Source organism: Hyperoodon ampullatus, assembly GCF_949752795.1.
Source record: "Hyperoodon ampullatus genome assembly, chromosome: 1".
In the NCBI taxonomy this organism is placed as follows: Eukaryota; Metazoa; Chordata; class Mammalia; order Artiodactyla; family Ziphiidae; genus Hyperoodon; species Hyperoodon ampullatus.
Window position 1 is genome coordinate 95,324,259 of NC_136914.1, and position 72,089 is coordinate 95,396,347.

The following is a 72,089-nucleotide window of genomic DNA, read 5'->3' on the forward strand; positions in this document are numbered from 1 at the left end:
AGAGAAATCCCCTGGTACTTCCAAGGGAGGGGAAAAATTTTTGAAATATGCCAGAGCACTCTGTCCTCCCTAACAAGGGCCTGCCCTCAGGGGAAACTAGTTAACCAGAGCCTAGCCTGCTGGGTTATTACCAGAGCCTAACTGACCTGGGGGAAATACCCAACTCCAGCCCACTCTAGACATTCTGTTCCACCTAAAAGGGCAGAAAACTAAGACTTAAGTTTGCAGTCCAGAGGCACTTAGTCTCTAAAAGACTAAGACCTAATCATAGGACTGTAGAACACTCCCCCCCCCAACCACCTCACCACCACATTACTAAAGGCCTGTTTACAGCAGCTCCTTTTACCCAGTACATCATGCCTGGCTATCAAGAAAAACTACAAGACATACTAAAAGGCGAAAAATACAGAAGAGATACCACAAGCACCATACAGAAATGAAGAATGTGTTTGGTGGGCTTTTTAAAAGACTGGACATAGCTGAGGAACAAATCTCTGAGCTTGAGGATATCTCAATAGAAACCTCCAAAACTGAAAATCTAAGAACAAAGACTAGAAAAAACAGAACAGAATATACAAGGACTGTGGGACAACTACAAAAGTTGCAACATGTGTGTAATGGGAAACCAGAAAGAGAGAAAAGAAAGGAACAGAATAAATATTTGAAACAATGACTAAGAATTTCTCCAACTTAATGTTGGACACCAAACCACAGATCCCAGAACCTCAGAGAACACCAAGGAGGACAAATGCCCTCCCCCACAAAAAACAACAGCAACAAGAACAACAACAAAAAAATATAGATAGGCATATCACTTTTAAGCTGCAGAAAGTCAAAGATGAAGAAAAAATCTAGAAAGAAGCCAGAGGAAAAAACACCTTACCTATAGAGGATCAAAGATAAGAAGTACATTAGGTTTCTCAGAAACCATGCAAACAAGAAAAAAGTGGAGTAAAATATTCAGTGTTGAGAGAAAAAAACTGTTAGCCTAGAATTCTGTACCCTGTGAAATCCTTCAAAAGTGAAGGAGAAATATTTCTTAGACAAAAATTGAGGGAATTTTTTGCCAGTACTTCTGTGTTGCAAGATATGTTAAAAAGAAATTCTTTAGACAGAAGGAAAATGATATAGGTCAGGTATTTGGACCTACATAAAGAAAGGAAGAATATTGGAAAAGAGTAAGTGAAGGTAAAATTAAAACTTTCATTTGTCTTATTCTTAATTGATCTAACAGATTACAGTTTCTTCAAAATAATAATAGCAACATTATATTTGACTATGTATGCTTATATGTGTGTATAAATGTTAATGACAGCAATGATACAAGGGATGAGAGGGAGGAATTTGGATTATTTAGTTATTATAAGGTATTCACATTACCTGTGAAGTGGTATAGTGTTATTTGAAAGTAGACTTGGATTTGTTGTTAATGTATATTGCAAACTCTAGGACAACCACTAAAGAAAAATAAAAGAAGTTATAACTGATATGCCAAGAAAAGAGAGAAAATGAAATCAAATAAAATGCTCAATTAAAATCACAAAAGGTAGAAACAGAATGGAAGACAAAAAGAGAAACAAAGAACAAGGACAACAGATAGAAAACAGTAAAAATATGGTAGCTATTAATCCAACTAAATCAATAATCACTTTGAAGGTCGGTGGTCTAAATGCACCAATTAAAAGACAGAAATTTCAGAGTGGATTAAAAAATAAAAGATCCATAAACTCACTTCTTGCTTACAAGAAACTCACTTTGAATATAAAGAGACATATAGATTAAAATTATGTGAATGAAGAAAGATATAACACTAATCAAAAGAAAGCAGAAGTAGCTATATTAATTTCAGAGAAGATTTGAGAATAATGAAAGTTATCAAAGATAAAGAGGGGAATTATAGCTAAAGCACAAGCAACAAAATAAAAGATAAGTGGGACTACATCAAACTAAAAAGCTTCTACACAGCAAAAGAAACCATCAACAAAATGAGAAAACAACCAATGGAATGGGACAAGTATTTGCAAACCATATATCTGATAAGGGGTTAATATTCAAAATATATAAAGAACTCATACAACTGAATAGCAGAAAAAATAAAATAAGAAACGGCAAAGGACCTGAACAGACATTTTTCCTGAAGAAGATCTATAAGTGGCCAACATGTACATGAAAAGATACTCAACATCACTCCTTATTAGGGAAATGCCAGTTAAACAATGAAGTATCCCCCAAGCCTATTTGAATGGCCATCATCAAAAAAACAAGATAGGGCTTCCCTGGTGGCGCAATGGTTGAGAGTCCGCCTGCCGATGCAGGGGACATGGGTTCGTGTCCTGGTCTGGGAGGATCCCACATGCCATGGAGCGGCTGGGCCCGTGAGCCATGGCCGCTAAGCCTGCGTGTCCAGAGCCTGTGCTCCGCAACGGGAGAGGCCACAGCGGTGAGAGGCCCGCGTACCACAAAAAAAAAAAAAAAAAAAAAAAAAAAAAGACAAGATAACAAACGCCAGCTTGGATGTAGAGAAAAGGGAATCTTTGGTACCATTGATGAGATTGTAAATTGGTACAGTCACTGTGGAAAACAGTATGGAGGGTCCTCAAAAATAGAACTACCATATAATCCAGCAATTCCACTTCTGAGAATATATCCAAAGGAAATGAAAACACTAACTCAGAAAGATATCTGCACCACCATGTTCCTAGCAGCATTATTTTCAGTAGCGAAGACATGGAAACAACCTAAGTGTCCATGGATGGGTGAATGGATAAAAGAATTTGTAATGTATATATATGTATATACATGCATACAAACATGCATACAATGGAATATTATTCAGCCATTAAAAAACAAGGAAATCCTATCATTTGCAACAACATGGGTGGACCTTGAAGGCATTATGCTAAGCAAAATAAGACAGAGAAAGACAAATACTATATGATCTCACTGATATGTGGAATTTAAACAAACACCAAACTCAGAAAAAGGAATCAGGTTTGTGGTTATATGGTTTGCGGGGAGGGGGTCGGTTAGAGGAAGGTGGTCAAAAGATACAAACTTCCAGTTATAAGATAAATAAACACCAGGGATGGAACCTACAACATGATTACTCTAGTTAACACTGCTGTATGCATTATAGGAAAGTTGTTAAGAGAGTAGATCCTAAGAATTTTCATCACAAGGAGAAAAAAAATTTTTTTTATTGTATCAATATGAGAGGATGGATGTTAACTAAACTTATCATGGTAATCATTTCATAATACATGTAAATCACACCATCATGCTGTACACCTTAAACTTATACAGGGATGTATGTCAGTTATTTCTCAATAAAACTGGAAAAATAATTTTTTAAAAGAGGGGAATTACATAATGATAAAGAGGTCAACTCTGCAAGAAGATATAATGATCCTACATGCAAGTGTATGCGCTTAGAAACAGACTTAAAGTAAGGGAAGCAAAAACAGCTGATCAGGAGCCCTCTCCTTTTCTCTTTTCCACCTGCCTCCTCTCTAAGGGGCGGGGCCCCAGGTGGGCCCCCGCAGCTTGACGCGTCCTCTTGGCAACGGGAGAACGTGCAGGGAGGGGTCCAGAGGCGGGGCTTGACGCGCCGCTGCCACGTTGCGTCAGGGTTGGGCGCGCTGGGGCGGGACGCGGAGTGCGGGCCGCCAGCCCATCCTCTCCCAACTTCTAGAAGGCGAGCAGCCTCCGGCTGTCACCCAGCAGGAGCTTCTGGGCCGCCAGTGGAGATCCAGGAGTTTTCGGGTTCTTCTGGGCTCTCCGACGGGCATGACACGGCAGAAATATCCGCTCACTCCGAAGCCCTCCAGAAACCCTTTGTAGTCAGGATATTTGACATGCACAACCAGCCTGGGGAGTCCGAGGAGCCGGGGTTAGCCGAGGAGGCTGACGAGCAAGACCAGCCAGGCGAGTCCGAGGGGTGTGCAGAGTCCCATGAGATGCCCAAGCCCCACGAGCCCTATGAGCTCTACCAACCCTGTGAGCCCCACAGGCCCCCCAAACCCCGTGCACCGTACGAGCCTCATCCACCCCGTGAGGCCCGCAAGCCCCATAAGCCCCAGGGGCCCCATGCTCCCCGCGAGCCCCACAAGCCCCACGAAGTCGAGTTGCTTCCCAGAGCTGGCGTGATGATCTCCCCGTCTCTGCTGACCAGATTCCCACCGCGGCTTCTGCCATCTTCCCTGAGAGGTAGGTGTTGGGGGTCCCTCTGGGGGTTCTAATGGGAAGGTTTGCCTGCAAGGAACCTTTTTTTTTTTTTTTAATATTATTTATTTATTTTTGGCTGCACTGTGTCTTCGCTGCTGCGCGAGCTTTCTCTAGTTGCGGCGAGCTGGGTGCTCTTCATTGCCGTGCGCGGGCTTCTCACTGCGGTGGCTTCTCATTGTGGAGCACCGGCTCTAAGCACAAGGGTTCAGTAGTTGTGGCACGCGGGCTCTAGAGTGCAGGCTCAGTAGTTGTGACTCACGGGCTTAGTAGCTCCACGGCACGTGGGATCTTCCCTGACCAGGGCTTGAACCCGTGTCCCCTGCATTGGCAGGTGGATTCTTAACCACTGTGCCATCAAGGAAGTACCCCATTTTGTTTTAAAGGAGGATAACACTTGTGTCATTTACCTGCTGTTTTGCAATGCCCTGTCTTTGGACCTCAAGATGCTCTGATAGGAAATTGAGACTCTGGTGATGAAACAATCTCTTCACTCTGCTCTCTCTCCACCTGGGGACTTCCTAGCTGTCCTTGATTAGTCACTGTCACTAGCTGTCCTCGATTAATCACTGTCACTTCTTTTTGAAGCCCTTCTTAAGGCTTCTCTACAGTTAGTCATTGCAGTCCTCTGGGTTGCCACTTTGAACATACCTCTATTATAGCACTTAAGATTTTGGGTTATATCACTATCTTTTTCCTCAGCTAAGGGGAGGGATCCTTGAAGGGAGGATAGTTTTCTCAGTGTTTAGCACATGGTGGTGCTCAATAAATGCTATTACATTGTTAAAGATGTAGTAACAAAACACTCATTGAGCAAAAATTCAAACAGTATGTTTACTAAGTGCTTACTATATGTTCAGTCATCACCAAGTTCACAAGCTAACAGAGTTGATGGGACTTGGGTATAAACATACAGCTCACTTATGGCCTCTCATTGATGACTCCACCCAGAACAATTCCTTGTCCACATTGGGCTTCCAGTTCCTTAGCTGACCACGTTTCATCTCATTTTCTCCTTGACTTGTCTTTATCAGCCTTGATTCTATGGTCTGTCATGTCAGTTGCCTACTTACAGCATCTTCACCTCCCCATTGGCTCTTTGGCTGTTCACCATACTTTTCCTGGGAAAACCTCAACCCTGGTTAAGCCCACCCATCCACCCTCTGCCTACACCTGAGCAGCTGACTCTTCCTGTACGAAATCACACAATCATACTGACTGCTTTTATTTCAATTTCATGACCACAAATCTCAGATGGTCACTTGGCACTGCCTAGCAAACCCACTTTATTCACCTAATAAATTAGTTCTCCTAATCTGTGAGATGACTAAATGCCTTCTTTACTCCAGCCTTCACACCTTTGACCCCAAACAGCTGAAGACTTTGCTTCACACTTGATAAAATAGAAGCGATGTCATGAACTCCCTTATTTTCTTACCACTAATCCATTGCCTTACCCTAACCTGCACCCATGGATTCTGCCTTTTCTCATATTTCAGGGAAGAACTGTGCTTCTTTCTATGAGAGGCAAAAGCCTCCACTTGTGCTTTGGATTCCACTCTTGTCTCCTGAAGACCTTTGTTCCTGCAGTTATCCCCTCTCTCTCCTAACAGCATCAGTCTCTCTCTTTCTAATGAATCAGACCCATGAGCATACACATATACTCTAGAATCTTCTTTTTTTTTTTTTTAACATCTTTACTGGAGTATAATTGCTTTACAATAGTGTGTTAGTTTCTGCTTTATAACAAAGTGAATCAGTTATACATGTACATATATCTCCATATCTCCTCCCTCTTGTGTCTCCCTCCCTCCCACCCTCCCTATCCCACCCCTCTAGGTGGTCACAAAGCACCGAGCTGATCTCCCTGTGCTATGCAGCTGCTTCCCGCTAGCTATCTATTTTACATTTGGTAGTGTCTATATGTCCATGCCACTCTCTCACTTTGTCCCAGCTTACCCTTCCCCCTCCCCGTATCCTCAAGTCCATTCTCTAGTAGGTCTGCTTCTTTATTCCTATCTTGCCCCTAGGTTCTTCATGACCATTTTTTTTGTTGTTTTTTAGATTCCATATTATATGTGTTAGCATACAGTATTTATTTTTCTTTTTCTGACTTACTTCACTTTGTATGACAGACTCTAGGTCCATCCACCTCGCTACAAATAATTCAATTTTGTTTCTTTTTATGGCTGAGTAATATTCCATTGTATATATATGTGCCACATCTTCTTTATCCATTCATCTGTCGATGGACACTTAGGTTGTTTCCATCTCCGGGCTATTGTGAATAGGGCTGCAATGAACATTTTGGTACATGTCTCTTTTTGAATTATGGTTTTCTCAGGGTATATGCCCAGTAGTGGGATTGCTGGGTCATATGGTAGTTCTATTTGTAGTTTTTTAAGGAACCTCCATACTGTTCTCCATAGTGGCTGTATCAATTTACATTCCCACCAACAGTGCAAGAGGGTTCCCTTTTCTCCACACCCTCTCCAGCATGCATTGTTTGTAGATTTTTTGATGATGGCCATTCTGACTGGTGTGAGATGATATCTCATTGTAGTTTTGATTTGCATTTCTCTAATGATTAATGATGTTGAGCAGAATCTTCTATCTTGAAATAACCCTTAACCCCATGTCTTCTTCAGACCCTTCCTTCTCACACCATCAGCCCCATTTTTCTGCAGGTCACTGCAGAGCTTGTCAAAAGAATTATCTGTACTCACTGACTCCTTTTTCTTGCTTGCCATTCTCTCCTCTACCCACCTAGTTAGGTGTCTTTCTCCTCCACTCCACTGAAACTGCTCTAGTTTACTGTCTTTCTCCCACCACCAACCCTTTTGTCACCTTTTTGTGTGGATATTTCAGTATAGGTGATCCATTTGCCTTCTTAGTTCTTTGACCTCTTCACTTTGAATGATGGGATCCTTCACTGCATCTTAGACACCCACTGCATTAGCCTTTGATAATGTCGATTGCTGTATCATTTCCAAAATCTGTTTCAAGCACTCTAATCTCTAAGCACATCTATCTTTCCAGCTCACTTAGTCCTCCTTGTACCCTCTCAATTCTTCAGCTTCAAAGGGACCTCTAATCCATTGATGCTATCAACTGTTCATTATATATCACTTACTACCTTATGTCCTTCTGTCTCTCCTTACCTTATAGTCCATGGCCTACCAATGGAATCACTTCCTTGCAAGTATTAGCTCCCTTGTCTCTCCCTGTATCATTCTTGCTTAGTTAAATCCACTTCTTGCCTGCACTTGAAAAGATGCACAAAAAAAAAAAAATGATGACAAGGGAAAACAAACAACTATGTTGACTGATCTTTAACTCCATGACCTTGAACTTCAAGTGTGTTTTCATTGCTGTCAGTGATTGTATGGCAGTCATACTACATTTCCCTAATCAATTCATTTGCTAACGTGGAACCTACCAAACTACCAGGATCTATACATAATATACTCTACCTTTTTTCCTGTTAATAATAGACAAGCTGGGGCTTCCCTGGTGGCGCAGTGGTTGAGAGTCCGCCTGCCGATGCAGGGGACACGGGTTCGTGCCCCAGTCCGGGAAGATCCCACATGCCATGAAGCGGCTGGGACCGTGAGCCATGGCCACTGAGCCTGTGTGTCCGGAGCCTGTGCTCCGCAACGGAAGAGGCCACAGCAGTGAGAGGCCCGCGTACCGCAAAAAAAAAAAAAAAAAAAAACCAATAATAATAATAATAGACAAGCTGTCTTTGTTCTTACCAGAGGCCATTCTCTCAACCTGTGTGTTGAATCCTATTCCACCTAACTTTAAGCTCTTTGCCCCTAAAATTAGCCCCTCTCCTTCCCACATCATTTTATTTCCCTCTCCACTGGATCATTCCCATGAGCACATGAACATGCAGCAATAACTCCCATCTTGAAGAATCCAAACCTTCCCTGAACCCCATGTACCCCTCCAGGTACCACTCCTATACTCTGCTCCTTTTTAGAGGAAAATCCTCAAAATAGTTGTTTATGAGTTATTGTCTCCATCCTCTCTTCCCATTCTCTTGAGAACCGACTTAAGCTTTTATCCCCTCTACTTAGCTGAAGTTGCTCTTGTTGAGTCACAATGACCTCTGCCTTGCCAAATTCAATGGCTGATTCTTGAGCCTCATCTTACTTGTTTGACACATTCACTCCCTGTTTCTTGGAAGTCTTTCTCTACTTGACTTCTGGGATACCACTTCATTGTCATCCTACCTCATTGAATGCTCCTGACTTAGTTTCCTTTGCTAGATCATCTTTCTTTTCCCAGCCTCTAGGTTGAAGTGGGCGATGGCTCAGTTCTCTCAGATTCTTTAGAACTTTCCTTGCTCCCTGGATGATGTCATCAGTTCTGTGGCTTTAATTGTATGCTGATGACTTCCCAAATTATCTCCAGCCTCCATTTCTTTCTTGAGCTCCAGAGTTTTGTAACCAATTGTCTCTTTAACAACCCTACTCGAATATCTAGTAGAAATGTAAAATTTAACATATCCATAACTGAACTCTTACTTCTGCCCCCAAACTTGCTCTTCCTCCACTGTTTCCCATTTTAGCAAATGGCACCACAATTCATTCATCCAGGTGCTCAGGTCAAAAACCTTGGAGTCATTCTTGACACCCGTTTTTCCCTTACACTTTGCCTCCAAGCCATTAGCAAACCCTAATTTTGAAATATGTCATGACAATGACCATTCTTTTTTTTTTTTGTATGCAGGGCCTCTCACTGTTGTGGCCTCTTGTGTTGTGGAGCACAGGCTCCGGACGCGCAGGCTCAGCGGCCATGGCTCATGGGCCCAGCCGCTCCGCGGCATGTGGGATCTTCCCGGACCACGGCACGAACCCGCATCCCCTGCATTGGCAGGCGGATTCCCAACCACTGCACCACCAGGGAAGCCCGACAATGACCATTCTTAACATCCAAGCCTTCATCACCTTTGTAAGCCACTATCCTCTCTTGCTTGGTCTGCTGCAGTAGCTTCCACTCTTGCCACATTCATGCCTTCCCCACATCATTTCCACCAGTTCATGGTTCATGTGGCAGTCACAGGGATCCCTTGGAACATAAATTACACACAACTCTCCTGCTCTCACCTCTCCAGAGGGGGTTCTCATCTTGCAGAGTTTGTAGTCTAAAGTCCTAAGTAAGCCTACAAGGCCCACATGATCTGACCTGCCTCTCCAGCCTCGTGGGCCTCCTTGCTCCCACCTTGATCATTTCACTTGCTTTTTCCTCTGCCAGGACACTCTTCCCTCAAGTATTTGTCACCTCCTTATAAAGGTGTAGCAGATCACTCTGCCAAAAATACACTCTTGGGTCTGCTCATGTTTTTAAAGTCTCACACTTTTGTATTCAACTGCCTACTGGACATCTTCATTTGGATGTATCATAGGCACCTCAAATATAATATGCTTTGACACAGAAGTCTTGATTTTCCTCCCAGTCTTGTTCCTCCTTCCGTCTTCCAACTGAAGACTGAAGATTTCCCCCCCGCCAAAATCTATTTCTCCCTGATTCCTTTTTCTTCACCCTCAAATCCAATGCATCCAATGTAAGTTCTGTTTGTTTTCTTTCCAGACCATTTCCTGAATTCATTCATTTCCTCTGCTACTTACAGTCATTTACGGTCATCATCCCACTCATCCCGCTTACAGTCATTTCTCACCTGGATTTCTACGTTCTCCTCCTGAGTAGTCTCCCTGCTTCTGTTCTTGTCCCCTTTCAGGTCTTTACTACCTTAGCCAGAGGGGATATTTTAAAAACCAAATTGGATCACATCTTTTCCTTACTATATTATCCTTCCTGTGGCGTCCCATTGCTCTTAGGATAAACCCAAACCTTTTGCAGGGGTCTCTAGAGCTCCACGGGCTCTCTGACCTCACTCCCTACCACTCTCCCTCCTGCTCACTCTGCTTCAGTCACATTGGCTTCTTTTCTGTTCCCCTAAAAGGCCAATCCCATACTTGCTCCTGCTTCAGAATCTGCATGGGTGGTTTTCTCTCCCTAGATGTTTATTGTTTTCCTAGGATCATCTCATGGTTAATTCCTGTTCGGATCTCAGCCCATGTTTTTAAAGGATGGGAAAGCCTACCTTTTAGAGGGCCTTGCCTGTCTGTGCTGCCCCACAGTAGCCCCCCTGAAGTCCCAGGATAGAAAGTTTTCAGACTTTGCTTTAGAAAGGACTACTTTAAAGCTTCTATCTTCTGAATTTATCTTCTAGATTTTCCTTGTTAAAAATTCCAGTAAGTTTTTATGTTAATTCAATAAACAGCGAGTATATTTATATATTATTTACATAAAATAATGTAAACATTAGGCCATATTTAGTCAGCATGTCACCATGCCCCTCTCACTCAAACATTCCTTCATATGAAAGATGTTTACTGAGAATATACTAAGGCACTCTTTTGTGTCCTGTGAGGGTGTTGAGATGACTGAGACATGGCAGTTTTGGTTGTGTGCACATTTAAAAAATGTATATTGTAGAGTAAGTTCCATCATTCTAACACCCTACTAATGTGTCGTCACTAATCATCACTGTCACTGTTAAACTTTACTGAGCACTTACTATGTTCAGGGCATAGGCACTGAGCTGTAGATGAATAAGACATGGATCCCATCCTGGGACTGTCAGTGTGGCTGGGGAGGCCAAACACATCCTCAACACATCCATGGCATAGAAAGTAAAGTGGACTGGAGTATCCTATAGGACCGTCACTTCATTTTTCTGAGTTAAATGGCAGTGCTGACCTCTTTTATGGCTTCTGTATTGAATCATAATTAGAAATGTCTCTTTCTACTTCTAGGTGATGAAAGAATTCACCATGGGTTTTCTTTTCTTAAACATTGAAATCTTTGATCCATTTAGAATTTATCCTGGTGTATGGTATGAGTTATAAACCCAGCTTTCTTAGTGCCTACTCAGTTGCCAGTGCTATCTTGACACAGATGAAATCGGGTGAAAATGAACATGAAACATATATTTGAAACAAGAGAAAAAGGTCACAAAAGTGCAGACCGAGAGGGTGTGAGAGGAGACACAGCTTAATAGTTAGCTTGGTGATGTGATATTTTTGAGCTCTAGTTTGCATGGAGGTCCCAGTTTTTGTTGTTGAACCAGATGGAAGGGCTTGCCCTCTTCCTGCCTCTGCCTTCTCACCCTCAAGCAAAACCCTTTCCTACATTCTCCTATCTCTTGCCCAAATGACCCTGAGCTAAGGCAGTGGGGAGCTGTGCCTAGGAGAGGATTGAGGAAGAATGAGTAGTAGTAATGATTATATAGCTTAATCTGTCGTGTCAAAGAACATCCCAGGGCTTCCCTGGTGGCGCAGTGGTTGAGAGTCCGCCTGCCGATGCAGGGGACACGGGTTCGTGCCCCGGTCCGGGAAGATCCCACATGCCGCGGAGCGGCTGGGCCCGTGAGCCATGGCCGCTGAGCCTGCGCGTCCAGAGCCTGTGCTCCGCAACGGGAGAGGCCACAACAGTGAGAGGCCCGCGTACCGCAAAAAAAAAAAAAAAAAAAAGGAACATCCCAATGTTTGTTTACATGGTCATACCCAGCATAGACCTGGACTGCTTTAAGACCGGCCTTCAAAACCATAGTGCACCTAAAACAAGCACAAATTTTACTTCAGAAAGCTTTGAGAAATAATGTAGATCTTACCGAAGTACCTTCAAGGGAATTATACCATGTAACACAGAGCAAATCATGCTGAAATGTTCTTGAGGCACATCCCTTCCCAAGTCCCAGTCACCATGACAGCTGTTCCCCACAAATACCTTTCCTCTTTCTCTCAAGCTGCAGCTTGCCTCTCTCTTGCCCGCCTGTGCCCCCTAGTTCTGTCCTGAGAGGTGTTCCCTGCCTTTCCTTTATAGGTCAGTGGTATCCCGTTCGTACCTGAGGCTGAGCGGCTCACACATGGGCTCCTTAAGGAGGCAGGGTAGAGGGCAAGTGGAGAGCAGTTATACTTTGATATTTCATCCTTATCATGTTACAAAACGCTTTACTTCTACATGCAGCGGGAATCCCTGTGTAGGAGTGCCTCAGTCCCCATCAGGGTACAACAGCTTTTTAATCATGCTTCCTCCCAGCAGATGGCAGCCTTCCCCATCAGATGGCTTGGAGCACAAGCCAGATCCTCCCACTGTTGGCTCCAGTGGCAACAGGAGCAGTGTCGTTTGTTTGCTACGGAATAAAATACAAACATCTAAAGGGCATAACACAGCCATAACGTTCTGATTATCTCTTAAAGGGAGATGCTATTCATCATTTTGCTCAGAATCCTTTAGAGGCTCCTTCCTGTTGGCCTGATAATAAGAGCCAAACTCCTCCAGGGCTCATTGTGTTCTGGCCTCACCACAAATCCTGCTCTCCTTTTCCTTGCTCCCTTCCCTCCAGCCACCCTGTCTGCTGTCTTGCTGCGCCTTTCTCTTAATTTCACCTCAGGGCTTTCACACTTGCTGTTTCTCAGTCTGAAATGCTCTTCCTCTCTCATTTCCCTTTCTCCTCTCTCCTATATCTGGCCCTTTCTTGTCTTTCATTTCCACAGGTAGAGTGTCACTTCCTCCGAAGACGCTTCCCTGTCTCCCTAAACTAAGTGCCCCCTTCCTTCCACGCAGTGAACATCATGCTAGTTTATCTTCTTCCAGTACTCACCACCTTCTGAAATTGTTCACCTGCTTATTGTCTGTCTGTCCACCTGAAAGGCGAGCTGCTTGAGGGTAGGACAGGGACTTCATCTTGACCCTTCTCTAGTCCAAAGCTTAGAACGTCCAGATGAATTCCGCATAAAAGTCATTCATATGGAAGTGGTCTAGATTCACCCAGTCATTATTCAGCTCACAGCGACTTATGTCCATTGAGTGTCCTACGTATTTAAGACCATCTCAGTTTATCTTTAAAACAACCCTTTGAAGTAAGTGCTATTTGTGTCCCCACTTTGCAAATGAGGAAACTGAGGCAGAGAGGAGGTAAGTGGCTTGCCAAAGGCCACACACACAGTAACAAAGCAGAGATTGGGCCCAGGCAGGCAATCCCACACCCTGCTCCACTTCACCACCACACTTCTACCTGTGCTAGGTGCTATGGGTGACAAGGGAAGTAAGGAAGATAATGAGGGGAAGGAGCTCAGCACAGTGCTTGGCACATTGTAAGTGCTCAATAGATATTATAGTGTTTTGTAAATAGTGGGCCTGTCTATTCTATCTATTCAACTGTGTATGTTATGTGCTGTGAGAAGTACAAAATAAAGCAGTCTTTCCTCACATGTTTACAAGCTTAGGGAAATAATATAGATATAAACATAACAAAATATGTAATTAGAGCCCAGATGAGTGATGTGGCCTTCAGTCCAACCATAACCAGACCCTCTACCTCTACGTACAATTATCTCCCATTCTTGTATCACCCTACAAAGTTTTTTTTTTTTTTTTCTTTTTGACTGGGAAAATAATTTTATTTTGTTTGGCACAGTGGCCAGGGGTCCAGTCTTAGAACTTCTGGAATTGCATCTTGGTGCCAGCAGCCTTGGTGACCTTCACATTGAAGCATACCGTCTTGCTCAGGGGCCATCCCTCACCCACTGTGTAAATGTCACCGATCTGGATGTCCCTGAAGCAGGGGGAAGGTGCACGGACGTGTTCTTGTGGTGCTTCTCGAAGTGGTTGTACTTTCGGATGTGCTGGAGGTAGTCTCGGCAGATGACAGTGGTCCTCTGCATCTTCAACTTGGTCACCAAGCCAGACAGGATCCTCCCTCAGATGGAGAAATTACCAGCAAAAGGGCATTTCTTGTCAATGTCAGTGCCCTGAGTGGCCTCCTTTGGTGTCTTGAAGCCCAGACCGATGTTCTTGTTGTATTGCGGGAGCTTCTCCTTGACAGTTTCTCCAAGCAGGACCCTCTTCTTATTTTGAAAGATGATCAGTTGCTTTCTGTAGACACGCTCAGTCTGAATGTCCGCCATCTTCCAAGCTGACTGAAAAAAGGTTCTGCAAAGTATTTTTGTTTGTTTGTTTGGTTTTTTGGGGGGGCGTGTTTTGCAGTGAGCGGGCCTCTCCCGTCACGGAGCACAGGCTCTGGACGCGCAGGCCCAGCGGCCATGGCTCACGGGCCCAGCAGCTCCACGGCATGTGGGATCCTCCCGGACCGGGGCATGAACCCGCGTCCTCCGCATCGGCAGGCAGACTCCCAACCACTGTGCCACCAGGGAAGCCCTCTGCAAAGTATTTTTGTCCTCAATTTACAGATGAGGAATCTGAGACTCAGCATTTGTCTGTGGGCATGTAGTGGTGGGGCCAGCATTCAAAGCCCTGTTAGTTTGATCCAAAGAATGTGAAATACTGCAGTGGCTATACAGGAGAAAAGAATGGAGAATGGAGAAAAGAAGCACTGCTGTTACTCTCTAGGAAAAAGGAGCTGGGAAATATTTTAGGAACAGGGAGTGATACTGGAGTTGTACTCAGGAAGATCTGCCCCAAGGATGGATTGGATGTTTGAAATCCTTCCCCTGCCCCCAAAGAAATGTGAATGCTTGAACACTGCTGTGCCCGAGTCATGGCTCCACCCACATACTGGGGATTTCAATTTGAGCACATAGTTAGTAGAAGAGGGAGCTTGATGCCGCTGGAAAGGGCACTAAACTAGGAGGTTACTTCTGGTTTTGTCATAGCTGCATGTCTGTTTCCTTCCTAGTGAAATGAGAATTCTAGTGCTGAGAATCTGGATTTTAATACAGCTGCTTAATTTGATACAGCAAGATGTTGCCAAAATGAGATTACTATATATTCTTGAATATAAGGAAATTTGGAAAAGCTCTAGCCAATTTGAGTAGATAAACTTTTAGAAAGAAAGATAGACAAATGTTTATTTAGAAAGGTGTTTAGTTATACCTATAAAATTAAAATAACATTAAAATCAATGATATAATTTAGAAATAGTTCTTATTTCTAACGTTACATTTCATGGAAAAGCAGTTTTATTCAACTTTTTCACTTGCATGCTTGACATCACTAGTTACCTTTTGAGTAATTTAACACTTTTTCCAGGAAAATCATTTTTATTTCTTAAGTTATTTGAGATAAAAAATTTAAGAGTTTTGTTATAGAAATTTTCAAACACACCCAAAATAGAGAATGTTATAGTGTACCCTCATATACCCATCACTTAGTTTTAATAATTATTAACATTTTGCTAATCTCATTTCATCTAGGTATTCTCTTACCAACCCTCCCTACCACACACACACACACACACACACACACACACACACACACACACACACACTTTTGGGCCTCCTGTAGGACAAGTTTTTTTATTTGGTTGGTTTTTTAATTTAATTTAATTTATTTATTTTTCATACAGCAGATTCTTATTAGTTATCTATTTTACACATATTAGTGTATATATGTCAGTCCCAATCTCCCATTTCATTCCCCCTACCCCCTGCTCTGCCCCCTTGGTGTCCATGCGTTTGTTCTCTACATCTCTGTCTCTATTTCTGCCTTGCAAACCAGTTCATCTGTACCATTTTTCTAGCTTCCACATATATGCATTAATATATGATATTTGTTTTTCTGACTTACTTCACTCTGTGTGACAGTCTCTAGGTCCATCCACGTCTCTACAAATGACCCAATTTTGTTCCTTTTTATGGCTGAGTATTCTTTTTTCTTGAAAGATAAATTTATTAATTTATTGAACAAATACTTATTGTATCAGGCATTGTACTTAACAGCACAGTTCCAGCAGCTGCCTTGTTAGTTTGATTCTGCCTTTGCTGGAGAACCTGTCATCTGTTTGTGCAACATCACTCATGGGCCTCATCAGGCAAGTTGTTATAAAGAATATACTAGACACCGTTTCATTTTGCCCATAAGTATCTTATATGCCTTTCTCATTGCTAAGGAATTTAAAAATCCCATAATTATCATGCTATTATTTACACTTAAAATTTACAATTATTCTTTAATACCGTCTAATACCCGCTAAATATTTAAGCTTCCTTAATTGTCTCACAAGTGTATTTTTACAGTTGGTTAGTTTGAATTAGCCCTCAGACAAGGGCCACACATTGTCTCTTCTCTGTTACTCTTTTTTTTTTTTTTGGCCGCACTGGGCGGCACCTGGGATCTTAGTTCCTAGACCATGGATGGAACCTGCACCTCCTGCAGTGGAAGCACAGAGTCTTAACCACTGGACCACCAGGGAAGTCTCTCTGTTACTCTTTAACACTAACCCTAATCGTCTCTCCCTTTTTCAAGCACATTTGTTAGAAACTTTAGGTAAAATATACCATATTCTGAATTTAATTTGTTCTTTGTGACGTCTTTTTTTTTTTTTTTTTTTTTTTTTTTGCGGTACGCGTGTCTCTCACTGTTGTGGCCTCTCCCGTTGCAGAGCACAGGCTCCAGATGCGCAGGCTCAGCGGCCATGGCTCACAGGCCTAGCCGCTCCGCGGCATGTGGGATCTTCCCAGACCAGGGCACGAACCCGTGTCCCCTGCATCGGCAGGCGGACTCTCCACCACTGCGCCACCAGGGAAGCCCTGTGACGTCTTTAACTTGCTCTTCTAGCTCCCCTATTTTTTGCAAAGCATATAGATTAAGAGACTTGCTTAGACTGAAAATAGTTTCAAGCAAGAATTTTTCACAGGTGGTGCCATGCTTGGGGCATACGGTGTCAGGCTCTGACGTTTGTGGCGGTTCTAAGATTGATGAGTGAGTTCAGGTGAGGTTGGCTCAACCCCTCCATGGTAAAGTTCCCCATCCACCTTTCACCAGATGGTTTCAGCAACCAGTTTCGTTCTTTGCCTAGATTCCATTATATCATTAGGGGTAAGATAGGCACCTTTTGAACCTGTGTTTGATGCTGTCACTAGAAATTATGTAACAAGCCATCAGAACCCATTCCTGTAATGTAACAGAACTTTAAAAAAATTCATTCTGTAGCTGTACTTTTATCTGCACAATACAACTCCCCCATTCTTTGTGTTTTTTGTTTCTATTTTGCTTTTTAAAATGATGTTTAATTATTTAGAGCAACGTCCAACGCTTAGGATTACGAAAGCATATCCCCAAGAATAATTATTAAATCTGTTTTAAGTTTCTTTACCTCGTCTCTCTTTTTAAATACTGATTTAAATTTAAATTGTAGGGAGAGCTCTATAATTATTTTAGCATTAATTGAAGTTGTTTCAGGCTGATATGTTTTCATTTCTCATTTCTTTGTTGGGAAAATAAAGTAATTGAGAAAGTGTCTCATAAGATGAGTTTTTATAAGAACTTGCATGCAAGGTAACCTCGTTTCTGAGGAATAATTTTTGGGAACAAAATCTTTCCTTATACTCATTTACGGTGCTCTACTGAAAACTTCTTATTTTTTTTTAATTTATCATGGTTTCATGGAATGCATATATCAAGAGTAAAGTTTAAAGAAGGAAGAAAACTAAGAAAATAGGATTCTCTTCACCTTTTCATTCTCAAGTTCTATAATTTATTTTATGTGTGTATAACACCATTGAGACCTCACGAGAAGTTTCTTTCAGATTTCAATATTAGGAAAAGTTGATGTTTTTTGCTTTCAATGATAGAATTAGAATGCTCAGATATAACTGTACAAGGCTTTAATTATACATTCTTCCTTTTGTTTCATTTTATTTTCCTTTCTCTTCTCCCTCCACTACTTTTCTATCTCTCCTTGAATTTTTCATCTTAAAACAGATAATATCCTATTGTAGTGTATGTGTTTATGTAAGCAATCTAAAATTCTTTTAGAAATGAGGGGAGGGTATAAATACATAAGGAAACCAATGAAAATACATGTGAGTACATGATCACAATTAGGTTCTCATTTCATTAATATTAATTTTTATAGGTGGAATCTTTAATAGTAAATTATTGGATTGGCCAAAAAGTTCGTTCGGGTTTTTCTGTAAGATGTTGGAGAAAAACCCAAATGAACTTTTTGGTCAACCCAATACTTAAACTTTTCAATTACTGAAACTTAACAGTTACTTAAACTTTTTTTTGTTTACAGAAGTTTAAGCATTTAAAATTAATTAATCTTAATTTTTAAATTTTTAGGATTATAGCTACGATTTATTGTGTATTTACTGTGTTTTGGGCACTATGCAGAGTGCTGTACACGTATTATCTTATTTAACTTTCAGACAACAATCTTTTGTGGTACATGACCGTGAGAAAACTAAGGTATGGAGAGCTTTAGTAAACTTGCCCAAGATCAGAGGTTAGAGCCAGGATTTGGTTCTAGGCAGTCTGATTCCAGAGCCAGTGATCCTATCCATTAAACAATATTATAGTATTCCCTAAACCTGTTTGCTTCAAAAAATACCAGTGCCTGTCCCACCCCCTGAGGTTGTGACTTAACTGGGCTGGGACCCAAAATTTTTTAAAGATTTCCAGGTGATTCTAATGTGCAGACAAGTTTGGAAACCATTGTAATACTGCTTTGTTTGGGACATAGCTAACACAATGGCCACCTGAGAGCTATTCCTTCCTGCCAGTTGATGAGATAACATCAAAAATGTGTTTCTAAAATGAAGCATGAAAGCTCTACCTGTGGGAGAAATTGTAGCCTGAAAGGGCAAAAGGAAACAGCATAATTCATTCATATTACCAGCATTTGTAGAAGTTATTTTAGGATTGACTCAGCGTTATATTGACTCTGACTTGTGTATATAAAGCTGGAAACCAAGTTTGGTGATGCATCAGAGTCCACAAAACAAGTGCTGTATCTTTCATGAGTGACAGCATGACTGTGTACAAGGGCATTTTTGTAAACTACTTCTCCCCTCTTCTTCTGAGTCAGTTTAGCCCTAAAAGGAGAGTAATAGAAAATAGCCGAATTCAAAATTTTCATTTACTTTTTTTTTTTTAAGGTCATAGCCTATCTCCTAGTGGGCTGTAAACTCCTTGTAAAGAGAAACCGTATCTTATAAATTTTGTTCTCTCAACTTTGGCACCAGGCTGCACATACTAGAAACTCACTCAATACCTGATTGCTGTGTTTCCTACAGTGTTCCTACATTGATGCACTAAAGTTGTAACTAATAATTCTACCATTCATCTACTGTCTGCATCTATTATATGCAGGGTGTTTTACATACTTGTCACTAATCTTTACACACACCTACCCATTATCCTCCTATCTGAGGAGAGGAAACTGAGTCTCAGAGAAGTTAAGTAATTTGCCCAAGATTGTACAGCTGAGTAAGTAACAAAACTGGGGTTTGAGCCATGTCTGTCTGATGCCAGAGCACACCCACTTTCCTTTACCCCAAACACTCCAGAGGGTGGACTCCCAGACATGATTAAAAACTCCCGAGGAGAAACTGTCTGGGACAATTTGTCGTAATGAGGCCTGTTATAATAGGCCTTTGGATAATTTGGCCTGTATGATTGCCTATATCTTCCCACAGTAAAAAAAGGACTTCTAAACATGAATTTTTTTTTTTTTAAGATTTAATTTTACTTATTTTTGGCTGCACTGGGTCTTCATTGCTGTGCGCAGGCTTTCTCTAGTTGCGGCAAGTGGGGGCTACTCTTCACTGCTGTGCATGGGCTTCTCATCGCAGTGGCTTCTCTTGTTGCAGAGCATGGGCTCTAGGCCCGCAGGCTTCAGTAGTTGTGGCACACGGGCTCAGTAGTTGTGGCTCACGGGCTCTAGAGTGCAGGCTCAGTAGTTGTGGCACGTGGGCTTAGTTGCTCCACGGCATGTGGGATCTTCCCGGACCAGGGATCAAACCCGTGTCCACTGTGCCACCGGGGAAGTTGCTCTAAACATGAATTTTAATTTGCTTCCATTTTGTCTGTTTTGAATAGTTCAGGTGTATCCAGCTTTCTACTGTTAAAGATACCACCATTAACATTTTTGTGCATAAATCTTTGCCCACAATTGGAATTATTTCTTTAGGGTACATTTAGAAGTAGAATTGGATTAAGGAGTATAAGCATTGCTGACTCGTACTACCAAATTATTTTTCACAAAGTGTACTGATTTAAATATCCACCAGCAGCATGTAAGTACTCATTTCATCTTACCCTTCCAGCATTGTTTTTTTTTTTTTTTGCTGCTCCTTGTGGCCTGTGGGATCTTAGTTCCCCAACCAGGGATTGAACCTGAACCTGTGCCCCCTGCAGTAGAAGCACAAAGTCTTAACCACTGGACCACCAGGGAAGTCCCTGCATTGTTATCCTTTGTACAAAATTTTTGCTCATTTGATAGTTTTTAAAAATCTCTCTCTTTTTTTTTTTCCGATACGTGGGCCTCTCACTGTTGTGGCCTTTCCCGTTGCGGAGTGCAGGCCCAGCGGCCATGGCTCACGGGCCCAGCCGCTCCACGGCATGTGGGATCTTCCCGGACCGGGGCATGAACCCGTGTCCCCTGCATCGGCAGGCGGACTCTCAACCACTGCGCCACCAGGGAAGCCCTAAAAATTTCATTTTTTATTTTCATTGTTTTGATTACAAGCAAGTTTGAACTTTTCCTTATGATTATTAGCCCTTTGTGTCTCCATAGATGAATTCTTCTTCTTTGTCCATTTAACTTTTGACACCTTCCTTAGTGTTTTCCTTATTTATCTATCCTTTTATACTCTTCAGTTATTAAGACTATTAAGCCTTTATCATTTTACCAAATATTTCTCCAAGTTTTTATTCTCTCTAAGTTTTATTTTTTGACACACAGAAGTTTTAAGTTTTAAATATTTTAATCTGTATGTTTCCTCTGTATCTTTTGTCACCTTTTTTTTCTTTTCTTTTGTCACCTTTAATGCAGATTAAAATCCAGTGATTAAGTAGGTATTCTCTTATTTTTGCTCTAATTCAATTTTTTTTTAATTTAATCTTTGATTTACCTGTGGTTTACTTTGGTAAAATAGTGTGACATATTTAATTTGGTCTTTCCCCTAAATAGTTACTTTTCCTAGCTCCTTTGTTTATTGATTTGTGATGGCTATTTTTATCATATATTTGATTCTTACTGAATCTAATTTTTGCTTTTACTTTTCTTTTTGCAGATCCTGGTCCCTGTGACTTTGTAAGGAAATGGTAAGACTATAGATATAGTACCATTTTCCCAGACTTTACTAGCTGAATGGGGCAGTCAATCTGGGGCATTTGAAGTGAAAGCCTGTCTTGGGGGTTTTGAGAAGATTCCTATGCTTTCCCTTTGTCATAAGGCCCTTTTCTCATGGTAATTCCTGTGGGAAAAAGGAAAGAAGAGAGATAAAGTGATTAAGATGAAGATTTAGGAGAACTCTTCTTATATTCACTCAGTGCTTACTTGTTTGCTCAATGCTATGTGTGTCACATAATAGGGCTGAACCTTTAAGGGACTTGAGATTCTTCACTGACAATCTCATGTTATAGATTTTGTGAAGCTCCAAGTTAATGTATCCCAGTCTCCTCTTGCCTCTAATTCAAATTGAGTAGCTAATGAAATTTCAAGAAAGTGATGACCTCTATGAAAAAAAAATGTGTGTGTGTGTACATACAGTGTATAAACTAGCTGCCTCCTGAAAATAGATGCTTACTCTTGGTTTGGCTAAGATATACTTAGAAGAGGCAACAGAATAGAATCATTAAAGAGAAAATACCAAGGGTTCATATCAATGGCTCATATAGATGAGAAGTAAATAATATCAGATTTTATTTTTATCTACTCCTTTAATAAGTCAGTTAAAACCATTCATATTGTTATTTTTTAACATTTACATTTATTGTTATTAGTTAGACTTATTTTTCATTTTCTATTTACTATGCTTTCTAGTTGTTTTTTCTTACCTCTTTTAGGTATTAAATACTGCTACCTTATTTTTATGTAATACTTTGGTGTTTAAAAAGATTTTTTTTCTCACAAGAATCCTGAGAAGTCGATAAGGTGGATATAGTCAACTAGATTTTACTGAGAGAAAATGAAATTAAGAGAAATTATGTCACTTTCCCAAGGTTGTATGATGGCTGAGTAGAAGATGTGGTAGAACTAACATTTACTGAGTATTACTGAATATCCACTTAAAATACCAGATTACTTCAAATAAAGGTTTGCTGAGTGAGCAGACTCTCCAATTACTAGATAGTGAGGTCGTTTACACCTAGTAAGTTTTTATACTTAAAAAAAGACTGTGAAGAGAGTGTTTTAAAATGTTTTTGTTTTTGCTGTTATACTACTTATTGCTTTTGTTTTATTGCTTAATTTGGTTTGATTCTGTGAGAAAATTGTTCTATCTCCATTTTCTATCCCTGTCCCAGTCCTCTCAAATAATCTTGTTAAACAAATGTGCTGTACCTGATTGTTATAAAAGAAAATATTTTCTGAATATAAGCAAAATAGTCAGGTGTAAAAGAGCATTTTGACTGAAAGAGAGAATTATTTGAGTTACCCAATCAATTCAGACCTGAAATCATTTCCATAATTGTTGCTATATAAACATATATTTATTGCTCGGCACCTAAGGTAAGGATTTCCAAAACTTTCTTAGCTGTTGTCAAATAATAGGAGACTAATTATCAATGAAGACATGGAATAGCAAGGGAATCCTCATTAAAAAAAAATTTGCCTTCAAGAGTTAAAATCCTTCAACCACATTCTCTTGTTTCTGCACAGGATCACGACTAGACATTGTGAGGTAATATAATACCTGAGAGAGAAGGGAAGCCTGCCTTAAGATGAAGAGATGTAGATTGCAGATGTAGCTATGGTGACATAATGCACAATAAGTGAATGAAAAGGAGAGATGTTAGTCAGACCTCCACATAGGATTAGCAGATGTTAATGAGATAATTTCCAATTGAAGTAACAATCCAATTTAAGTATCTATAGGAATAAACCAGGAAACTGTCAACTGTCTTGTGTAAAATGATACATTAAAAGAATATTGTTTAGCTGATGAAAAGGTAGGGAGGGAAATCTTGGCTTGGAGGTGATGATGGGAGCCAGAAGCTGACTTGCTTGCAAAAATTAATATATAATAAAATGTTTTGTCTGCACTAAGGCTTGCTTTCTTCCTCTAGCTAGCCACCCGCCCTGGAAAGTTGGCTCAGGCTGTCTCAGCAGGGCTCAAACAGTACCTGCATGGCAAAACCATTCTTTTATTGAGTAAGGGTGTAGTTTTTTGTTGTTGTTTTTTTTTTCCTTCTGGCAATGGACAGTGTCTTCATTGTTTCCTGACAGTAACATGTCTTAGGGAGTGCCTTGTATCAATTACATAGCAGATCTCAAACATTTCACCACGAAAGAATCTTTTGGTTATCTCAATCCACCACCACGATTTCATGTTTGGAAATATTTGTTGTTGTTATTGTTCATTATATTTGTTAATTTTTAAAATTAAGGACAGCAAAAGTACTAATCAGTGTCTTCTATCAGCGTGAAGTAATGTATGGAGTTGATATAGTTCAGAAACAAATTTGGTGTTTTGGGGAGCCTCAACAGCCTGTTAGTGGGTGGCGTCAGAGTCCATTTGATTTTCTGAGATGTTCTAAAGGTTGTGGACTCCCATTATTGTCTTCATAGATCTCCTAAGGTTTTGGGAACTTTAGGCTGGGAACCCTTGAGGTAAGCATCAGAGTAGTCCTGAGGGACAAAATGCAGATAGGTTAGTTGCAATAGGAAAGGGGGTAGTGAGAAGAGTCCAGAATATGACACTGAGGGGAAAGGGTGTAGAAACGGTATACTGTTCTTACTGCCTTCAAACCTGTATTTTACCTAGCAAACTCTTTGAGTGATAACACAGTTTAAACAATTTTAAATGTATTACTTTATCTGGTTTACTGATGGTTCCATGATTTTCCCTTATAAGATGCTTAAACTCAGTTTATATTTTAAACAATTAAATACCAATTCAATTCAATTAAATTAGCATTTACTGAGCATTTACTATTATACATGCAAGGTATCATACTAGGTGCTGTGAATGAGAAAGGAAAAAGGAACTAACATTTATTGAGTACTCATTCCATGGTTAGAATGTGCTAGGTACATAACCCTCCGAGATGGATATAGTTATTTTTATTTACAAATGAGGCTAACTGCACTGGCCTCCTGTTATTTTTCAGACATATAGGCATGCTTCTGCCCCAGGGCGTTTGCACTTGCTATCACTGCTTCAATGGGATGATCTTTTCTTGAAAAGTTTATATACCTTATCCTTGTTCAAATATAAGCTGATCAGTGATGCCTTCTTTGACCACCGTATTTAAAATTGCAACCCTGTTCCCCTCTACATACTTCTCACCCCCTTACTGACTATTTTTCTTTGTAGCTCTTATTGCCGTCTTATATACTATGTATTTATTTTTTCATTATTGTCTTTCTGCCCTGACTTGAGGGCAAAGATTTTGTCTGTTTTGTTCCCCTAAATACTCTCAGTCCTAGAACACTACTTGTTACATAGTAAGTGCTCAATAAATATTTGTTGAACAAATGAATGAAAGCTGAGAGAATTAAGTAACTTGCTCCAGGATAAGAAAACAGCACTTCATTTAAAAATAAGAAAACACATAATATCCATTGTTGGTACTGGAATCATAATCTCTTACATGAGAAGAATGGTTGGATCAAAAGTTCCATGTTTCTGGGCTTCCCTGGTGGCACAGTGGTTGAGAGTCCGCCTGCTGATGCAGGGGACACGGGTTCGTGCCCCGGTCCGGGAAGATCCCACATGCTGCAGAGCGGCTGGGCCCGTGAGCCATGGCCGCTGAGCCTGCACGTCCGGAGCCTGTGCTCCGCAATGGGAGAGGCCACAACAGTGAGAAGCCCGCGTACCGCAAAAAAAAAAAAAAAAAAAAAAAAAAAAAAAAAAAAAAAAAAAAAAAGTTCCATGTTTCTAAGATTGAGTGCTGCCACCATCACACTGGCCTCAGGGGAAATGTTCCATTGTTAATACCGTGGCCTGGGTGTGTACCTAGAATCCTGACTTGCATTTCTCTGCCAGCACAGCTAAGGCAAGACATTAAGGGGCAAATAAGTCATTACTAAAGGCTGAGGGACAACAAAAGTTGTTGAATTAAACAGAGAGTAACATGGAAATAGATAAACTGATGGAAAGATTGCAGCTTCATCTTCAGGATGGATGGCCCAGTTTTGTGACTGTGCAACCTCGGGAGTTCCTGTTAATCCCTCCTTGCCTCCTCCCACTTTCTAAAAGGAGCTTCATGATGCATCAATCACCATTTAATTAGGAAGACTTCATGTAAGGGTTTGCCTGTGCTGTGTCAGGCACGAATCCTACCTGACACCAGGCAGGGCCAGGGCTTATTTTAACATAAAGAGTTTAGAGCCTATTAGAGAGCTCAGGCAAGTGTTAGGGAGAATGCTTTTCCTCTCACCTGCCTTTTTGTACATAGAAGCACTTTCCTTGAGTAATTCTGGCCTCTTTCCTTATCCCATAATTAGACTCCCCAGGGGGTGGAAGTGACATTTGTTTGATGGGATTGGGAGAGAGAACTGGTTACTTCTGGGTCCTCTGTCTTTGGGACCTGCTTATCTACACTGAATGATCTTTGTGATCTGCTTTCTGTCACATAGCAAACTTAGCCTCTGAAGGGGGAGACTTGCAGCCTTGGGGGACAAGTTCAATACAGGGATGTCAGGGATCCACAGGACTCTCTTCAACATCATCTTGTCAATAACAGAGAAAGTATTTTTTTTCTACTTGTCTGACTTCTGTGCCTATTTTTCAGTTAGTTCCTAATTGTGGTAGGCAAAAAGCGTTGTTATTTATTGGGTCCTTCAAACTCCAAGCAAGTACATAAATAATTATAACATGAGCTATAGTAAAATAGGTGGTGTATTAGTCTGCATAGGATAGGCAATGCTGCAGTAACAAACAAGGTACAAAACTCATGACTAGATGCAATAAAAGTTTATTTATCCCTCATGTCACAATCCAGTGTGAGTTAGCTGGCTGTGTCATACAGAATATGTAGTTTCTAGGGTCACTGCAACAGTAAAAGAGAGAGGGAGGAGGAGGACACTAGTTCTCCCTCTTTTTAAAAAAATCTTTTATTGAAGTGTAGTTGATTTACAATGCTGTGTTAGTTTCTGCTGTACAACAAAGTGAATCACTTATACATATACACATATCAACTTTTTTTGTTTTAAGAATCTTTCCCCATATAGGTCATTACAGAGTATTGAATAGAGTTCCCTGTGCTATACAGTAGGTTCTTATTAGTTATCTATTTTATATATAGTAGTGTGTATATGTCAATCCCAATCTCCCAATTTATCCCTCCCCATCCCCCCTGCCAGGACACTAGTTCTTAAGTGCATTGCCCTGGAGTGATACCCAGCACTTCTGCTGAATGTAGACAAAGCTGGTCACATGGCTTCAAACAACTGCAAAGGAGGCTGGGAAATGTAAAGGATCACATGGATACTTGGGGAGCACAAACTCTGTCTGCTATCGGTGGATTCAGAATAGTCAGGGAAGGTCCAAGGGAGCAGAGTAGGGCAGAACAGGGGATGAGCAGTACCCAGAGTATATTTTGCCTCTTTCATAGTTTTCTCAAAGCCAGATATTCTGTCTGAAATTTATCTGTACAATCTCTTCAGAATCCAATGCCATCAAGCCATTTACAAAATTACTTAAATTACTTAATATGAAAATTGTGGGGTTTTGCCATTAAGTGTGCATTTTACCTGGGTTCTTCTGGAGACAGTATGCTCTTGGTTATATTGTATATATAGTATCTTCATTTTATTATGTACTGTATTTTTAATGATTTTAGAAGTGAGTATTTTGGGTACACAATATTTTTGAATACTTTGCACTTTTTAGCACTCTTCAAATCACATAAAATAGAGCATGTGGAAAGGAGGGCCTCTGGAGGGTGGAGTTCCAGACTTTGGAGAAGCTGCTGGCCTCACTGAATGCTGGAACAACCTCCCGAAGGCACAGCTGAAGCAACAGCTCAGATATAATTCTTTTTGAGGATGGTGCCTACATACTCTAGGACAAAGTATCTACTTTGAATCAAATAACTTGATGTAGTTCTGTGGGGCCCAATAAGAAGAATACAGTGGTGACCAGGCCCTCCCATCAGAAACTTGCTCAAGCCTCTTAGATAGCCTCATCCACCAGAGGGCAGACAGCACAAGTAAGAAGAACTACAATCCTGCAGCCTGTGGAAGAAAAACCAGATTCACAGAAAGATAGACAAGATGAAAAGGCAGAGGGCAATGTACCAGATGAAGGAACAAGATAAAACCCCAGAAAAACAACTAAATGAAGTGGAGATAGGCAACCTTCCAGAAAAAGAATTCAGAATAATGATAGTGAAGATGATCCAGGACTTCGGAAAAAGAATGGAGGCAAAGATCTAGAAGATGCAAGAAATGTTTAACAAAGATCTAGAAGAATTAAAGAACAAACAAACAGATGAACAATACAATAACTGAAATGAAAAATACACTAGAAGGAATCAATAGCAGGATAACGGAGGCAGAAGAACGGATAAGTGACCTGGAAGACAGAATGGTGGAATTCACTGCCATGGAACAGAATAAAGAAAAAAGAATGAAAAGAAATGAAGACAGCCTAAGAGACCTCTGGGACAGCATTAAATGTAACAATATTCGCATGATAGGGGTCCCAGAAGGAGAAGTGAGAGAGAAAGGACCTGAGAAAATATTTGAAGAGTATAGTAGAAAACTTCCCTAACATGGGAAAGGAAATAGCCACCCAAGTCCAGGAAGCGCAGCGAGTCCCATACAGGATAAAGCCAAGGAGAAACACGCCAAGACACATAGTAATCAAAATGGCAAAAATTAAAGACAAATTACTGAAAGCAGCAAGGGAAAAACGACAAATAACATACAAAGGAACTCCCATAAGGTTAACAGCTGGTTTCTCAGCAGAAACTCTACAAGCCAGAAGGGAGTGGCATGACATATTTAAAGTGATGAAAGGGAAGAACCTACAAACAAGATTACTCTACCCAGCAAGGATCTCATTCAGATTCGAGGGAGAAATCAAAAGCTTTACAGACACACAAAAGCTAAGAGAATTCAGCACCACCAAACCAGCTATACAAATGCTAAAGGAACTTCTCTAAGTGGGAAACACAAGAGAAGAAACAGACCTACAAAAACAAACCCAAAACAATTTAAAGAGTAACAGGAACATACATATCAATAATTACCTTAAACATGAATGGATTAAACGCTCCAACCAAAAGACACAGGCTTGCTGAATGGATACAAAGACAAGACCCATCTATATGCTGTCTACAAGAGACCCACTTCAGACCTAGGGACACATATATGCTGAAAGTGAGGGGATGGAAAAAGATATTCCATGCAAATGGAAATCAAAAGAAAGCTGGAGTAGCAGTACTCATATCAGATAAAATAGACTTTAAAATAAAGAATGTTACAAGAGACAAGGAAGGACACCAGGTAATCATCAAGGGATCAACCCAAGAAGAGGATATAACAGTTATATATGCACCCAACATAGGACCACCTCAATAAATAAGGCAACTGCTAACAGCTATAAAAGAGGGTTTAGACAGTAACACAGTATAGTGGGGGACTTTAACACCTCACTTACACCAATGAACAGATCATCCAAACAGAAATACTAAGGAAACAGAAGCTTTAAATGACACAATAGACCAGATAGATTTAATTGATATTTATAGGGCATTCCATCCAAAAACATCAGATTACACTTTCTTCTCAAGTGCGCACGGAACATTCTCCAGGATTGATCACATCTTGGGTCACAAATCAAGCCTCAGTAAATTTAAGAAAATTGAAATCATTATCAAGCATCTTTTCTGACCACAACGCTATGAGATTAGAAATGAATTACAGGGGAAAAAACGTAAAAAACACAAACACATGGAGGCTAAACAATACGTTACTAAATAACCAAGAGATCACTGAAGAAATCAAAGAGGAAATAAAAAAACACCTAGAGACAAATGACAATGAAAACACGATGATCCAAAACCTATGGGATGCAGCAAAAGCAGTTCTAAGAGGAAAGTTTATAGCTATACAAGCGTACCTCAAGAAACAAGAAAAATCTCAAATAAACAATCTAACCTTACACTAAAGGAACTAGAGAAAGAAGAACACACAAAACCCAAAGTCAGTAGAATGAAAGAAATCATAAAGATCAGAGCAGAAATAAATGAAATAGAAACAAAACAAGAGCAAAGATCAATAAAACTAAAAGCAGGTTCTTTGAGAAGATAAACGAAATTGATAAACCTTTAGCCAGACTCATCAAGAAAAAGGAGAGGATGCAAATCAATAAAATTACAAATGAAAAAGGAGAAGTTACAACAGACACTGCAGAAATACAAAGCATCCTAAGAGACTACTACAAGCAACTCTATGCCAATAAAATGGACAACCTGGAAGAAATGGACAAATTCTTAGACAGGTATAACCTTCCAAGACTGAACCAGGAAGAAATAGAAAATATGAACAGACCAATCACAAGTAATGGAATTGAAACTGTGATTAAAAATCTTCCAACAAACAAAAGTCCTGTACCAGATGGCTTCACAGGTGAATTCTATCAAACATTTAGAGAAGAGCTAACACCCAGCCTTCTCAAACTCTTCCAAAAAATTGCAGAGGAAGGAACATTCCCAATCTCATTCTATGAGGCCACCATCACCCTGATACGAAAACCAGACAAAGATACTACAAAAAAAGAGAATTACAGACCAGTATCACTGATGAATATAGATGCAAAAATCCTCAACAAAATACCAGCAAATAGAATCCAACAACACATGAAAAAGATTGTACACCATGATAAAGTGGGATTTATCCCAGGCATGCAAGGATTCTTCAATATACACATATCAATCAATGTGATACACCATATTAACAAATTGAAGAAGAAAAACCATATGGTCATCTTAATAGATGCAGAAAAAGCTTTTGACAAAATTCAACACCCATTTATGATAAAAACTCTCCAGAAAGTGGGCATAGAGGGAACCTACCTCAACATAATAAAGGCCATATACGACAAACCCACAGCAAACATCATTCTCAATGGTGAAAAACTGAAAGCATTTCCTTTAAGATCAGAACAGGACAAGGATGTCCACTCTCACCACTATTATTCAGCATAGTTTTGGAAGTCCTAGCCACAGCAGTCAGAGAAGAAAAAGAAATAAAAGGAATACAAATTGGAAAAGAAGAAGTAAAACTGTCACTGTTTGCAGATTTTATTATACTATACATAGAGAATCCTAAAGATGCCACCAGAAAACTACTAGAGCTAATCAATGAATTTGGTGAAGTTGCAGGGTACAAAATTAATGCACAGAAATCCCTTGCATTCCTATACACTAATGATGAAAAATCAGAAAGAGGAATTAAGGAAACCCTCCCATTTACCATTGCAACAAAAAGAATAAAATACCTAGGAATAAACCTACCTAGGGAGACAAAAGACCTGTATGCAGAAAACTATAAGACATTGCTGAAAGAAATTAAAGATGATACAAACAGATGGAGAGATATACCATCTTGAATTGGAAGAATCAATATTGTGAAAATGACTATACTACCCAAAGCAATCTACAGATTCACTGCAATCCCTATCAAATTACCAATGGCATTTTTTACAGAACTGGAACAAAAAATCTTGAAATATGTATGGAGACATAAAAGACCCCAAATAGTCAAAGCAGTCTTGAGGGAAAAAAGCAGAGCTGGAGGAATCAGACTCCCTAACTTCAGACTATACTACAAAGCTACAGTAATCAAGACAATATGGTACTGGCACAAAAACAGAAATATAGATCAATGGAACAGGATAGAAAGCCCAGAGATAAACCCATGCACCTATGGTCAACTAATCTATGATGAAGGAGGCAAGGATATACAATGGAGAAAAGACAGTCTCTTCCATAAGTGGTGCTGGGAAAACTGGACAGCTACATGTAGAAGAATGAAATTAGAACACTCCGGAACACCATACACAAAAGTAAACTCAAAATGGATTAGAGACCTAATTGTAAGATCGGACACTATAAAACTCTTAGAGGAAAACATAGGAAGAACACTCTTTGACGTAAATCACTGCAAGATCTTTTTTGATCCACCTTCTAGAGTAATGGAAATAAAAACAAAAATAAACGAATGGGACCTACTGAAACTTAAAAGCTTTTGCACAGCAAAGGAAACTACAACCAAGACGAAAAGACAACCCTGAGAATGGGAGAAAATATTTGCAATGAATCAACAAAGGATTAATCTCCAAAATATATAAACAGCTCACGCAGCTCAATATTAAAAAAACAAACAACCCAATCCCAAAATGGGCAGAAGACCTAAATAGACATTTCTCCAAAGATGTACAGATGGCCAAGAAGCACATGAAAAGCTGTTCAACATCACTAATTTTGGAGAAATGCAAGTCAAAACTACAATGAGGTATCACCTCACACCAATTAGAATGGGCATCATCAGAAAATCTACAAACAACAAATGCTGGAGAGGATGTGGAGAAAAGGGAACCCTCTTGCACTGTTGGTGGGAATGTAAATTGATACAGCCACTATGGAGAACAGTATGGAGGTTCCTTAAAAAACTAAAAATAGAATTACCATATGATCCAGCAATCCCACTACTGGGCATATACCCAGAGAAAACCATAATTCAAAAAGAGTCATGCACCACAGTGTTCATTGCAGCACTGTTTACAATAGCCAGGTCATGGAAGCAACCTAAATGCCCATCGACAGACGAATGGATAAAGAAGATGTGGTATATATATACAATGGAATATTACTCGGCCATAAAAAGGAACGAAGTTGGGTCATTTGTAGAGACGTAGATGAATCTAGAGAGTGTCATACAGAGTGAAGTAAGTCAGAAAGAGAAAAACAAATGTCATATATTAACGCATATATGTGGAACCTAGAAAAATGGTACAGATGAACTGGTTTGCAGAGCAGAAATTGAGACACAGATGCAGAGAACAAACTTATGGACACCAAGGGGGGAAAGTGGCATTGATACTGGGATTGATATATATATACTAATATGTGTAAAATGGATAACTAATAAGAACCTGCTACATAAAAAAAAAAAAATTAAAAAAAAATCACATTAAATAGGACATTGGTTTTTCTTTCTCCCTCTAATGAGATTTGTTTGAGTAGGAGCCATCTAATGTAATCATATTTGTTAAACATTCTCTTTGAATTAATCAGCTGGTATTTGTTAGTTCTTTTTCTAGGAAGAGAATTCAAGATCTTTCTAGGCCTAAGAAACAATGGGGAGGGCCTCCCTGGTGGCGCAGTGGTTGAGAGTCCGCCTGCCGATGCAGGGGATACGGGTTCGTGCCCCGGTCTGGGAGGATCCCATATACCGCGGAGCGGCTGGGCCCGTGAGCCATGGCTGCTGAGCCTGTGCATCCGGAGCCTGTGCTCCGCAACGGGAGAGGCCACAACAGTGAGAGGCCCGCGTACCACAAAAAAAAAAAAAAAAAAAAAAAAAAGAAACAATGGGGAGCCCCAGATAGGTAAGGCAATATTATGTAGTCTTGTGTGTGATGATGTATTCCTTACATTAAATAGGTAAGTATTATTCTTACCTGTCCACTAACTGGATCCACTGAATCAATATTGTCACCTCAGTTGAGTCAACACATGGAAGGCAAACCCTAGGTCGGTGATTCTCAAATTTGACTGCACACTGAAATCACCTGGAAAATTTTAAAACTGACTGATGCTTGAGTCCCGTTCCCAGAAATCCTGACTCATTTGGCCTAGGGTTTAGGATAGGCTTCAGGAGTGTTAAAAGCTCCCCAGATGATTCCAATACACAGACAGGTTTGAGAACCACTGTCCCAGGGCATTATTCCACACTCACATGAAACACTTGTGTCCATCCTCCAAGTGCAACTTTGTTGCTTCTAACAGCTGGTCCTGCTGTCTCTAAGCCTCTGCCTAGAGCATACCTGTTTTCTAGATTTCCAGCAGGCTGGACCCACTGTCTTTCCACTTTTGGTCACAGGACTTCCCCTTTTCTTTTTTGGCTCCCGAGTGAAGCCTGATTTTTTTTTTCTTTTTTCTGATCTCCTATTGCTTTTTTATTTTTTAGATTAATAGATTTTATTTTTTAAAGCAGTTTTAGATTTACAGAAAAACTCAACAGAAGTACAGAGAAAGTTTCTATATTACCACCCACTAGTTTCCCCTGTTAACATTATTATCTTGCATTAATGTGATACATTTGTTACAATTAATGAATGAATATTGACACATTATTATTAACAAAAGTCTGTAGTTTACATTAGGGTTCACTTTTTGTGCTGTACAGTTCTATGGGTCTTGACAAATGCATAATGTCATATATTCATTACTACATTATTAAACAGAATAGTTTCAGTGCCCTAAAAATTACTTGTGCTCCACTTATAGATCCCTTCCCTCTCTCCCTCTTCTTCAGACCCCTGGTGACCACTGATCTTTTAACTATATCTATAGTTTTAAATTTTCCAGAATGCCATATAATGTTGGAATTGTACAATGTGTAAATTTTTCAGACAGGCTTCTTTCACTTAGAAATATGCATTTAGGGTTCCTCCATGGCTTTCATTTCAATAGCAATTTCTTTTTAACATTGAGTAATATTCTGTAGTCTGGATGTACCATAGTTTATCTGTTCACCTACTGAAGGACATGTTGGTTAGTTCTGATTTTTGGCAGTTTTGAATAAAGTTGCTATAAATATTCATATGCAGGTTTGGTGTAGATACAAGTTTTCACCTCATTTGGGTAAATACCTAGGAGTGCAATTACTGGATCATATGGTAAGAATATGATCTTAGCTTTGTCAGAAACTACGAAACTGTCTTCCAGAGTGTCTGCACCATTCCCACCAGCAATGAATGAAAGTTCCTGTTGCTCCACAGTGTTATCAGTGGTTTATATTTTAGCCCTTCTAATAGGTGTGTAGTGGTATCTCATTATTTTAATTTGCAATTCCGTAATGACATGATGATGAGTGTATTACATATGCTTATTTGCCATCTGTATATTGTCTTTTGTAAAGTGTCTATTCAGATCTTTTGCCCACTGATCGGGTTGTTTTCTTATTGTTGAATTTTAAGAGTTCTTTGTATATTTTGAATACCAGTACTTTATCAGATGATATAGACTGAATGTTTATGTCCCCTTAAAATTTATATGTTGAAATCCCAACCCCCAGCTTGATGGTATTTGGAGGTGGGGCCTTTGGGAGTTGATTAGATCTGACCACCTGGCACAGTGCTTTACCCAAACTGGGAGCACAGTGTAGATAAGTGGCATGCCCATTTTTTGCTGACCTGACTATAAATTACAGTGTTAATTACATGTTGGCAGAAATAGAACTATCTCTAATAGGTTCATTTTTGGTCATCATCTTTTAAGACAGTAGATAAAACAGTCTTGTTCTTGTTTTAACTCCCATAAGTAGTTTATTCAGCTTCTGATGTCTGGGAACTGTAAAATTTTGTAATAGCGATAGTTCTTGAAGTAAAATTAGTAGAGAAGACATCAAGGGCCATTTCTAAGATGCCAATTAGCAGTGAATATCTTACCATTATATTTTTCTGCTTTTTAACAGAAAACTGTTTTGGGGAAATCAAGATCCTATTCGCCCTGTTTCCCGGAATGCTTTGAAGGCTCAACTGACCAAAAGACTTGAGAACCTTGCCCAGCCTAAGGAAGTCTCCCACGGATATGTACCTGACAGGTTAGTATTTGTGTGTTATCAGGAACACAAAATTTATTGAGGATTAGGGATTCTATATCTGTTTCCAATCTGATGCTACGGTAAAACTTTTCCAGAGCAACATCTAATATTTAGCTGTTGCAGACTTGTATTATATTTTATAGTGTCTTGGCTTATCACAATTTTGATTTTTTAATAAAATAAGGGTATTATGCAAGGATATATACATATATAACACTGTTGTGGATGAACTTATTTGTGCATGAAACTGTGAATTTTGTATACCACCCATGGGCGTGGTTACCATAAGTTAATTAGGGCATCTAAAGGTAATAATGTTAAGACTTTTGACGCCCATTGCAGGTTTGTTTTTGGTGCATGTTTGTTGAATGACTGGACTTTCTGCTGGTTGGCTCTTTGAGGAAAGATGGTGAGGTGTAGGGAAGATGGGTACAGGCAGTGAGGGAGGTTAAAGTAAAGAAAAAAGTGAAGATGCTATTATTTATCTGAAGTTTGGTTTCCATGATAATTGAGGTAGCCATTTCTCTCCGCTTCAATATACAACTTTAGTCAAAAGTCAGCAAACTTTTTCTGGAAGGGGCCAGATATAAAGTTGGCCATTAAATATCTGCAGCAACTACCTAACTCTGGGAAAGCAGCTATAGACATATGTAAACCGAGAATGCCTGTGTTCCAACAAAATTTTAGAATTTTTGCATCTGTGTTCATGAGGGATATTGGTCTGTAGTTTTCTTGTAATATCTTTGTTTTTTGTAAGGTCTTTGTTTATGGCAATGCTGTCCTCATAGAATCAATCGGAAAATGTATAGAATTCGTATTTATTACTTCTTCTCTGTGGGCTCCAATTACACATTAGGCTGCTTGGATTTGTCCTACAGCTCATTGAATCTGTTCTCTTTCCCTCTCTTTCTGTTTTATTTCTCTCTGTGTTTTCACTAACCTTTTTCTCTGTAGTGTATAATATACTATTAATCCTATCCAGGGTAATTTTTATTTCATGTGTCATAGTTTTTATCACTAGAAGTTCAATTTGGGTATTTTTTATATCTTATCTCTACTTGCTCAATTTTTTAATCTCCTTGCCTACTAATTCTATACTATGTCATTTGTGGGTCTGTTTCTAGGGATTGATTTTTCTCATTTTTGGTAATAATTTGCTGCTTTTATATGTTTGCTGCTTCTTTTATATGTTGGAACTGCTTATGCTATAATATTAAGTGAAAAAAATTAAATAGAAAACTGTATTATGATATGATCCTCTTTTTATTTTTAATAATGTTTATTCATCAAACATGTCATGATCTTTACCATCTCAAGACCTTATTCAAGGTCTTATTTCTCCCTCTGCCTGCAATGCTTACAATGACTAAAACCTTCTGGTCCTTAAGTCTCAGCTTTTCAGAAGGACTTTCCTGACTGCTCTTCTCTACATAACATTCCACCTCCTCACAAACCTACTCGGAAAGCCTCTATCTCTGTTGCATAGCCAATGCCCTTCATAGCACTTATCACAACTATCTACTGAATTTTTGCTATTCTCCTCCCAACATAGAGAAGAAGCTCCAAGAAAGCAGTGATTGTGTCTGTCTTACTTTCTGCTCTCTCCTTAGTGTCTAACAGTGCCTGGTGCTCAATAAGTATTGAGTGTATGAGTCAGGAAATATTTTTCAAAAGTATTGTTGTCTCTGAATGGCAGGATAATGTATGCTTTTTGTTTTTCTCTCTTAAACTTTTCTTGCTCTTACAAAGTTTCTATAATGAATATTTATCTCTTTTACAATGAGAAAAATGCAGAGTACTCTATATTAAAATAATACTTGAGTGTCCACTACATTGATGGAATGGTGAGACTTGGGTGTGTGAATGACTACAAGACAGGAAAGCGCCTAAAGGCAGCAGCTATACATTCTATTAATATACAGTATCTATAAGCAGAAAAGATATGTACACATGAAATTTAGAATTAATATACAAGTTAGTTAATAAAATTTTATTTGAATAGTGCTTTGTAACTTAATAAAATGACTTATATTCTCTTATTTAATCTTCATAAACACCATAAGATGTATTATTTTCTCCATCTTCTAGAACACTCATGTACTTCTAGTTGTTGGCAGAGTAAGGCATAAGTATTATGGTTTGGTGTTAGCCACTCCCACCTCAGAGAATGTTGAATAATTGAGTTATGTCTCTGGTGTCCTCCCATCTTTCCTCTTCTTCTTCTTCTTCTTCCTCTTCTTTTTGTTTTGTTTGTTTGTTTGTTTGTTTTATTTGCTTCTTGGACTTCTACCCTTTGCCCTGCTCTCCAAGAGCATCTTACCTTTGTGCTGCTCACTCCTTCCTTCCACCCACTGTGCCCTCCTTCCTTGGGTCTGATCTCTTCCAAATGCCCCCCTGTTCAAAATCACCTCTTCCTTCTCTGTCTCCAATTCCCAAACTGAACTGCCAGTTCCTGCAAAAAGCAAATCCCAGGTAAGTGCTGGAGGTTCTCTGCCTGTCAGATCTTGGCTGTGTATGTGGGTGGCAGTGGCTGAGTCAGCTCTGTCAGGCAGTAGAGCCAGGGCTGCATAGTCTCAAGCCCCTTAAAAGCATATGTGTGATGGTATAGATGGGTCTCAAGTCTGAGTGGTCAAAAGCAAGGGAAATACAGGCTTAAACCCAGACCAAGGCTTATATTAGCAACCAGCAGACAGAAGCCTGGGCAGATGAATGCAGAGCCATGTCTATGAATGTCCTAAAGGAGCAGAGGTCCTTTGGAAAATAATAGAAGCAGGAGTGGGACTGTGATCTAAATTAACGCCAGGTTAAAGTAGTCAATATCACTTCTTTTTCCACTAATGGTAATATTTTGATAAAGGAAAGATTGAAGGGCAGGAGTGATAAGAAGAACAATATTATTATCTTAAATAAAATCTTAATAAACAAAACCTGATAATGATTAAATAATCTATAAACTATGATCAAGTAGCATTTATTCCTAAGCTCAGAGGTCTTTAACATAAAGAAAAGCATCATGTAATTTATCCTGTTAACTAAAAATTTAGTAAAAATATTTAAATTGTCTATATAGATGCTAAAGAAAATATTTTATTTAAAAAGCAGCAAATTTTCTCTTCATCAGGGTATTTTTTGGTCTATTTAGAAAATGAACTTTATTACAGAAAATTGTCTGTTTTAGAATAAGATATTAGAAGGCAGCTGAAAACTTGATGGCTTATAACTGTTTCTAATTTCTCCCTATGTAGAAAATAGCTCAGCAGGGAAGGGATAAACTGTCATACCCGCTCCCCTAGACCTGGGGGGTGGGGTCAGTGTTGGAAATTACTGTGGTAATTTGAATTCATGCCTGTTTCGTTCACTTCTTTTCTCTTTTACAACTTGCAGGGTTCAGTATTATTACAGCTGTGGTAGAGAGTCTGTAATCTGGGAGATCCCTTCTCCTGCACTGTTTTGCCAACCTTCCAAAAGGATCCAGAAGCTGGCACAGCCCAACAGATTCAAGAAATAGGTAGAGTACCTTGAGAATCTCCATAAATTCTCATCTAATTGGTGAAAGTCACAATATTGTTGTTCTAATTTTAGTGTATGCAATTTCATAAAATAGAAGTCTACTTGTGTTTCAAAGCATCAGGGTGAAAAATCAAATATTTGCAGCAATTGTGGGTAATCAGAAGATCATCATCAATAATTACATTTGACTCAAATTGTAGTGAAGCTAAAATTCACACTAAACTTACCATTGTCAGCCAATTAAAAATATGCAAATGAAACATTACAGGTTTTTTCAATTAATGTTCTCTTACTCCTCTGTGACTGCAAATGCTCTTCCTTCTGCTTTAAATTCTGAAATTCTCCTTGTCTTTAAAAGACAGATTAGGAAATTCCCTGGTGGTCCACTGGTTAGGACTTCACACGCTCACTGCTGAGGGCCTGGGTTCAATCCCTGCTGGGGGAACTAAAATGCCATAAGCCACACAGCATGTCCAAAGAAAAAAAGAGCATAGGTGTTACTTTCCACATGGGAGTTAAGATTGTGATAAGGTTATTGGAAAAAATGTTAGGTTGCATTAGTGGAATATGTACAGTGTACATGTTCCACCAAGTGTGGAGTGTGATAGTACTACTGTACACTACTTTAATCAGAACACATTAGATATATGTGTCCACTTATGGATGTTATACCTGAAGAAACTGATAATAAATTTGAGACTATTCAGAGGTGATGAATGAGATGTTGATTCTTCTGGAAGCTATGTTATATGAAAAATAGTTAAGAGAAATAATATGTTTAGCTTAGAGAAGACACTAAAGTAGCAGTGATAGCTATGTTTCAAGGGTCAGCATCTGAAAGAGGAAAGGGGAGTCAAAGTAAAATTACTTAGAACTAGAAGTAGAACAAGGAATTTACAGAGCAGCCGATGTCAGCTAAGTGTAGAAAAATCTTTCTGGTAGCTATGCAGTAATGGAGGTGTTTATTTGGAAAGGTCAACTGCCAACTCCACCCAAATCCCTGAAAATGTTCAAGCACAAACTGGAATGATGACTATACATGGATTTTAGAAAAGATTCCTGTATTCAGGCGTAGGTTGAACTGGACAACTTGAGTCTTTTTCCATCATAGAATCCAGCAAAGGTGGCCCAATTCCTCCACAAAATTTGCTTATTTGTCAGTTTATTAAACAAAATCTATTAATTTAGTTAAAATATGCATGTAAATCTGGTAAAGATCTGTATCTATAAACTAGAAGAGTACTTTAATTATCTGTTACCAATTTTTGAGACACCTGAGATTAACGTTTCATATAAGTGAAACCCCCTTGAGTGCTAAAACTTTCTGTATTTTTAAAAGTTTGTTTCCCTGCTTTCCTAAGGAGATTCTTTTGATACTGAACATACATGTAACCTTTTTCCATTGGCTTGAGATATTTATTATGAACATCAACTATCACATAATAACTTAATTTGGTAAACCTCTCAGAAAGTGTTTAAGTATGAAGCACATTGCTTAGGCTAAGTGGTCTGACCTCTTTAGATTATGATATTCACTTTTCATAGTTTTCCTGTCATTTCTCTTTTTATTGGGAGAATAGTCTCTAAGTAGCCTCTTTTCTGATCTTTTGTGCTCTGGAAACAGATAACCAAGCTTGTTCAGAATTGTATGAGGGGGAAAATGCGAGTGCTTAATGAAAACACACAGGATTGTCCAATAAATGTACTACATGAGCCTGGACTTTGTGACATATATTTTAGCTGATTCACTAGAGGTGCTCAACAGTAGATTTGAGCAGTCAGAAGAAAGAATCAGCAAACTTAAAGATAGATCAGTGAAGATGATCAAGTCTGAGGAACAGAAAGAAAAAAGAATGAAATAAAATAAACAAAGCCTCAAAGCCCTGTAAGACAGCATCAAGGGTATTAACATATTGATAATGGGAATTTCATAAATAGAGTAGAGAGATAAAGGGGCAGAAGGAATATTTAAAGAAACAATGGCCAAAAGCTTCCCAGCTTAGATGAAAAACAACCTTCACATCCAGGTAACTCAACAAACTCCAAGTGTGATATACTCAAAAAGATCTACAACCTGACGCATCATAATCAAACTGTCCGCCATCAAAGACAAAGAGAGAATCTTGAAAGCAGCAAGAGAAGTGACTCATCATATGCAAAGGATCTGCAATAAGATTAACAGGTGACCTCTCATCAGAAACCATAGAGGCCAGAAGGCAGTGGCATGACATATTTAAAGCACTAAAGAAAAATACTGTCAGCCAAGAATACTCTAGCTAACAAAATCATCCTTCAAAAATAAAAGAAATTAAGACATTTCCAGTTAAACAAAAACTGAGAAAATTCATCACCAGCAGACCTGCTTTACAGTAAATACTAAAGGGAGTCCTTCAGGCTAAAATGAAAGGACACTAGACAATAACTTGAATCCACATGAAGAAATAAAATTGAGTTAACTACATAGGTAAATATAAAAGATAGTATACATGTATTTTTCTGTTTGTAACCCTTTTATTCTCCTACCTAATTTAAAAGACAACTGCATAGGACTTCCCTGGCGGTCCAGTGGTTAAGACTCCATGCTCCCAATGCAGGGGGCGCAGGTTCAGTCCCTGATCGGGGAATGAATATCCCACATGCCGTGTGGCATGGGCAAAAAAAAAAAAAAAAAAGACAACTGCATAAAGCAATAATTATAAATCTGTGTTGATGGACATACAGTGTATTAAAAAACAGCCCAAAGAGGGGAGGGAATGGAGTGATATTAATCTGAATTAGATTGTTATAAGTTAAGATATACAGGGCAGCAACTAAGAAAATAATTTTTTAAATATACTAAAAGAAATAACAAGGAATTTAAAGGGTACACTAGAAAATATCTAACATGGAAGAAGGGAGGAATGGAGGAATAGAGGAATAAAAAGATGTAACGTGAAAAACAAAAGCAAAATGGCAAGCATAAATTTCATGTTATGAGTAATTGCATTAAATGCAAATGAACTGAACAGTCCAATCAAAAGGCAGGGATTGACAGAATGGATTAAAAAAACATACTCAAGGGCTTCCCAGGTGGCGCAGTGGTTGACAGTCTGCCTGCCGATGCAGGGGACATGGGTTCGTGCCCCAGTCCAGGAAGATCCCACATGCTGCGGAGCGGCTAGGCCCGTGAGCCATGGCTGCTGAGCCTGCGCGTCCAGAGCGTGTGCTCCGCAACGGGAGAGGCCACAACAGTGAGAGGCCCGCGTACTGCAAAAAAAAAAAAAGTATTCAGTAGTATGCTGTCTATAAGACACATACTTTAGATTCAAAGAAATATATAAGCTGAAAGGAAAAGGATGAAAAAAGATATACTATGAAAACTAACTAAAGTGAGTGGATATACTCATATTGGACGATTAGATTTTAAGACAAAGAAGGACATTTTATAGTAATGAAATGGTCAATCCATTAGAGAACTACAACAATTATAAACATATATATACCTAACAACAAGAACCCAAAATAGATGAAGCAAAACCTGGTAGAATTGAAAAGAGAAATAGATAATTCAACAAGTTGAGTTTTTCAATACTCTACTTTCAATAATAGAAAGAATAACAAGCAGAAGATCAACAAGGAAATAGAAGGCTTGAATAATACTATAAACCAAAAATACCTAATTGCCATTTATAGGACACTATACCCAACAAAAGCAGAACACACATTCTTCTCAAATGCACATGGAATATTCTCTAGGATAGATCATATATTAGGTCATAAAACAAATGTCAATAAATTTATAAGAATTGAATTCATACAAAATCTGTTCTCTGACCACAATGATGAAATTAGGAACCAATAGCAGAAGAAAAAATTTAAATATGTGTAATTAAATACACTCCTAGGGGCTTCCCTGGTGGTGCAGTGGTTGAGAGTCCATCTGCCGATGCAGGGGACGCGGGTTTGTGCTCGGTCTGGGAAGATCCCACATGCCGCGGAGCGGCTGGGCCCATGAGCCATGGCCGCTGAGCCTGCGCGTCTGGAGCCTATGCTCTGCAACGGGAGAGGCCACAACACTGGGAGGCCCGTGTACCGCCAAAAAAAAAAAAAAAAAAAAAATTAGTAGCAATTCTAAATAGCTTCTTTTGGAACTAGGAGGAAGAATTTTATATAACTATATAGATTATATAATTATATAATTTAAAATATATATAATTTTTTACCTCAACCACCTTTTTTTCTGAGGTGAAATTGGTATATGACACCATATGGTAGATTTGAACTTGAGTTTTGAAATCAGACCTGGGTTTGTATCCCACGTGGATCATAAAAATTCCCTAACTCCCTGTGCCTCAGTTTCTTTATGTATAAAGTGAGCTCCTGTGGCATTATTGTAAAGAGTAAATAAGAACATTATGTAATAAAGTATGAATTGGAAAAAATTGTTTAAAATTTAGCTCCTTTTGCCTTCTAAGGGGGAGTGGCATAATTCATATCACTGGGAAAAAGAAATATCTTTATGGCTTGATTCATACATTAAATGAATGTTTGTTTGATGTCTTTGCTTTGCCAGGCACTGTGCTAGGCACTGAAGCTATCTTAGTAAGCCAAACATATATGGGCTCTGCTCTCATAGGCTATTTAGCCAATTGGGAGACATGGATGTTATTCAAACATTCACAAATAAATGTAAAATACAGCAATGGCAAGTGCTATGAAGGAGAGGTTATAGTGCTATAAAATGACGGAATAGAGAACGTTGACTCCCTTGGGAAGGTGAGGGAAGGATTCTTTAATGAAAGGACGTTGGGCTGGAATCTAAAAATTAAGTAGTGTTAACTAACAAAGAAAGGACAGGAAATCAGTCCAGGTAGTGGGAAATGTGGTTAGTGGATATTTGTTGATTTGGGGGCGATGCTGCACCCATTCCTCCTCCTTCTGGTAAGAACTCCCAATTTTCTTTGGGGGATTTCTCTTCATCGATAAAGGTTTATTGAGACTTTTATTCCAGGTACCCTGGCCAAGGGATGGGCATGTGACCTGAGCCAGCTCATTGAACTGTCCTCTGGGGCTTTGGATCATGGGCAGAGTGGTGCAGAGGCAGGGGTAGTTGGAGGCGGTCGTTCCCAGTAGTGGTGCCCTGATGAGACTTCACTGTTCTCCTCCTACTTTTGATACCTGGAGCTGCCCTGGCCCCCACCACGGCCCTCCCCTGTTCATCTGCCTCAGGAGCTGTGCACAGCCTTGCAGTAAATCCCCTGTGGCAGATGGGTAGAGGTGTTGGGGACTGAAAGGCCAGCGTGGCTCAGATGGGAAGAAAAAAGGGGTTGTGTGATCAGTGAGGAGGCAGCGGATGGAAGCCAGACTGTACAGGGCCCTGGAGGCCACCTTGACGATTTTAGTCTTTATACTAAAACCAGTGGGAGCTGTTGAAATAATTTAAGTATGAGGATAATGTAACCATGGTTGCCTTTTGAAAACATTACTTCTACAAATAAATTGGGGAGGGGGCACTGGAGGTAGATAGACCAAGTTAGGAGGCTACTTAGTAGATCAGATGAAAGATGAAAATAGTTTGGTGGTACCATGGTGGAGATGCAAGGAAGAGACAGGCCTTGAGAGATATTTGAGGAGGTGTATTTTCACAGAATTTGGTGATGGATTGGATATGGGGTTGGGGAGAGAAAAGCATTCAAGATAATTCCTTGATTTCTAACTTATGAAACAAGATAGATAGTGAGGATCTGAATATACAAGTGGACAATGGCCAGGCCACATATGACAGTAGAACTCTGACTCACCACCTGTGCAGCAACCAGGTCAGGAATCCAAACCACAGCCTCTGCAGCAATCAGCCCAGAATGGTCAGGATCTGGCCAGTGGTCCCAACTGATACCTATTTTTTTGCCCCCACTTCCATCTCAGGCCCAAGTAGAGAAAGCCAAATATATTCCCCAAGCCAATCACATAGGATGCCGTGTTTCTAGTTAGGTGGTCTCCACCTTCCCCATGCCAACAGAGTCTAACAGAGTATTCCCAAAGCCTCCGTCCCCTGTCCCCTTCCCCACCCCCCACTCTAAAGCTGTCCCACTCCTCTGCCTTTGAGTCTCTGCCAACTGCAAGTGATGGTGGCTGACTCCCTGGCCATAGCAGGCTCTGAATAAATAGCCTGGGTGTGTTCTCGTTTGACTGATCTTTTCCACAACAGTGAGCCCTTCACTGACGTAGGGAACACCGGGAGATGACCAGAAGAAAAGAGTGGAAAAGCATGAGTTCAGTTCAGGACACTTAGATTAGAGGAAACCTTTGAGACATCTAAAAGGAGATGGCAGCTGCAGGACTGTATTATGACTTTCAGGGACCCTAGGCACTTTTGCTTTTCTGGGTCCTTTCTTCCTTAAAATAATATTAAAAATTATATTTTATGACTGCATTAGTATAAAGATGAACATATAAATATTATATATTAAGACTTTTTCAAATTAAAAGTTCATCTTTTTTTCTTATATAAAAAGAACTAAAACATTTTTGTAAGCTCCTGAAAATGTTATGGTCTGTAAGCAATGGGCCCACTGTGCCCAATGGAGCAGTCGGCTGGGTTCAGGTAGGCAGTCCTTACATGGGTCTGTGTTGTAGCGTCGAGACCTGAGATCTGCTGCAGGTGTACATGTGCAAGTCATCTCAGTTAGCTGTGGTTGGAGCTACGGGGTAAGGGGAGGACCAGGAGAGGGGGAATCCTGACTTGATATTTGCTGATATTCAAGGATTGCTGTTAATTATATTTAGAAGGGTATTGGTATGGTGGTTATGCTTTTAAAAGCAGTTCTTCTAGAGATGCAAGCTGAGACAATTGTGAATAAAGTGATATCTAGAGTTTGCTTTGCAATAATTCCAGCAGGGGAATGGATGAGGGTATAAAGGAAACGACTCTTGGTTGTGAGTTGGTGATTGTTGAAACTAAGTGCTGGAATCCTAGGGTTCATTGTCTAGACTATTCATTCAGTAGTCTCTCTTCTGTTAGATATGTTTGAAGTTTTACATAATAAAGTGCAAGATAGGAGGGGAGCTAGGATGGACAGTTACAGGTCTCAGCAGAGGCTTGAGGGGCCTGAGCAACTCAGAACTCCCCCAACGCCACACACCAATCAGATCTGCTTCACTCCCACACATTCGGTGTTAGGGCTGTTTAAGGGGAGAAATCAAGGCAATGTGTCTGTATTCCATGGCTGGGGACAGTTTGGGGAAGAACTAGCACATACAAGATGGTGAGGTAGTTTATAATTTGGTGGAAATAGGATCGTGGATTTACAACCCACTAGAAATAAGGTAAAACGAGATAAACTGGTGCTCCCACCCCAAATCCAGGGGAATGGGAGGGACTCAGGACTTTCCCCACACTTCTGGTGGGGGAGGGATTTTGAGTCAGCTCTAATTAAATTTTCAAAGGTCAGGATACCTCTGTCGACCTCTAGGTTGCAAGTGCTTGACGCACAAGATGTGAACAAGTGGGAACAGAGAAGGTGTTAAAGACTTGTTTGTTAACCTGGATTTGGTTGAAGGAAGAAAAATTGGAGCATAAATATTACATGGCTTCCTGCAGTCTAGGAGAGAGGAGGTGAAGGCAATTCCATTTCTGGTTCAAGGTGGTTGGTCTGGAATGAGGCCTTACCAAGTATTAGCTGTGCAACCTTGTACAAATTACTTAACTTCTCAATGAAAAAAGGCTAATAGTGTTTGCTGTCGAGATTTGGAAGTTTCCAGTAAATTATACCCATCCTTTCCCTGCCTGAGTTCAGAAACAATTGAGAAACTGAGGCAGATGGAGTTCAAAACAACTCATTTACAATTGGTAAAGCTGTTTGGAGAAGGTGACTTTGGTGGACCAATTGGATTTCTAATATCCCCCTCCTCCGGAACTGAACTGAGCCTCTGGCTCAATTCACCAGGCACACCTGCCCCCAGAGCAGGCTGAACACACTCTGGGATCTCAAGGAGGGAGAAATGCACTCCTTCTCCTAGATTCACCAGCAGAGGAGTCACTGGTCCCACGGGAGGAAATAGGGGCGGGTGAGGGTAAAAACCAGGAAGTTCTTCTCTGGGGAATTCTCCCTCTCCACATGGAAGCGGGAGCACTGGGAGATAAATGTTCATCTCTAACACCTACCTCACTGGGTTCTTGTGAAGTATTGTACTTAGCACAGTATCCAGTACATGGTAAGTAGGTTTTGTTTTCTTAGTCATTAGTATTAGTGGATATTAAGATGCTTCTCACGTCTTTTTGGATAATGGAGTTTACTTCCTCTGGTGGTACCCATTGCAGTCCCAATGAAAACACAATCCTTCTGTCAAGAAGTGGAGTCCACTTCCCCATGCCTTGAGTCTGGGGTGCCTGTGACTTGCTTAGACCAACAGAAGGTGGCAGAAGTGACATTGTATGACTTCCAAGTCCAGGCCCCGAGCAGCCTTGCCTTCTTGGCACGCTGCTCCAGAACCGCATGGAAAGAAACCCAGCCTCCTTGAGAGACTTCATAGCAAGAGAAGTCCAGACCTCCCCTCCGAGCCCAGTGGCCAGCTCGCCCTCTGCTGAATGCATCCATGTGAGGGAGCCAGCAGGACCAGCAGGACCAGCAGAAGGACTGCCCGGCCAACCCACAGAAAGGTCAGGAAGGAAAATGATGGTTTTAAGCTCCTGTTTGGGGTTGGTTTGTTATTCAGCAGTGTGGAACTGAAACAGTGAACAAGCTGGTGGAGTAAGAGACTGAAGCCGTGGGTGGTAGGGAGGGCAGCAAGGGGTTCGGACTGCAGCCAGCTGATTTTCATGGGTTTGTGAGCAAGTACTTGGTTAGGGTCTGCTAAAGGAGCAGGCACACACTTCTCCCTCAATCAGCTGTTTTTAGTGCCTTTATCAACTTGTGTGAACTAACCTACAGCAGACCTGAACTTAAGTGACCCCTGATTGGCCAGTAAGAAACTGCATGAATTGAGGCAGAGGAGTGGGCTGGTCATTAACAAAGCCGAGCCTCCCACCTTCCCTAACTCTCCCCTCCTCCTTCAGAGGGCTTTGCTTCCTGAGGACCTATCTGAGGAGGTCCTGGCCTATGACCACCCTCAGAGACATAGCACAGGCAGTAAGAAGAGGGAGCCTGAAGGCATGCATTCTTTCACAGTTTGTGTTGGTTTTTCTTCTCGGTCTGGGAGGTGCTGCCAGGTGGGAAAACTTCCCCACCCGTAGCAGCATGCATCTGCCTGCCTGCCTGCCTGCCTGCTCTCTGTTGCCAGGGCGTGGTCTGTTGGAACTGCCAGGATGTTGGGCATCCTAGGCTGGATTGCAAGACAGGGCAGGCAGAAGGCTGGAGACAGAGAAAGGGGGCTGGGGGAGCAGGGCAGCAGAAAGAAGCAGCTGGACTTCAGTGAGAAGTGGGGAGCAGATTCACCCCAGGATACCAGGGACACGAAGGCAGTGGGCGGGCAGCTGCTCTGTGAACAGGGAGAGGGTGACTGAGGCTCGGGCAGATGGACATCAAAGGAAAGCAGTAACAGACCCCAGGTAACACACCACGTTTTCTGTAATGATCTAAGCAGGCAGGAGTGCCCTGGGGCTTGGATAGTTTCAAAGCACCACATTCCTGGCTTCAGCAAAGCTTAAAGCATGGCCTAGGTCAGGGAGCCATTTTAAGTTCTGGCTTCTCTGGGATTTTTAAGTGACCCGTGATTGTCTAGTAAGAAGCTGCATGAATTGAGGCAGAGGAGTGCATTGCTCACTGACGGAGCCGAGCCTCCCACCTTACCTACCTCCCCCCTCCTCCTTCCAGGAACTAAGGACCTATCTGAGGAGGTCCTGGCCTATGACCACCCTTGACAGCAGAGACATAGCACAGGCAGTAAGGAGAGGTAGCCTGAAGGCACACGTTCTTTCACAGTTTGTGTTGATTTTTCTTGGTTGATCGCTGCTAGAGAAAGAATAAGTGACTGTATTATATGATTTCTTATAATACAGGGAGGCAGTGTAGATGTGGCTGGGAATGTGCTTTCTGGAATCAGAATGGCAGGATTTGAACCCTGGACCCACCACTTACTAGCTCTGTGTCTTTGGATAAATTAACCAACTCCTCTGGGCCTCAATTTCCTCACTTGCAAAATGGAGCTAAGAATAGTGCTGTCAAATGCTGCTCCCCAAAGCACCACCAAAGAGCTTGTGGACAAAGCAAAGCTGAGTTTATAGCTTACTGAGATAAGGAAGATCCCTACCTCAATAGAGTTTTAGCAGCATCTAGTAAAGAGAGGGCAGTGGTGGGGTATTTATAGGTTTTCGGCTTGTTTAGGATTGAGCAAGGGCTTGACAGACACAGCAGGGTGAGGGTTTCCAAAGGAGTCTTTGAGAATTGATGAGACCAGTGGAGTACTTTCATGACAATAACAAAAGTTGTGTGTAACTTCATCTTCCTGGGCAAGAGTTTCCAAAAACCTATTACTGAAGGCAGTGGGTAAAAGTCATGCTAATGTAGACAGTGATCTGTGTAGGCACAGATGATTTAGGTTCAAGTTCTCCCATTTACCTCCAGCATTGCTGTGAGGATTAAATGAGACAATGGATGAAGTGCTCTAAGTATAGTCATAGCACTTGATAAATATTCAGTGATTATTGCTATTAGTAGCATTATTTTCCATTCCAACCCCCATTTCTCTTACCAGTTTGCTAGTGCATAAAATTCCACCTCCAGAATTGTTTTCTCATAATGTAAGGCTTTATCCCTTTTTTAAAATGCAAACACGGGCAGAAAGGGTACCTCACTAAACCTAATCAGGCATTTATACCTCAGCATGGAGGAGTTTATAAAATCCTAACCAGGAAGCCTGGAAGCTTAGAATATAAGCTTTACTAATCCCTTAGGAGAAATGGCCCCATACATCCTTAAGCTGTTCTTGAGGAGCCTTGCACATGCCCAATTACATGCAAGACTAAGGACAGTAACACTAGGTCCAGAACATCTGAATTTCCCCCTTTCAATCTGGTGTCAGGCTGCTCCCATCTCGTAAGATGCTCTTACCTCCTTGGCATTTGTGCTTGCCCAGGGTTCTCCAGAGAAACAGAACCAGTGGGGGATTTTCTTCCTCCCTCCCTTGCCTCCCTCCCTCCCTCCCTCCCTCCTTCCCTTCCTTCCTTCCTTCCTTCCTCTCTCACTTTTTATCTCTTTCTTTTCTTTCATCCTATCTATCTAAGTGGGACTTATTATGAGGAATCGGCTCACAAGATTATGGAGGCTGAGAAAGACCCATGATCTGCCGTCTGCAAGCTGGAGACCCAGCAAAGCCAGTGGTGTAATTCATTTGGGGTCTGAAGGCCTGAGACCCGGGGGAGCTGATGATATAAATCCCAGTCTGGGGGCTTGACGTGATGAGATGAGATGTCCGAGCTCTAGCAGTGAGGTAAGAAAAAAAGAAGGAAATTCCACCTGTTTCTGCTTTTTGTTCTACTCAGGTCCCCAGTGGATTGGGCGAAGTTCATCCACATGGAGGAGGGCCATCTACTGAGTCCACCAATTCAAATGGTTAATCTCATCTGAAAACATCCTCACTGACACACCCAGAAATAATGTTTAGTCTGGACACCCCATGGCCAGTCAAGGTGACATACAAAACTAACCGTCTCACCCAGTTATAGAGAGGAGGTGCGGATTTGCAGGTGGAAGAGGTATGCGTCATTATCTCTAGAGAAGGAATAAGGTATGTTTTCGAAATCACACACTACCAGTGAAGCTCCTTAGGTCAGGGAGTTAGTAAGCTGCCCCACTTTACCCGAAGTACCTACACTCAGTCATCTCTTCTGCAGGTTTCCACATCATGCCAACAGGCTCTAGACCTGGGGAGCTTAGCCCTGGCTATACCTTAGAGTCAACAGGGCAGCTTAAGAGAATACCTAAACCAGGTCTGCCCATGCAAACCCTGACCGTCCAACGCTCAAGCAACTGAACCAAAATGTTAAGTTGAGGCCCAGGCACTGCTCTTTTTCAGAAGTTGCCCAGGTGATGCTGATACACAGCTTGAAGAAGCACTGCTCCAGATCGGTGCTATTCAAACTTTAGCTGCACAAGAGTCACTCAGAGAGGACTTGTTCAAACACAGATTTTGGGGTTTCATTCCCCAGAGATTCTGATTCAGTAGGTCTGGGTTAGGGCTTGAAAATCAGTACTTCTAAGATGCTCCCAGGTGATGTTGATGCTATGTATTAGTTTTCGGAGGGCTGCCATAACAAAGGACCACAGGCTGGGTGGCTTAAACAACAGAAATTTATTTTCTCACAATTCTGGTGTCTAGAAGTCCAAGATCAAGGTTTCAGCAAGGTTGGTTTCTTCTGGATGTGTGGACCCCACCACTTTGAGTAGAAAGTCTCTAGATTCCACAGATCAAAGAAACAGTATGGGTTCACCAGTATTTGTAAGAAATATGATCCCTAATGGAATGGCTTCTTTTATATATTCCTTTGATATTAATGAGATCTCTGAATTCTCTTTGCTCTTCCCTCTAGAGTGAAGTGAGCAAAGGGTAGAGAGGTAGACAGAGAGGTCTGAGGTCAGAGAAATAGCCAGGAACCAGGGCTTTGTAGACTATATGAGGTCTTTTCACAGAAGAAGGAGATGAGGGCTCTCCATATTGTGACCTTCTGCTGAATATTCCAAGCTGCGGGAGATCTTCATATATTAAGATCTTCCTTTACCATCGTTCGTCAGCCAACTGAGATGTTCCACGGCAAGGTATCTGCATTTTCCTTTGCCCAAGTCCCTGTTTTAGTTTAAAATAGGTTAACATTTAAAAAAAATTTTTTTATTGTGGTAAGAATACTTAACATGAGATCTACCCTCTTAACAAATTTTATATGTACAATACCTCATTGTTGACTACAGGTACAATGTTGTACACCAGGTCTCCAGAGCTTATTCATTTTGTTGGACTGAAAATTTATGCCTGTTGGTTAGCAACTCCCCATTTCCCCTTCCCCCTAACCCCTAACACCATCATTCTACTCTTTAATTCTATGAATTTGCCTGTTTTAGATACCCCATATAAGTGGAATTATGCAGAATTTTCTTTCTGTAACTGGCTTATTTCACCTAGCATAATGTCCTCAAGGTTCCTCCATGTTATTGAATATTGCAGGATTTCCTTTTTTTTTTTTTTTAAGCCTGAAGAGTATTCCATTGTATGAATATACTACATTTTCTTTATCCATTTATCTGTTGATGGACATTTAAGTTCTTTCCATATGTTGGCTATATGACAGGCAACAAAAACAAAAATAAACAAGTGGAAGGACCTCAACCTCAAATGCCTCTGCACAATAAAGGAAACAATCAGCTGAGTGAAAAGCCAATCTAGAGAATGAATGGGAGAAAATATTTGTAAGCCATGTATCTGAAAAGGGGTTAATCTGATAAGGGGTTAATCTCTAAAATATGTAAAAAGAACTCCTACAACTCCATTGTAAAAAAAAAAAGAAAACTAGTCTACATAGGTTTGGTACACATGGAGTGGCTCTTGTAGAATAAAATCGTAGGCAGCACTAGCACGCACTGCAGAGTCACAGCTAAGGCCGGCTGGCTGGGATTCTGCAGAATCTACATTTACCTAAATGAATGTAAGAAGTTAGATGAAAAATTGCTGTTTCAAAGCCTCTCCCTGGGCCTTCCTGCAGCAGCGAGTTTTAAGTCCTGCATGGGAAATGGCAGACCACAGCTACAGCCTGCCTGCAATTTACGCAAAGTAACCTCTCAAGGAAAATAAAGTCATAGCCCAAGAATCAGACTGATTCTTGCACAGCCAGGATGAAGCCTCTTTAAATTAGTTGCTGTTGTCCATCTCCTTGGAAGTTTTTCATATTGAAAAAAAAAAATACTTGGATGTTAACTAGACCTATTGTGATCATTTTGCAATGTATACAACTATCAAATAATTATGTGTGCACCTAAAACTAATATAATGTGTGTCAACTACACCTCAATTTTCTAAAAAAACAAACAAACAAAAAACACAGCTTATATTCCACACACACAAATTTTTTTTTTTTTTTGATGATCAGATAAAATGAGTTGCAGCTTTAAGGGAACAAAATAAACTTCTCGTGTTTTTAAGGCACATGACTTTCAGCGGGGCAGGCTGAGGGGTGCATTTAGCTGTGGAAATGCATTGTAAGCAAATTTGACCTTTGTGAATATAAAATGTTAGAAAGGAAAAACTTTTCCTCTACTCTGTTAGGTTTAGTGTCTGAGGGCTTGTGAGTTAAACACACAAGAGATTAACAGGAGAAAAAGGTTTATTCGTATGTATATGATAACCAACAAAAGCAGTAGTCGGCTCTTTAAAGAGTTAAATTTAGAGGCTTATAGACTAACTTAGTAGGGACAAGGGAGGGAGGAAAAAGGTGTTATGGGAAGACAAATAGGTTTCTTTAGGAAAGACAGGTGGATTTTTAGGAGAACAAATGGGAGATAAGAAAGTTGGTAATGGGCTTCCCTGGTGGTGCAGTGGTTAAGAATCCACTTGCCAGTGCAAGGCACATGGGTTTGAGCCCTGGTCCGGGAAGATCCCACATGCTGCGGAGCAACTAAGCCCGTGGGCCACAACTACTGAAGCCCGCGCACCTAGAGCCCATGCTCCGCAACAAGAGAAGTCCCCGCAGTGAGAAGCCCGCACACTGCAATTAGAGAAAGCCCGCGCACAGCAACGAAGACCCAGTGCAGCCATAAAACTACCCCAGACGGGATTTATGGCAGCCTCATTTCCCAGACGTTCCCGCTTTTAGTCAGATAAGGGAAGTTCTGAGAAGGCTTCTTTCCACATCTGTTGAATCTCAAATGTCTTCAGCTTAAAATAATCTTCATATCAGCTCTAGGTCCCCACAATAGTAGTATGAGACAGAAATACTGTCTTGCTGCATAAGGAAGTGACTTGTAAACTGTTCTCTATTGCTGCCTAGCACCTGGCAGTGCCCCTTTAGCTGGCAAGCTGTAATCCTCTTCATCCTCCATGTCAGGAGAGCTATGGTTATTTGAAGACATCTGAAATTCTCTTTGAAATTTAGCATTTATTACATTGTTATTCTCACATATGCTATTACTATAATTTGAAAGATTTTATAAATCCTATAAAAACATTCAAGTTATGATATTGCTAAAATCAGGGCTTGAAAAATGCAACCATAAATCAAAAAGTTCAGAATAAAAGTTAGATAAAATGGTATGAATAAGGCCAATCAACCAAATTAATACTATGCTATTAATTTAAGAGATAGCCCTATAGGAAAAATTTTAAATAGTGCTTAAAAATTAAAAGCAACATTAAAGTAAAAATGTGCTCCAATAGTTATAGATTTTTGTACTCTACAAATGCATTCCTCATACTCTTTATTCCTTTGGTAAAATGAGCTTGATTTATGAGAGATCTCCCAAAACTTGTTCCTTGAGTAAAATATGACCTCTGTATAAGAGGGTGGACAAAAGCTAAGACATCATTTAGTTCATGAGCAAAGAATCAAATTGCAATTCAATGGCAGTTGTTTATGTAGAAGAGCTAGAAGTTGAACAAACATCTCAAAACTGTAGGGCAATTAATTCTGCAAACTCATGGCAACTATAAAGTAATTCATCCTTAAAATTATGACAAGATCAGAGATGATAAGTATGTGAACTCTGCTTGAGTTCACATAGAAATAGATTTATGAAATAGTTCACATAGAAATAGTTCACATAGAAATAGATCTATGAAATAATGTTGATTGAAAACAGTTACTGATAGAATTCAAAATAGTACAGTTATTTTAGCTATGGACAAAATACAAGCTTGTCTACTGATAAAGATGCGGACTTAATTTAAACCTATGTAAATAGTACTTATATTCATTGGGTCCTCATTTTCTCCAGAGTTGTTTGTGTTAATGATAAAAGCAAACTGGAGTGGTCACCAGCTTTGGGAGGGAAAGGGAGGAAGGATAAATTGATGGAGCACAGGGGATTTTTAGGGGAATGAAACTATTCTGCATGATATTGTAATGGTGATGTATATCATTATACATTTGTCAAATCCATAGACTATACAACACAAGGAGTGAACCCTCATTTAAACAATGGACTTTAGTTAATAATAATTATCAGTATTGGCTCATCAATTATAACCATTGTACCACACTAATACAAGATATTAGTAGCAGGAGAAATTGGGGGGTGGGGAGTAGGGGTGAGGAAGTATATGGGAACTCTGTACTTTCCACTCAATTTGTCTGAAAACGTAAAACTGCCCCCCAATTAATAAAGTCTATTAATTAAAGAAAAAAAACTAAATTGGTGGACAAAGAGATTGCTGATTCTTGGGAAAATCTTGAATCATCCAACACAAATCAGGCTAAAACATGCTTTCAGTTCTTTATTTACTTTGCTTAAAGGTGCATTGTTTATTTTGCAAGGGCGTAAGGATTAAGAACAAAATGAAAGCAAGACTGTCTTGCACCCGTTGCCAAAATAAGCTTTCCCATTTGGTTGACTATCATGAACCTTAAATCAATCTACTCAGAGGAATAAATTTCACCCTTTATAGGAAAAGTTCCAAATCTTCTTCAATTGATTTAGGAAGTAAACCCTGTATCTCAGAAATTCTCACTACAGGATTCACCACATCAACAAACATATATGCTTTATGGTTAGTATCTTGTTGATCAGCAATCACACATTTATCTTCATCAGAACACACAGCTTTTGCTCAGGCGGTGAACCAGGTCTGTAAGCCCCTCTCTGCAGTGGAAGCTCCGTAATCCTAGAGAATTCAAACTCGGTCTCACAATCAGACCCCAGTCTCCTCCAGCCCTGGAGCCACTTGCATACTTCCTCCTCTGGCCACTCACCACCTTCTCTGCCTTGAATCATGGGTGTAAACTCAGGTCTATGAAAAAAACATGTCTTTATTCTCTCCAACTCAGCTTGCTTTCCGACCTCAAGCTTTATTCCGCCTAGCTGGTGGAAAAACAGCCTCCCGTCTTTCTGGGGTTCCAGGAGCCTCCGAGTGCCAAGATGTTGAGTGGTTGTGGGGGAAGATCCTCTGGACCATGGTCCATGCAGGTCACTGCTTAGACATGTCATCCCTCCCCACACGTTCCCTGCAGGTCCTCCCGCTTTCTGCTGCTTTCCTCCATGACTGGCACGTGGGAGTCTTTGGCAGGGCTGCCTTTGATCCTATCTGCCTCGACACAGCCATTTTCTCTCTGGGATTGTTTCCCTTAGTAGTGACTAGTAGTGACTGTGCTGCAAAGCCAGGCACAGGTCTTTTCTGCTCCTGGAATCCACGACCTCTCATTTTTCCCTCTAGACTCCCGCCTGTTAAAAACACTTTCCAGTGTGGGGATGACACAGGTTCTCTTTCTTTAATCTTCTCCACAACACCCCACCCTAGGATTCCCTAAGGGCTTAAGTTTTTGGAACAAGAAGCAAAAATACTTTCAAACTATATGTTTTCTCCCTTGTACATCCCTTCCTTAAGGCAATGAGGCCAGAGCCTGCTGGGATGGAAGGAAGGGAAAGGAGCCCTACAGAGAAAAAGGAAGAAACCCATATTTCAGAGTATTATTTGGCCATGTATTTTATTTGTATGGAGGCCTTATCTCCCTTAGTATATTTTAGACTGTCTGATAGCCTGAGTTGTTTTCTCATGTCCTCCCTAGCATTTGTGGAGTGAAAAGGTGTGCCCTTGACAATCTCTGGTTGTTCTTCCTTTAGCCTTGACCAGCTTTGAGGACAGCTCTGGAGCGCTCCTGTGGGGTCGTGATGGTCACATCCCCGCTGCTACATCATAAGACTTCCCTTCCTAGTCGTTGCCAGCTATTACATTTTTGGCCACCTTTGGAGACGTTGGATACCTCTGAACACAGTTCACCAGAACAGGTGAAATTTAAAACTTTTTCATCAAATAGAAAAGGTTTGGTCCAAATCATTAAGAGGATGGTGAATGTTATAACCATATTACTACGGCAGGGGGAGGGAAAGGGTAGAAACCTTCATACATTGAGTCTCCTACCCCAAAATGCCACAGTGCTTCTCCAGAATCCTCACATCAGATGCTCCTCTAGGCTGAAGCACTGAAGTTCTGTCTTAAAATGTAAACGTGCTCTTTGGTGAAGCTCTTAGATGACCTTAGTTACTCAGTAAAGAGCAAACCCTGAAGGAATGAGACACAGGACAGGTAAGTTTTGATGAAACAAGGTGGGAGGGGGAAAGGAGAAGACCACAGCCTCCCATGGCAGACTGGGGTGAGAAATGGAATATGAAAGGGTCTCAGAAACCAACCCAAAGGTTTGTAATTTTGTCCAAGATGGGTAAGGCCCTGCATCTGTGGTAAGGGGGTGTGTGAGCCCATCAACTTTCTTTTTTGTGAGTTGTCCGATGAGCGCTTTATTCATTCTCCCCTCAACTCCGCAGGGAGCCTGCAGCTGTGGTATTTAGCTCCCCCCGGGTTTCCATTGTGTGGGCTGGAGTCCCAGGGCCCTGGTGGCTCACGTGGAGGGCACCACGCTGATGGAGAAGGGGGAATAAGCTCTTCTTTGCTCCAAGCACTTCTCCTCGCCGGCTTCCACTGCCCAGGGCTGATGGGGTTCTCCATGCCCCCCACCCGCCCCTCACAGCCCTGAACCTTGTCAAGGCCATTAACTATTTTTTCAGCTATATCAATTTAAGAATTTTTTATTGAGATGTAGTTGACATCTAACATTATATTAGTTTCAGGTGTGCAACATAATGACTCGCTATTTGTATGGAACGCTGAGTCTGGGTGCTGAGCAGCCGATCTGGTGAGGGTGGGTCCAGGCCTTATTCACCACTGCACCCCAGCGCCCAGCCCTGTGTCTGCCACCTCAGGGCCACTCCCGCAATGTTTGCTGTGCTGAAATGAGCTGCATTTAGTCCACATTTGTGGAATTTGGGTCTACCTCCCCAAGCCTTTTAATATCCCCAAATAAGTCTCAGGCTCTGAAAAAGATAAATTGATTTTACTAATTGACTCAGGTGATTCTAATTCTCTGTCTTTGCTTTTCTAATTGCTCTCCGTGCTCTGCAAGCATCAAGGAGTGCAAAGTGCAAAGGAGTAAGAAAGCGAAGGGAAAGACCCCTTCTTATCTTCAGACCAGACTCTCATGTGCTTTTGTGGAATAAGTATTTTGTACCAGGACTGGACAACAAAGTGGGTTCCTGATGAGAGAAGATGAAAGGAATGACCGCGTGGCCAGGATGGGGATATCAAAGGCCGCCCTCTCTTCCCTCTGGCCAGCTGCTCAGCTCCGTGGAGCAAAACAACCCTTCTGTCTGGGATTTGTGTTAGACCTGATCCTGCTGTGGCTTTTCCCCAGACTGTGTAAGGCAAGTTCCCTGCTTATTATCCTTGTTTAGACTCAGCTAAACTCATAAACAGGACCTCTTAGGTTGCTGCTATTGTTTTGAAACTTTCTGGGCTTTGAAGATGGTCTGTGATTGATTTATTACTTACAGAACCTCGAATTCTTGGTTCATTAACCCTCACAGCTCCCAACTCTTGGTGCAAATGGAATAACTTAGTTGAAGTGCAGCTGAATTATCTAAACCTGCAAAAGATTTTAAATGGTTGCTGTTTGACCTTGTGGTATATGTGTGGCAAACTGTTCTCTGAACCCCATACAGGACATGTAAGAAAGGAGATTTGAAATCAAAACTGTCCTGGGAGTGAGTCGTATGGTCACTTTATGTATATTGCATATTACTTGGTTAACAAAGTCATTTGCCTAAATGTGTTTTGCTTAGACAGATATTATAACTACTTGTATTCTGTAACCTCACACCAATTTGAAGGTATGGCAAACAGTTGTGGGTAAGAGAAAGACGGGAAGAGACAAACTGGTTCAGGTGTTCTGAAAGAATGTTTTGGAGCTATAGGTGCTACTGATCTAAAATTAGTTATTTGTATTTTATTTTATTATTTCCATTACATAGCATATATTGATACAATATATAAGTATATACATTATATTAAATTTAATGTATTCTATTAATATATAATGCATTAATATGAACATATATTTAATTTATTGATAAATATATTACTTTACATTTGATATATTAATATATAACATGTATGTTATATTAAATATAAATTATATATATTTAATTGGAAGTCCCTTTAGTAAATAAAACAACTTGGTCTGTGATGGCTCAGAGAATACTATTTGGTTAAGCACCTGAATTCCAGTTGCCTTACTTTAGAGGCGAGAGTGCTTCACTGCCAAGCTTTAGTTTAGTTTGTCATTTTTCCTCATTTTGCCTTTGCAGAAAGTCATCATATGAGTTATCTACTTCTGTGTAACAAGCTAACCTACAGCTCAGTGGCTTAAAATTGTAAGTGTTTATTATCTCAGTTTCTGTGGGCCTTGAATCTGGGTGCAGCTTAGGTGGTTGCTTTAGCTCCTTGCTGGCTGTCGACTAGAAACTTCCCTCAGTTCTTTGACATGTGGGCCTCCCCACAGGGCAGTGCACAGCATGGCAGCAGGATCCTCAGAGTGAGTAAGAGTGAGCAAAAGAGAGCAAACAGAAGCCTGTCTTTCTGTAACCTAATCTTGGAAGTGACACCCTGTCAATTTTGTCACAGGGTCCAGCCCAGTCAAGGGGAGGGGATTCCACAAGAGCATGAATATCGCATGTAGGGATTTGAAGCCATCTTAGGTGCTGCCTACCCCAGCTAAAGAGAGAAAAGTGACTTTTTACTTATCAAAATGAATATCACCGAGATATGACACCAAATACACAAGTAACCAAAGAAAAACAGGTAAATTGGACTTCATCTAAAGACTTACATATCACAGGATACTATCAAGAAAGTGAAAAGACAATCCACAGAATGGGAGAAAATATTTGCAAACCACATATGGAATAAAGGTCTAATATCCAAAATACATAAAAAGCTCTTACAGCTCAGCAATAAAAAGACAAATAACCCAATTTAAAAATAGGCAAAGGAGGGCTTCCCTGGTGGAGCAGTGGTTGAGAGTCCGCCTGCCGATGCAGGGGACACGGGTTCGTGCCCCGGTCCGGGAGGATCCCACATGCCGCAGAGCGGCTGGGCCTGTGAGCCATGGCCACTGAGACTGCGCGTCCGGAGCCTGTGCTCTGCAACGGGAGAGGCCACAACAGTGAGAGGCCCATGTACCGCAAAAAAAAAAAAAAAATAGGCAAAGGATTTACATAGACATTTCTCTAAAGAAGGTATACAAATGGCCAATAAGTGCATGAAAAGATGCTCAGCATCATTAGTCACTAGGAAAATGCAAATCAAAATCACAATGAGCACCACTTCATACACACTATATTTTATTTTATTTTATTTTTTAATTAATTTTTTACTGGAGTATAGTTGATTTACAATGTTGTGTTAGTTTCTGCTATACAGCAAAGTGAATCAGTTATACATATATCCACTCTTTTTTAGATTCTTTTCCCACATAGGTCATTAGAGAGTACTGAGTAGAGTTCCCTGTGCTATACAGTAGGTTCTTATTAGTTACCTATTTTATATAGAGTAGTATGTACATGTCAATCCCAATCTTCCAATTTATCTCTCCCTGCTCCTTCCCCCTGGTAACCATAAGTTTGTTTTCTACATCTGTGACTCTATTTCTGTTTTGTAAATAAGTTCGTTTGTACCAGTTTTTTACATTCCACATATAAGCGATATCATATATTTGTCTTTCTCGGCCTGACTTCTTTCACTCAGTATGACAGTCTCTAGGTCCATCCATGTTCTATATTTTTTTAAAATGAAGAATAACAAATATTGACAACAATATGGAAAAACTGGAATCCTCACACACTGAGGTATAAAATGGTGCAGCCACTGTGGAAACAGTTTGGCAGTTCCTCCAAAAGTTAAATATAGAATTACCACATGACCCAGCAATGCTACTCCTACATAGGTATACACCCACGAGACATGAAAATATACATTCACAAAAAAACTTGTACATGAATGATCATAGCAGCATTATTCATAATAGCCAAGAAATGGAAATAATGCAAATGTCCATCAACTAATGAATGTAAAAACAAAATGTAGTCTATCCATGGAATGTTACTCAGCCATAAAAAGAAATGAAGCACTGATACATGCTACAACATGAATGAACCTTGAAAACATTATGCTAACTGAAAAAAGCCTGACACCAAAGGCCACATAGTGTATGATTCCATTTATATGAAGTGTCCAGAATAGGAAACTCTGTAAAGACAGAAAACAGATTAATGTTTGCCAGGGGCTTGGAGGAAGGGGGAATAGGGACTGCCTGCTAATAGGTACAGAGTCTCTTTTTGAGGTGGTGGAAATGTTCTGAAATTATATAGTGGTGCTGGTCACACAACTCTGAGCATACACTAAAATCCACTGAGTTGTACACTTTAAAATGGTGAATTTTATGTTATGTGAATTTTATCTCAATAAGAATTTTTTTTTAAGTTACTATGACCAATGGTAACAAATATTTACTGAATGTTTGGTAGCCTGCTAAGTACCCTGCTGTGTCTGGGTTCTAGAACCCAGGTCAGTGGTTTTCAACCTCAGTGGCACATTAAAATTACGTGGGAGCTTTTAAAATTTTTGATGCCCAGGCCACACCCCAGACCAGTAAAATCAGAATCTCTAGGGTAGAATCCAGGCCTCAGTGGTTTTTAGGGTGCTGCATGAAATTCCATTGTGCGGCCAAGTTTGAGAACCGCCAGCCTAGAGCATCATGACTCCTCAGCAAGTTGGGTTCCCTCAAGAAGTGACCACTCTCACACCCTGTCTTCTTTCCATTAACAATAATCAGCAAAGAAAGCTGCTTGTCCTCAAGGACAGACTCCTCTTCCAAGTCAAGACGGCCCCTTAGTTTCTCCTAATTCACCACTATTTTCCTTTCTGTGGGTGACCCAGAATGTTCAGTAATTTAAAGAGGGAATATTTTATGCTTTGCAGTTTTTTTTCTCATTTTGGATTAGGTTGCTGTGATTCAGCTGTGGGCAGAGAATCATTTGTTCCACTTTGGAACAAAAGTTGAATTCTGTCCAAATGGGTTGGCACTTTTGCCCTGAAAAACCTGGATTTTATAGTTTATGGAGTTCTGAGCAAAAAACTAAGATGAAATGAGCTAGAAATGTGAGGACTTTTACTGGGCCTATGTGCTCTCTTTTGTATTTATCATCTAACTGTAATACTTTAGTTTATTTAACCATCTTCTTGGCCTCCCAGAGCCTTAGCCTTTAGTGTCCTAAATCCTCCGTTGCCAGCAGCACAGCAAGCTACTTTTGCGTGGTATTCATTCTGTTTGGCAAACCCATGTGGTCTTGTGTCCCAAACCACAAGTGGTCCTAGTTAAATCCACCAATCAAAGTACTAACTTTTTTTTTCATTTGTCCCCAGAAGCTGAAGCCAATTTGTGAAAAAGATGGAAATGGGTTAAAAAAAAAAAAAAAAAAAAGAAAGAAGTTAGGGCTTCCCTGGTGGCGCAGTGGTTGAGAGTCCGCCTGCCGACGCAGGGGACACGGGTTCGTGCCCCGGTCTGGGAAGATCCCACATGCCGAGGAGCGGCTGGGCCCGTGAGCCATGGCCGCTGAGCCTGCGCGTCCAGAGCCTGTGCTCCGCAACGGGAGAGGCCACAACAGTGAGAGGCCCGCGTACCACAAAAAAAAAAAAAAAAAAAAGATGATTTTAAAGAGCCATAAAGAAGGGATCAGCAACAGCTACTTTAGGCTATAGGAGGGCCAGTGAGGTTTTAGCTAGTAACCCACCCTGGTGGTAGGTGATGGGGGTAAATATAGTTGGCCCTCTGTACCCCGGGGTTCCACATCTGCAGATTCAACCAACCATGCAACAAAAGATATTTGAAAAAAAAATTCCAGAAAATTCCAAAAAGCAAAACTTGAATTTGCCATGCGCAGGCAACTATTTACATAGCATTTACACTGTATTTGCAACTATCTCATAGCATTTACATTGTATTAGGTATCATAAGTAATCTAGAAATGATTTAAAGTATACAGGAGGAAGTACACAGACTATTTGCAAATACTATGCTATTTTATATGAGGGACTTAAGCATCCAAGCATTTTGGTATCTGCAGAGGGTCCTGGAACCAATCACCCAAGGATCCCAAGGGACAGCTGTACACAGGATCAACTCTGGCACCACTCACAGGGACAACGAGAGAAAAACTCTGGAAGGGAGACTGATCAGAGACTAGCAACTGCCGAAAACTTCTGGCAAGAACACAAAAAATTGCAGAGGCCTGTGGAGTGGAGGAAACCCAGACAAGAAAGGGCAGGGAAGTAACAAGCAGAAGCGTGTGGATCTGCCCCTTAAAGGTAGTAGAAATCAGCCATCTTTCTAGAATTAAATAGAGTGCACAAGTCTTAAGTATATAGCTCAGTGAATTTTTACACATATACACCTATGAAACCACCAGCCAAATCAATACCTAGAACATTCCTATCTTCCCAGAAAATTCTCTCATGCCCCCTCCAGCTCAGTAGCCTCCTCTCCTCACCCAGAAGTAGCCTCTATTCTTATTCATATCACTGTAAATTAGCTTTGCCTTTTCTTGATCATCATATGAATGGAATCATATAGCATATTTTCATTTGTATATGGCTTCTCTTGCATGGCATAATGTTTTTGAGATCTACCCGTATTGTTATGTGTATCAATAGTTTGTTCTTTTATTATTGCTGCGTAGTATTTCATGATATAAATATGCCATATTGCTTATCCAGTCCTCTGTTGATGGACATTTGGCTTGTTTAAAGTTTGGGGCTATTCTGAATAAAGCTGCTATGAACATTGGGGGTACAGGCCTTTTCATAGACATACACATTCATTTTTCTTGAGGATATATCTAGGAGTGGAATTTCTGGGTCATACGGTAGGTATATGTTTAACTTTAGTAGATACTGCCAAACAGTTTTTCAGAGGTGTTTGTATCATTTCACACTTTCACTAACAGTGAGAACTCCAGTGGTTGTTTTTGAGATTAAAAGAAAATCAGCAAATACCTTAACCTGGGCCAAGTTCCTGGCAGCATAAAATTTGGGATATGAACTATCCATGCTTTGCAGTTGAGTGATGAAAGAAAAACAATAAAAACAGAGGCCAGGGAGGGGCCTGTAACTGTCCCACCCCAACCAGTACCAGCAGGAAGGAAACCCTGCAGCTATTTTGGGATAGTTTCCTAGCAGGGACATTAGCTAGTTAAAAGGGAAAGGGATTTGATAGAAAGGGAGATGCTAAAGTTGTTTCCAATTAACCTGTTGAAAAACAGTAATTAAAAAAAAAAAAAAAAAGCAGGTAGGTAGCAATGTTCCTCATACTTTACTGGGCAGGAGAATTCTGGTTAAAAATACAGAATTTGCATTTTTAAAGAGATATCCCAGGTGATATCACTGGTGTTTCAAAAACTACTCCAAAACATTGTTTAGAGGTTCAGCAATGCTAGCACATAATGTGTGCTGGGGATAAAAGTAAGAATATTCCCATCTCACTCTACATCATAGCACCTTACTGACACTGACCTTTTTGACCATTAAATGTTTTGTTGAGTATTCTTTTAAACACATAAAAATTGGGGGAAAGCTCCCACCTTTCACTTTGCCCCCTGGGGGTCTTTGTCTCAGTAATGCAAGGTTTAAAAGTGAGAGTCGGCTTCTTTCCTCCCTTCCTTGTTGCCAAGGAGGACGATCAACCTAGGTGACCCCAATCACCTTTTAAAAAGATTTACTGTTAGTCTCAATGTAGAGCTCTGAGGAGATATCAAAAATTACTGATACATCATTGCAAAGTTAAAGCTATTTTGGCACATAGTAGGTACTTGACACATGTTGAGAGAATTACATTTATTTCATTAAAAAATATATTAAGTGCCTGTTATGTGACAGGCACTATGCCAAAGCAAGGAATACCGTGGTGGAAAAGATAGAGGAGGTTTCTATTTTGAAGAGGTTTGCGTTCTAATGGGGAACTGTATTAGTCAGGGTGGGATAACTTCTCTAACGAAAACACACAGACACCTAATTCTCAGTGGCTTAGCTCAATAAAAAATGGATTCTTCACTCGTTTCGTCTCAGTCTGATTGGGGCTGATGAGAGGATGGGTGTTCTGCTCCATGCAGACCTTCGAGGTCCCAGGCTCCTTCCACATTCTTTTATGTCCACAGAGCCCTCTCCATTCAGCCAGCAGATTGGAAAGGGAGTTAGGAGACTGCACGGGTAGTTTTCATGATACGGCCAAGCCTGGAAGTGGCAGACATCACTTTACCCACATTGCATTGACCAGGCTGAGTCATGTGGCCACACCTAACTGCAGAGGAGGTTAGGAAACATAGCTGAGTACGCAGAAAAGAAAGGAAAGAGTTTGGTGAACACACACAGTCTCTACTGAAGGGGTAGACAAGGAAGTATAATCTGGTGTGGTAAGTGCTGTACTATGGGGAGGTAAAGGGTGCTTGATAATATATAGGAGAGACACCTAACCCATACTGAGCTTGGGCAGAGAATATCCTGAAGGAACTGATGCCTAAGCTGGCAGAAAAAAAGTTCATTGCTCTCTAGAATATGGTAACTTGTCCCCTAATGAGATACTACTCCCTTGCATGAACAATTTGTTTAAATCCAAAAACCTTTTTTTTTTCCCAAAGTAACCATTAGAAAACAATAAGCCCTTTCTTGGGTTCCTCTTGTTCTCTGCTTTAAGAAGAAATGGTAGGGCAGAGTCAAGATGGTGGACTAGGAAGACACAGAATTCGTGTCTCCTCACAACTAGGGCACCTACAAGGCACTGGTGGGGGACCATGGACGACTAAGGGGACGGGAGGAACCTCCAGTGACCGGGTAGGATGTGAGGCATGGGGGGAGTGAGGGGGGAGGAGAAGTGGAGGCCAGGCAGGACTGGTGCCCCTGAGGGGCGCCTAGGGGAGCGGAAGGGATGCCACACCCGAAGAGGGAAATTGGGGGACCGTTGGGAGGGCGGAGGATCAAAAGGGAGCGTGGCCAGGCTTCTCCTGCCTACTTGGGCCCCCCAGAGCCTGCTGAGATCCGGGGCCTGATCCTCTGCCCACCAAGGCCCCCTCCAGCTGGGCGGGTCCTGCGGGAGTGGGAGGGAGGGAAGGCAGAACAAAAGTAAAGGCCGGACCTCTGGGACCGGCACCCCTGAGGGGCGGCTGGGGTGGGGGAGGAGTTCCTACACCCAGCGGGACCCACCCACGGTGAGGGGTCTAGCGGTGACGGGGGAGACCCTGGGGGAGATGGGGAGGAGGGGCACGAAGGAACGGAAGGGAATGGTGCCAGTGCTTTGCCTGTCCACTTAGGCACTGGGGAGCCTGTTGGGCTCCCGGGCCTCAGATCCTCCCTCCTAACACGCAGAGCCCAAGCCCCGTCCCTACACCCCAACCCAGGGCCCCACCTCTACACTCGGTGACCCCCTCTGAGACCCCCTCCAACGTGCTGGGGCTAAACCCCACCCACACACCCTCACCCAGGGCCCTACCTCCAAACTCCGGAACTCCACACTCCAAAGGCCCTCCTTTCCACGTGCTGCCTCTCCCCTTCTGTGCAGGTCCTAAGCAGAGGCCCCGCCCCACGCTTGAACGGCACCCTGCCTAGGCCCGGCCCCCAAAGCCTTTTCTGGCTGCGTGGGTCCTGAGCCTTGGCCCCTCCCCATGCTCAAACGTCACCCCCACACCCGCCTAGGGCCTGCCCCACCCTAAACCCCGCCCCTCCTAAACTCTGCCCCCATAGTCAAGGCTTTTTTAATTTTATTTTATTTTCTCTTTTAGATTGGGGTTCTCTTTTACCTTGTTGATTCACTGTAGTTGATTCTTTCAAATTTTTATTTTTCCTAATAAATCTTTTATTTTTCTAATTTTATTCTTTATACTTTGTTACTATTCTCTCCTTTTGGCTTGTCCCCCCCCCCCGCTTTTTTTCTGTTGTAGTTTTATTTTACCTTGTTGCAGTTGTTGCAATTATATTTTTCCTATTATTCTTTGATATTGTACTGCTTTCCTTCTTTTTTTTTTTACTGTGCCACGAAGCTTGTGGGATCTTGGTTCCCAGGCTGGAGGTCAGACCCAAGCTCCTGTGGTGGGAGCTCTGAGTCCAAACCACTGGACTAACAGAGAACCTCAAACCCCAGGGAATATCAATTGGAGTGAGGCCTCCAGGAGGTCCTCATCTCAGCACCAAGATCTGGCTCTTTCCAACTGCCCCGCAAACTCCCGGGCTGGACGCCTCAGGCCAAACAACCAGTAAGACAGGAATACAGCCCCACCCATCAAAAAAGAAAAAAAAGAAGAAATGACAAAAAATATGTTACAGACCACGGAGCAAGGTAAAAACCTACAAGACCAAATAAATGAAGATGAAGTAGGCAACCTACCTGAAAAAGAATTCAGAGTAAAGATAGTAAAGATGATACAAAATCGCAGAAACAGAATGGAGAAAATACAAGAAATATTTAACAAGGATCTAGAAGAACTAAAGGCAAACAAACAGTGATGAACAACACAATTACTGAAATTAAAAATAGTCTAGAAGGAATCAATAGCAGAATAACTGAAGCAGAAGAACGGATAAGTGAGCTGGAAGATAAAATGGTGGAAATAACTGCCAGGCAGGGAGCAGGATAAAGAAAAAAGAATGAAAAGAATTGAGGACAGTCTCAGAGACCTCTGGGACAACATTAAATGCACCAACATTCGAATTATAGGGGTCACAGAAGAAGAGAAAAAGAAAGGGTGTGAGAAAATATTTGAAGAGATTATAGTTGAAAACTTCCCTAACATGGGAAAGGAAATAGTCAATCAAGTCCAGGAAACACAGAGAGTACCATACAGGATAAACCCAAAGAGGAACATGCCGAGACACATATTAATCAAGCTATCAAAAATTAAATACAAAGGAAAAATATTAAAAGCAGGAAGGGAAAACAATAAATAACATACAAGGGAATCCCCATAAGGTCAACAGCTGATCTTTCAGCAGAAACTCTGCAAGCCAGAAGGGAGTGGCGGGACATATGTAAAGTGATGAAACGGAAAACCTAAAACCAAGATTACTCTACCCAGCAAGGATCTCATTCAGAGTCAGTGGAGAAATTAAAACCTTTACAGATAAGCAAAAGTTAAGAGAATTCAGCACCTCCAAACCAGCTTTACAACAAATGCTAAAGGAATTTCTCGAGGCAGGAAACACAAGAGAAGGAAAAGACCTACAAAAACAAACCCAAAACAATTAAGAAAACGGTAATAGGGACATACATATCAGTAATTACCTTAAAAGTAAATGGATTAAATGCTCCAACCAAAAGACATAGACTGGCTGAATGGATACAAAAACAAGACCTGTACATATGCTGTCTACAAGAGACCCACTTCAGACCTAGGGACACATATAGACTTAAAGGGGATGGAAAAGGATATTCCATGCAAATGGAAAGCAAAAGAAAGCTGGATAACAATTCTCATATCAGACAAAATAGACTTTAAAACAAAGACTATTACAAGAGGCAAAGAAGGACACTACATAATGATCAAAGGATCAATCCAAGAAGAAGATATAACAATTGTAAATATTTATGCACCCAAGATATGAGCATCTCAATACATAAGGCAGATCCTAACAGCCATAAAAGGGGAAATCGACAGTAACACAGTAATAGTAGGAGACTTTAACACCGCACTTCCACCAATGGACAGATCATCCAAAATGAAAATAAATAAGGAAACACAAGCTTTAAATGACACGTTAAACAGGATGGACTTAATAGTTACAGGACATTCCATCCAGAAACAACAGAATACACTTTCTTCTCAAGTGCTCATGGTACATTCTTCAGGATAGACCATATCTTGGGTCACAAATCAAGCCTTGGTAAATTTAAGAAAATTGAAATCATATCAAGTATCTTTTCTGACCACAACACTGTGAGACTAGATACCAATTACAGGAAAAAAAACTGTAAAGTACAAACACATGGAAGCTAAACAATATGCTACTAAATAACCAAGAGATCACTAAAGAAATCAAAGAGGAAATCAAAAAATACCTAGAGGGGCTTCCCTGGTGGCGCAGTGGTTGAGAGTCCGCCTGCCGATGCAGGGGACACGGGTTCGTGCCCTGGTCCGGGAAGATCCCACATGCCGCGGAGTGGCTGGGCCCATGAGCCATGGCTGCTGAGCCTGCACGTCTGGAGCCTGTGCTCCGCAACGGGAGAGGCCACAGCAGTGAGAGGCCCATGTACCGCAAAAAAAAAAACCTAGAAACAAATGACAATGAAAACATGATGACCCAAAACCTATGGGATGCAGCAAAAGCAGTTCTGAGAGGGAAGTTTATAGCAATACAATCCTACCTCAATAAACAAGAATAATTTCAAACACCCTAACCTTACACCTAAAGCAATTAGAGAAAAAAGAACAAAAAAACCCAAAGTTAGCAGAAGGAAAGAAATCATAAAAATCAGATAAGAAATAAATGAAAAAGAAATGAAACAGTGGCAGAGATCAATAAAACTAAAAGCTGGTTCTTTGAGAAGATAAACAAAATTGATAAACCATTAGCCAGACTCATCAAGAAAAAAAGGGAAAAGACTCAAATCAACAGAATTAGAAATGAAAAAGACATAACAACTGACACTGCAGAAATACAAAGGATCATGACAGATTACTACAAGCAACTCTATGCCAATAAAATGGACAACCTGGAAGAAATGGACAAATTATTAGAAAAGTACAACCTTCCAAGACAGAACCAGGAAGAAATAGAAAATATAAACAGACCAACCACAAGCACTGAAATTGAAACTGTGATAAAAAATCTTCCAACAAACAAAAGCCCAGGACCAGATGGCTTCACAGGCAAATTCTATCAAGCATTTAGAGAAGAGCTAACACCTATCCTTCTCAAACTCTTCCAAAATATAGCAGAGGGAGGAACACTCCGAAACTCATTCTATGAGGCCACCATCACCTTGATACCAAAACCAGACAAGGATGTCACAAAGAAAGAAAACTACAGGCCAATATCACTGATGAACATAGATGCAAAAATCCTCAACAAAATACTAGCAAACAGAATCCAACAGCACATTAAAAGGATCATACACCATGATCAAGTGGGGTTTATTCCAGGAATGCAAGGATTCTTCAATATACGCAAATCAATCAACGTGATACACCATATTAACAAATTGAAGGAGAAAAACCATATGATCATCTCAATAGATGCAGAGAAAGCTTTCGACAAAATTCAACAGCCATTTATGATAAAAACCCTGCAGAAAGTAGGCATAGAGGGAACTTTCCTCAACATAATAAAGGCCATATATGACAAACCCACAGCCAGCATCATCCTCAATGGTGAAAAACTGAAACCATTTCCACTAAGATCAGGAACAAGACAAGGTTGCCCACTCTCACCACTCTTATTCAACCTAGTTTTGGAAGTTTTAGCCACAGCAATCAGAGAAGAAAAGGAAATAAAAGGGATCCAAATCGGAAAAGAAGAAGTAAAGCTGTCACTGTTTGCAGATGACATGATACTATACATAGAGAATCCTAAAGATGCTACCAGAAAACTACTATAGCTAATCAGTGAATTTGGTAAAGTTGCAGGATACAAAATTAATGCACAGAAATCTCTGGCATTCCTATATACTAATGATGAGAAATCTGAAAGTGAAATCAAGGAAACACTCCCATTTACCATTGCAACAAAAAGAATAAAATATCTAGGAATAAACCTACCTAAGGAGACAAAAGACCTGTATGCAGAAAATTATAAGACACTGATGAAAGAAATTAAAGATGATACAAATAGATGGAGAGATGTACCATGTTCTTGGATTGGAAGAATCAACATTGTGAAAATGACTCTACTACCCAAAGCAATCTACATATTCAATGCAACCCCTATCAAACTACCACTGGCATTTTTCACAGAACTAGAGCAAAAAATTTCACAATTTATATGGAAACAGAAAAGACCCCGAATAGCCAAAGCAATCTTGAGAACGAAAAATGGAGCTGGAGGAATCAGGCTCCCTGACTTTAGACTATACTACAAAGCTACAGTAATCAAGACAGTATGGTACTGGCACAAAAACAGAAAGATAGATCAATGGAACAGGATAGAAAGCCCAGAGATAAACCCACGCACATATGGTCACCTTATCTTTGATAAAGGAGGCAGGAATGTACAGTGGAGAAAGGACAGTCTCTTCAATAAGTGGTGCTGGGAAAACTGGATAGGGACATGTAAAAGTATGAGATTAGATCACTCCCTAACACCATACACAAAAATAAGCTCAAAATGGATTAAAGACCTAAATGTAAGGCCAGACACTATCAAACTCTTAGAGGAAAACATAGGCAGAACACTCTATGACATAAATCACAGCAAGATCCTTTTTGACCCACCTCCTAGAGAAATGGAAATAAAGACAAAAATAAACACATGGGACCTAATGAAACTTCAAAGCTTTTGCACAGCAAAGGAAACCATAAACAAGACGAAAAGACAACCCTCAGAATGGGAGAAAATATTTGCAAACAAAGCAACTGACAAAGGATTAATCTCCAAAATTTATAAGCAGCTCATGCAGCTCAATAACAAAAAAACAAACAACCCAATCCAAAAATGGGCAGAAGACCTAAATAGACATTTCTCCACAGAAGATATACAGACTGCCAACAAACACATGAAAGGATGCTCAACATCACTAATCATTAGAGAAATGCAAATCAAAACTACAATGAGGTATCACCTCACACCAGTCAGAATGGCCATCATCAAAAACTCTACAAACAATAAATGCTGGAGAGGGTGTGGAGAAAAGGGAACCCTCTTGCACGGTTGGTGGGAATGTAAATTGATACAGCCACTATGGAGAACAATATAGAGGTTCCTTAAAAAACTAAAAATAGAACTACCATACGACCCAGCAATCCCACTACTGGGCATATACCCTGAGAAAACCATAATTCAAAAAGAGTCATGCACCACAATGTTCATTGCAGCACTATTTACAATAGCCAGGACATGGAAGCAACCTACATGTCCATCAGCAGATGAGTGGATAAAGAAGATGTGGCACATATATACAATGGAATATTACTCAGCCATAAAAAGAAATAAAATTGAGTTATTTGTAGGTGAGGTGGATGGACCTAGAGTCTGTCATACAGAGTGAAGTAAGTCAGAAAGAGAAAACAAATACCGTATGCTAACACATATATATGGAATCTAAAAATAACTGGTTATGATGAACCTAGGGGCAGGACAGGAATAAAGACACAGACATAGAGAATGGACTTCAGGACACGGGGAGGGGGAAGGATAAGCTAGGACGAAGTGAGAGAATAGCATGGACATATATACACTACCAAATGTAAAATAGATAGCTAGTGGGAAGCAGCTGCATAGCACAGGGAGATCAGCTCAGTGCTTTGCGACCATCTAGAGGGGTGGGATAGGGAGGGTGGGAGTGAGATGCAAGAGGGAGGGGATATGGGGACATGTGTATGCATATAGCTGATTCACTTTG

General features: G+C 40.7%; 1 protein-coding gene, 1 long non-coding RNA gene and 1 pseudogene across 3 annotated transcripts; 2 read left to right on the plus strand and 1 right to left on the minus strand.

Moving 5' to 3' along the window:
- Positions 1-3,422: 3,422 nt before the first annotated feature.
- Positions 3,423-38,492, plus strand: SPMAP2L (sperm microtubule associated protein 2 like; the record flags this gene model as incomplete). The annotated part of the gene is given in 6 exon segments (XM_079710973.1): positions 3,423-3,445; positions 3,515-4,206; positions 21,276-21,306; positions 32,469-32,532; positions 34,857-34,984; positions 38,369-38,492. Coding segments are annotated over 6 exon segments (1,062 nt in total).
- Positions 13,732-14,204, minus strand: LOC307052807 (small ribosomal subunit protein uS17-like; annotated as a pseudogene). Its single transcript has one exon. The product of its transcript is annotated as a small ribosomal subunit protein uS17-like (transcript).
- Positions 38,493-57,696: 19,204 nt separating the features above from the next.
- Positions 57,697-62,522, plus strand: LOC307048484. Its single transcript, XR_013810706.1, has 3 exons — positions 57,697-57,865; positions 58,808-58,869; positions 61,919-62,522. It is a non-coding gene; the product is annotated as an uncharacterized lncRNA (long non-coding RNA).
- The last annotated feature ends 9,567 nt before the right edge of the window (positions 62,523-72,089 follow it).